At 35.1% G+C, this 72089-nt stretch overlaps 3 protein-coding genes and 1 long non-coding RNA gene across 5 annotated transcripts; 1 reads left to right on the top strand and 3 right to left on the bottom strand.

Annotated features, from left to right (window-relative positions):
• Nucleotides 1-34019: 34019 nt before the first annotated feature.
• LOC127083284 (capsanthin/capsorubin synthase, chromoplastic-like) lies at nt 34020-35639 on the top strand. Its single transcript, XM_051023589.1, has one exon. It carries the CDS (start codon nt 34029-34031, stop codon nt 35508-35510), a length of 1482 nt encoding a protein of 493 aa, XP_050879546.1. The 5' UTR covers nt 34020-34028; the 3' UTR covers nt 35511-35639.
• Nucleotides 35640-35937: 298 nt separating this feature from the next.
• LOC127086645 (neoxanthin synthase, chloroplastic) lies at nt 35938-37700 on the bottom strand. Its single transcript, XM_051027439.1, has one exon. The coding sequence runs from the start codon at nt 37577-37579 to the stop codon at nt 36077-36079; it is 1503 nt and encodes a 500-aa protein (XP_050883396.1). The 5' UTR covers nt 37580-37700; the 3' UTR covers nt 35938-36076.
• A 12699-nt stretch (nt 37701-50399) lies between these two features.
• On the bottom strand, nt 50400-51174 carry LOC127086644 (histone H2A.2-like). Its single transcript, XM_051027438.1, has 2 exons — nt 50872-51174; nt 50400-50783 (listed from the first exon to the last, which is right to left on the bottom strand). The coding sequence occupies exons 1-2, from the start codon at nt 51079-51081 to the stop codon at nt 50535-50537; spliced, it is 459 nt and encodes a 152-aa protein (XP_050883395.1). The 5' UTR covers nt 51082-51174; the 3' UTR covers nt 50400-50534.
• Nucleotides 51175-57116: 5942 nt separating this feature from the next.
• LOC127086643 (uncharacterized) lies at nt 57117-59158 on the bottom strand. Of its 2 annotated transcripts, none has more exons than XR_007789536.1 (2): nt 58685-59158; nt 57117-58111 (listed from the first exon to the last, which is right to left on the bottom strand). It is a non-coding gene; the product is annotated as an uncharacterized LOC127086643 (long non-coding RNA). The 2 variants fall into 2 exon arrangements; XR_007789537.1 differs by having other exon boundaries at nt 57117-58105.
• Nucleotides 59159-72089: the final 12931 nt, after the last annotated feature.

Here is a 72089-nt window from a genome sequence, read left to right as displayed (position 1 = left end):
GTCCAAGATCATGAATTTATGATGAATGGTTGAAGAGATATGATCGAATCATTGCCAAGGGTGCATGAAACTTCAAAAGGGCATAACTTTTGATTCATAACTCCAAATTTGGTGGTTCTTTTTGCAAAATGCTTGTCATGACATGAAGTTTCCAAAACATCCATCACATTGCATGAAATTTGAACATATGATCATTTGCTTATTAATGAAGATTTTGGAGGGAAAATCATAAATTTAAAATCTATGCATCATGGGAGCTTTCTACCATTGCCAATGTGTTTAAAAGATGATTTTGAGTGACTTTGATCAAGAAAATGTTACTGTTCACGTCCATTTGCTCCATGCACCATGCAAAATGTCATTTTTGGTCATAACACCTTATTTTGATTAATCACAACTAAACCATGCCTAATTTTAATTAGTATGTGATTAGTGAAGCATATAAATAGAAAAACCTAACAGAATTTCAGTTTAGCTTCATAAATTCTAGATCTAGATCTCAAAATTCTTTTTCCCTCCATTTTTTCTCCAAATCAAAACTTCAATTTCTTCCACATAGTGCATTGATTTTCTTCCATATTCTTGTTCACTGACCTTCATTTAGCATAGATCAAGCATTGGTTTGGAAGATTCGAGCAAGAATTGAGCACTTGAAGATCAAGAACATGATGATGGAGATTCAAATCTAAGCTAGATCCAAGCCATTCCAAGCTTCATTTTCAACTCCAGAGGTGTTAACAAGGTTGATAGGAGGGATTTAGATGCTTTTGGACACTTGAACCTAACACTGCCATTGTTGGAGCTTCAAGAGGTCACATTTTCGAACCTCCTAATTCATGATTTTATGTGCATAGAATTGTAGAGTTTTTCATGGTGAGAATGATGATATAAATTTCGTGTGATTTGGTGCAATATTCATGAAGTTATGTGGAATTGAAAGTTTGTAGATCTAGAAAGTTTTCCTTCGATTCTTGAATTTCATGATGAATTAGTGTGAATTGTTTATGGATTCGTGTTCCTCGTTGCATAGGCTTCGTTTTGATATAAAATTTGTGAAATTCTGGGCACTTTGAAAAATTCTGGAAAAAACGCATGAACATTCATGCTGTTCTTCATCATCTTCATGAAGAAGATGAAGATCTTCGTGTTACGTCGATTTTGCGTCCTTTGCGTCTGTTTGAACCGTCGCTAGCGTAGAACTAGGGCTCGCTGCCAAAACAGTAGCGTTTCATGGCCAGGCGCTCATTTCAAATTGCTACCAGCTTCGATTCCTGGTAGCAGCGTTTTTCAAATTATTTCACAATTATGCTTTTCCCTCCTTAATTTCATGTATGTGCCATTTTCATTTCATTTTTTTCCTCCAACTTCTAAAATTCATAACTAATTGAAAAATGGCTCAATTAATTCCAAAATTTTTGTAGCATGATCCTATGTTTGTCTAGAATTTTTTGGTGGTAATTTCATGATTTTAAACTTTCTGGATTTTGAATTGTGGTTGAGTATGTGAACGTGTGTACATTTGCGACCTTGCTCCATTCATCTTATCATAAAATGCTCAAAAATAATCCAAATGCCATGAAATTTTGCATGATGATTCTTGACATATTGATGGATGTTTTAGGCTTGGTTTGGTATTTTTTTCATTTACCATTTCTATTTTATGCACATGTTTGCATGGTGTGACAATTTGTGTCACACAATTTGATGATCAACTTGTGCAATTTAATTTCCATATCAAATGACTTCTGTTGCTTCTGATTTTTTGTGTGATGATCATGTTGGATGTGTTGAATGCTCATGATATTTTCCAGAATTATTTGAATCATTTCTGTTTTGATTTGGAATTTTCATTCATGATGTCCATTTGTGAGCTTTGAAATTGTCTTTGACTTCTCTTGCACATGAAATGCCTTTGCTAGATGATTTTGTTTTGGTCCTTTTCAGGACATATTCATATGTGTTTGAAGTTGCATTGTGTTGAATTTCAGCTCCTGTTTTGAATTTTTTCTTCACCTTTGACCCTAGGCTTTGACCTAGTGGTATGTACTTACATGTGAGCTTTGAATTTCAGGATCAAGCACTTAATCTCCATGGTTGATGATGCTTCATTATTTAAATGTTGATATTTGCTATTGATTGCTAACATTTGTTGTTTTGTAGGTTGATGATAACTCACTTGAGTTTGCCTTAGGGTTTATTTGTTGTACATTGGGATTGCCTGTTTGATATTGACTGTTGTCTGTTTGTCTGAATTCTGTACTGATTGGTTTAGTTGTTTCCACAGGTACCTAAGTTGCTTTAAGTTCATTTGAACTTTGCTTTGCTTTGCTTGTGGTTGGCATACCACTTAGGTATTGCCCTTGATCTTCATGTAGTCTGGAAGACCTGTTGTTACTGGCAGGCACCTGTCTGAAGCCCTCCTTAAGAGGCCATGTTTTTGTTTGTTTAATTTTGTGCCAAGCAGGTTAAGTCCTCTTAAGAGGCAATTGGCAGATAAAAGGGATGTGTAATCCATCCCCTGCTATTCAGTTATGTCATTCATCCTGCTCACACCATGTGTTGATGCACTTTGAATAAGAACCCAAGATCTTGTTGTGTCAGTCATGTGGAGAAGAGTTCCTTCATTCTGGACTCCCACACTTTCTATTTGATTAAAGCTCTCCCATGCCAGGGATAAGAGCTATGAGGCACACCCCTCATTCCCATTTCATCTGCTTCACCCTAACTCTCAATGTTAGGGTTAAGAGATCAAAACACCCATTTCCAGTTGGCTTGTTTGTCAAGGTCGATATGACCCCTTGACTAAAGCCCAACCTTGCTTGAGCCCCCTTGGTTGTGTATAGTGTGTGCTATTTGCTTTTGATGTTTATCTGTTTTGCTTCTCATCTCCTTTCTGTAGGAGTCGTATGATCAACTTTTGAGGAAGTTGACGTACGTAGAGATAGACTTGAGTTGACTCACTGCCTGTGTGAGTCAAACTCTTGTTAGAAACCTTAACCTAGGACTATTGTGGATTACATGATAACTATTAGGCTCGAGTCAGTCTCCCTTTTAGTTTGTCATTTCCCAGTCTCTGGTTAGGATAGAAATTTCTCCCCTGTTAAGGGGAACTACGTTGCCCTGATCCTCATACCAGATGAGGTACGTAGGCAGGAGATCGTGCGAGATCTCTCCGGGCACCCTTTTCCTTTTCTGTGTGAGTTTGCTTGACAGTTATTAGGCTCGAGTTCCAGACTCCCTTTTAGCTTGTCTGTGTGACAACCCTCTCATTTGTTTGGAGTCTGACGTAAGTCCAGCGATTGGCAGTCGGTTTCCTGTGTGTGTTTGCCTGTTTGGAGTCTGACGTAAGTCCAGCGATTGGCAGTCGGTTTCCTGTGTGTGTTTGCCTGTTTGGAGTCTGATGTAAGTCCAGCGATTGGCATTCGGTTTCCTTGTTTGTGGTTGTTCGGAGTCGGACGTAAGGCCAGCCATTGGCAGTCTGTTTCCATTTGCGAGTTTCTTTTGACGTCTCAGCGTCTTTGTGTTGTGTTTTGTTTCGGCGTGCGTTAGCCGAACTACGGTAGCTCTGATTCTCATTCCAGATGAGATACGTAGGCATAGGATGCGACATCCTAGCGAGCTCGTTTCCCATTTCCCCGAACTACGTCGACTCTGATGTTTGTTTCTGACAAACTACGTAGGCCCAGGATGCGACATCCTGCCGAGTCCGCTTCCGTCTTCTTCCATCTGTGTTATTATTCCAGTATGCGTGCATTCTTTTGAGCAGTTATTTAGCAACATTATTCTATTCTTCTGAGCGTGGATCCCGTCGAGTACGACGGACGTGAGGGGGTGCTAATACCTTCCCCTTGCGTAACCGACTCCCGATCCTTGCAATCTCTGGTCGTTGGACCATTCCCTTTCCAGGTTTACTTCGAGCGTTTCCTTTCCCTCCTTTGGGATAAATAACGCACGGTGGCGGCTCTGTTTGTTTGTTTTTTCCCGCCGGTTGTTTTTCGCGGATGCGACAGTAGGCAAAAGCTGGAAATCCAGAAAAGTGAAGCACCGATACAGAGGATCGTAGAACTGCACCAACACACTTATCAGACCTTCATCCACCTTGGTAGAAAGAATAGACAGAAGCTTCCCATGGCGAGCTTTAAACTCCAAGGGCTCTAATACATAAGATGTCAAACCCCTTAACTCTTTCAAGTTGGGTTGTCTGAAACTGTACTTCTTCGTATTCCTTCTTTGCTTATCCATGTCTAAAAATTTGCAAATAGACCTCTTAAGTTCCTTGAAAACTCTCTATTGTTGGTGATATGGATGCATATGAATGCATGAATGCATGGATGCAACAATCACACTCAAGGATCAAGCAAGTCACACCACACAAGGGTCACGGGATGGCTCAAGTCATCATCAATATCAATCATCCATTTGGGTGGATTACGGTTTACACCTCATCAACACCCAAGTTCCATTGATATTGAGGATATACGAGAACGGATCGACCGCGAATCAAGGGTTTGTTGTAAGTCACGAGCATGGAGCCTCGGTTAAGAACCACCCAATGGGAGTGTACTATGGTTAAACCTGACAATCATGTTCTAAAAAAGGGTCCCCATAGTCATCATCTCTTCTTTCGGATATTATTGGATAAAACGACTACTCGTTTTCCAAAAATATTCTCAAGAGGGACTCTTATGAGTGTAGTATCGCGTAACAATCGCCTCAAGTCTTACACTTGAATGACCTTCGCACTACATCCTAAAATAGGCCAAGATGGGCTAGGTATCTAAGGTCCTTGACTTCTAAGGTTTATATTGGAAAGAGTAATGCCTAACCACGACTACTCGTGTGACATTATTGATCCCAACAAGACCTCCACCAAGTGATCGGTTTGCAAGTTAACTTGCTAAGGAATAACTCTACACAAGTCAACAAGACTATGTCATTCTCCTATCATAAGTGCACTCGAGTTCGGGTATAGAACTCATCTCACAAGAAACCACCAAGCATACAAGCAATTAATATATCAAGTAGTTCATACATTATAAACAATGCAATCATCCCAAATTTGCACAAAAAATATGTCACCAATAAATATAAACATACAAGCAAAAGGTAGGCTAAACCCACTAGAGAGTTCACACCTTCTCCCTAGCAGAGTCGCCACTTTTCTGTAGCGGGGTTTTCGTTACCTTTAGGTTTATTGACTAAACCAAAAGTAAACATACAATTCGAGTCGCCACCACACTTTTATTTGTCCAAAGGAAAGGCTAAAAAGCGAATAAAAGCCAATGTAAGAAGTTTTTCAAATCAAAAACTAATAAAAATATCAGAGATATGGGTAAGGCGGTTGGTTATGAAATGGGAAGGTTTTACGCACCCAAAACATCCTTAGTACTCTAAGGGAACCCTTTTTGCAAATATGTGTTATAGGTTGGTATTTTGTGAAAAGATTTATGCAAAAAGATTGGGGGGATGAGAAGAGAATATATTATATTTACAAATTTGTTGTTTGAATGGATGAACCCATTGCCTACGTACCATCACAAAGGTAGGATCAAAACCTCGTAGTTTGGGGTAAAAATTTAAGGAGAAATGCGGTCCAAAACGCAGCGGAAATTAAAATTTTCTCCTTTAGAGATCCTTACGAATGGTCATGATCAGTGATAGAATATTTACCTCTTATTATGATTGAAACCTTTGGTGCAGATCTCTTGTGACGATCAAAACCTTTTATGCAAATCCACGAAGCGATCACGAACGTTGAACGATGACAACGTCTCTACTCAGTCCACACGAACGGGTTCCTTCAATCTCAGAGCTAGCTAGTACGAATGAAGGCTTTGAGTGAGAGAGAGAGAGAGTGAAAACGAAAAGAATGCAACCGCAATTAATGCTTCTGCACAAGGGTTCTATTTATAGAACCACTTGTGTGGGCTTCAAGCTAAAAAGCCCACTTAAGTGTATTTTGGCCCATATCTTATAATATGCCCAAAATCACTTAAGCCCATGGTACCTTACCATATTTCGTATTCTACTCAACTACACCGTACCTTATGATGTTCTATAATTCACTTAAGGGCACTGTACCTTACGGTATTCCTTAGTTACTCTATCTCTCATCAATCCGTCCTTTGTGTGTGACCCTGTAGGTTTTCGTGACGTTGGCAATTATATTAAATCACGCATTTAACATAATAAACAGTGAGCGGTATCTAACAACACATCACTGCTACCCAAGACACGAAAATGTCATGTGATCTGAGAAAACCATCTGTGATAATAATTATGTGTATAATTACTCTTTTGCCCTTATGTCTATATTGAACACAAGGCATAGACCGTGTCATCCTTGTTCAGTTCAATATTGGGCCCATAGACATTTATCCTGTTACGCAGGATGGGCAAATTCCATCTAGTTCACTCATGTCCCTCAGGATGCTTCCTGGAGTACCCATCAACTGTCTTTATGGTTATCCAGTTACGGACAACGTTGGATCAGTAATAAAGCACTCGACTCTACATCTAGGGTCCATAGTGGTTTCAGGTCGAAGAGTGGTATACACCATTATCACCATGAGAATAACTTATGACACTTTGCATAACTTTCTATATAGTATTCTCATAGCGGGTCAATCCGGTATAAATATTACTCCTAATATCCATACCTATGTTTAAGACTTGATAACTCCTTATCCATGATCCATGAGATGTGATCATCAGTCTATATACATAATAGTCTTAATGCTTTAATGTCATCCCACTTCACAATAAAGCTCGACTACGGATACTTTAAGAATAGTGTCCTTATGTTTAATGTGATCTCATGATTAAGTCATACTTCATACATTAAACAGACTAGCTATTCTAGGGACTTTATTAAACAAACGTAATAAAGAAAAAGCCTTTTATTATTAATAAATAATTCGATACAAGTACCAAAAGTATTGGCCTCTAGGGTTTACACCAACAAAAATATCAAAGATTGGTGAATTGATTTGATCAAAAGCCTTAAGGTCTTTTGTTATCAAAGGGAGAAAACTCAATCTAAACCAACAATCCACCATGTGAGGAAGGCTTCAACATACTAGTGAGGGGTTAACCCTATAATAAGTATGGAAGACTTATAATCCGATCACTAAGGATAAGGTGAGATTCACATCAACCACTATGATAACTCAAACCTATGACTAATGTTTTATGAAAAAAAAGTTTAAACAAAGGTGGCCATTGGAACCACAAAAAAAACAACTTGAAGTGAGTTCTATTTATAAGTTAGAGGTATTTACAAAATAAAGTCAAAGTTGGATTAAGATTCATTCACAATGGGTATTAATGAAAAGATTTTGAAAAGTCAAAGGCATAAGGCCTAGGTTTCTAGTTTGAAAACAATGTTAAAGTTTTGAAAATGATTTTGGCTTTGGTTAGAGTGAGAAGAAGATAAGGGCTAGTCCTAAAACATACAAAGATAAGAGAGAGAAGATAAAACCCTTGGAGTTACTTTTCTTGAAATCATAGAGATGATTCAAGATGCTCCTTTCCTTTGGACTTAGCACACAATCAAGTATCAAACAATTTAGATTCAAGCTCCTAGGATCTCCATTTAGCTTATCTCTCTTAACTTGGCTACTCATGACAATGGTCCTCTTACACAATCTCAAGATGGAATCCCTATCACACAAGAGCAAACATCAAAAAAGTTCACAACACAATAAGGGGAATGCACAAAGAATAAGTTTAGATGATAAGTCCTTTAAATTCAACTTTGAAATTTAGCATTCTAAAGGCATGAGGCCTAGTTTCTCTTCAACAAGTTTAGCATTCTAAAGGCATGAGGCCTAGTTGCTCTTGAACTCCTTTAAGCATGGATAAATCCTAATTCTAAGTCCTTTCTCATTTTTGCATTAGGTTCACACAAAACAAAGACAAAACAATCACAAGACAAAAATATATTTATATACAATAATGAGCTCAAATGAGCAAAAGAAAAATGACATAAACATAAAATATGTGCTCAAGTGAGCAAAGTGAAAAACAATATGAATAAATGAGCAAGAAATAAATGGCATTAAAGTAAAGGGCAAGAAATTAAATGCTCAAATTAAAGTTAGTAATTAGTGGAGTTATGTTAGTTTGTCATAAGACAATGTAGCGCTATGTTAAGCAATCGTAAGTGGACTAATATAGTAGTCACACCTATCTGAGGTCGGTCAATAAAAATATAGGCAAATAAACACAAGTTAGGTCAATAAAAATGAATTAAAACTATTAAAAAACAAATAATTCACAAAAAAATATTAAATGAAGTCACAAAAATAATTAAAAATCAAAATGTGAAACTAGATTTTTCAAGAAATTTTTTGGAATTGGTCTCATATTTTTGTGACTTCAAATAAATTTTCTATGAATTTTTGAAAATAAATGGAATTAACTGAAATTAAAAGAAAATAGGAAAAATAGAAAACTTCAGCGCCACAGGACCAATTTATTAAATGACATGGCAAGGATCAAAGGCTCAGAGGCGCGGATGCATGGTACGCTGGAGTCAAACGCGTGACATGTTGCATTAAAATGAGTAAACATCAAGAATGGTCCAGATTAGAACGTGGCCAATCAATCCAAGGGCTGGAAAGTGTACACGTGGTGATGGTGGTGGAAACCACCATCTTCTCCGGTGAGATACCAGATTCCGGCCACCACGCGCAAGGAATAATTTTGTAATGAAAATGAAATGTAAGGACATCAAAATGAAGCTCAGGTGATGTACATCACCACTATAACCATGGATCATCCTCACTCTTCCTATTTAGAGAGAAATGTGAGATGGAAGATCATGGTATGTCAACTGGAAATGCACGAAATGAACAATTAAGACCACCACTGGCCTGCCTCGAGGGAGAGAACTTCAGAAAACCATAAAAACCAAAGAAAATCACATTGAATTGCAAGATCTAGATCCAAAAAGTTTGAGGTTCTACCTCTGAAATGAAGCTTCTAATGCCACGAATTCTTCAAGATCTTGATCTGCTTTTGCTCTGGAAGTGTGATGGAGATGATAGATTAAGGAATTGAGCTTTGAAAATCAACTAATGATGTTGAATTTCAAGCTTGAAAGAGAAAGAGAAATCTGAAAATTCCTTTGGTAAGGGTTGGGATTTCAATTCTGCCGCACTTCAGGTCTCCACTTGGTTGTGAAATGAATGAGATTGAGCACTTATTTATAGCTGAAATGTGGCTGAGATCATGCTTCCCTCGTGTGCATGGGATTTGAATTCTCCTTGCATGGGCCTGTACAGGCGCATGTAAGGCCCAATGATGGGTGATACACCATGCTGAGATCAACTGGAATTGAATTGGACGTGTAATTGAAGTGGAATTGGCTTGCACGTGAAGTTTCAACATGAAATGCAAAAATGAACATAAAGAGAAAGCTCTTCGAAACTCACACATGGAAAGTCCAAAAAAGTAATGTGAGTAATGGTTGGAAAGCCCTTGAAATAAGGAACAAAAGTCATGTTGGGAAAAAATTCATTTAGAATTTGGAAATTAGTGAAAACTGGTTGTGAAAGTTTGGGCACAAAACATGTCTAAGTCACCCTTTGAAAATTTTCACCAAAAGCAAGCCTCCTCAAGCCCCTATGTTTCCATGATTCAAGCTTCATATGGAAAAACCTCCAACATCGAAGTTGTAGTAATTTTCAAGATGATCAATTTAGACTCAAATTTTGCATCATTTGGATTTTTCATGAGAAAGATATGGGCATTTGAAGTTGGACACTTTTTCAAATTCAATGACTTAGGTCCAAAGTGACCTATAATGTTTTGCATTATCACATGTATTTATTTTAGGATTATGAAATTTTTTCCAACATAAAACTTGAAGTAGACATATTAATATTTCAAATTAATTTGGTATCACCTCAAAATCATAAAAGTTAAGGAAGTTAGGTCCTTGGGAAGTTGACCCAAAATTAGGGTTTCAGTCAAAATGACCTATAATGTTTTGAAATGAATGATGACCTTCCAAGTTTCAAATGGATTTTTGATGAACATGAAAGTTGTTCATGTGGTTCTTAAGAACATTGTTTCTCTTTGGGTTATCTTCATTTGACAAACACATCAAAAGTTGTATCTCAGTGATCCTCAGTTTAGTCAGACGACTTGACTGGTCAACTTTTCAAAGCCAAACTTCCAATCTTGATGATTGAATGATTGAGGGGCCTCACATAGGCTCATATATGCATAAAATAATTAATGAAAGAACTTCCCTTGATTAAATTTGATCATGGGTTGAGGTTACTTCATGGGCAAGGCATAGTCAAAGCACAGTTGAATTAGGGTTTCCTTGGGAAACAATCCTCAAGCCCTTTGGGTTATCTTGATCAAATTGGAAAATTTAGATACTTGGGAGACACATATGATGATTAGGAACTTTGTGGACCATTGTCATGCTTGTTCTCATCTTCATCTAGCCATTTCATTGAGCTTAGGAACCTCCCAGGAGCATTGTGGAGTGTATGATCGCTTGAGCTTCAAAACAAAAGGAGTTAGTGACATATTTTTGTGCTTTTGGTTAGTAATAAAAATAAGAAAACTAATAATATACAATAAAAGCATGCTTGGTGGTCTCAAAACACTCACACAAGTCCCAACCCTAGGGTTAAGGAGCCAAACATGCTATGATCCTTAAGGCAATGCACTGAGCAATGATATGATGCCATGAGGGATCTTAGGGTCAAAATTAGGGTCTTACAGTGATCTGACAAATCCTTTTGTGATAATACTTATGTGTATAATTACCCTTTTACCCCTATGTTTATATTGAACACAAGGCATAGACTGTGTCATCCTTGTCCAATTCAATATTGGTCCCGTAGACATTTATCCTGTTACGCAGGATGGGCAAATTCCATCTAGGTCACTCATGTCCCTCATCATGCTTCGTGGAGTACCCATAAACTGTCTTTATGGTCATCCAGTTACGGGTAATGTTTGATCAATAATAAAGCAATTGACTCTACATCTAGGGTGCATAGTGGTTTCAGGTCGAAGGATGGTATACACCACTATCACCATGAGAATAAATTATGACACTTTGCATAACATTCTATATGGTATTCTCATAGCAGGTCAATCCAGCATAAATATTACTCCTAATATTCATACATATGATTAAGACTTGACAACTCCTTATCCATGATTCATGAGATGTGATCATCAGTCTATATGCATACCAGTCTTAATGCTTTAATGTTATCCCACTTCACAACAAAGCTCGACTGCAGATACTTTAAGAATAGTGTTCTTATGTTTAATGGGATCTCATGATTAAGTCACACTTGATACATTAAACAGACTACCTATTCTAGGAACTTTATTAAACAAACATAATAAAAAAAGCCTTTTATTATTAATAAATAATTCGATACAAGTACCAAAAGTATTGGCTCTAGGGCTTACACCAACACTCTGATACTCAAACACCTAGGGTGAATAATCAATGTGGGTTAAGGCCACGGGTTCGGGTAGCTAGGGGATGTGGGATCGGAGGTCGGTTAGGTGATCCCGGTCATCAATATTAGTCTTTTTTGTGTAAACGGGTATTAATACTATTATGAATTGGTATGATTTCGACTTTATCTATCATGTAGAATTTTTATAAAAAAAATTACAAAACACATAGAGGTGTCAATCCAATTGGCGCCTCCCTTAAAGCTTAACACATGGGCGCCAATTAGATTGGCAACACAAGGAGTCCTAGCCAATCCAATTGGCGTCTCCTCTCTAAGTTTAAGAGGAGGCGCAAATTGGTCTGGCGCCTCCTCTTAAAAGTGGGGTAGATTGGGATTTTTTTTGAAATCAGGATTATTTTGGGATTTTTTTTTTTGAAAATCAGAAGTATTTGGGTAAAAAATTCAATTATGTGCTGAAGTTACTTCCAAAGTTTGACAATATCACTTTCTCTCACGTCCCTCGAGAAGAGAATCATATGGCAGATACTCTGGAAACCCTAGCATCCATGTATAAGTTGATATGGCCTAATCATCAGCCTCACATTGAAATCAGGTGTTTTGACGAACCTGCTCATTGTTTGACAACCAAAGAAGAATCAGATGGCAAACCCTGGTTTTATGATATCAAACTTTATCTTGAGAAACAAGAATATCCGGCAGATGCTTCCAGACTTGACAAGAAAAATATACGGAGATTGGCATCAAAGTTCTTCCTAAATGGAGATGTGCTATATAAGCGGATTTATGACATGGTCCTGCTTAGATGCATAGACCGACTTGAAGCGGATCAACTCATGAAGGATATACATGAAGGATTCTTTGGCACCCATGCAAGTGGACATGCGATGGAAAAGAAAATCCTGAGGGCGGGTTACTACTGTCTAACAATGGAAGTTGATTGTTACCATTATGCTAGGACATGCTACAAGTGTCGGATATATGCCGACAAGGTGCACGTACCACCTACCCCTCTAAATGTCATAGCATCACCATGGCATTTCTCTATGTGTGGAACTGACATGATTGGGATGATTGAACCCAAAGCATCCAATGGACATAGACTTATACTGGTTGCCATAGACTACTTAACCAAATGGTTCAAAGTCACATCTTACGCCAATGTCACCAAGTAAGTGGTGGCCCGCTTCTTGAAGAACAACATTATATGTCGATACAAGTTTCCCAACAAAATCATCACTTAGAATGGGTCCAACCTCAACAAAAAGACAATAGAGGAGTTGTGTGAAACTTTTAAAATCGAACACCACAACTCGTTACCATACCAACCCAAGATGAATGGTGTTTTTGTAGCAGCAAATAAAAAAATCAAGAAGATCATTCAGAAAATGATGGTCACATACAAGGACTGGCATGAAATGCTACCTTTTGCGCTACACGGCTATCATACGTCAATACACACTTCAACAGGGGCAAACTCGCATTCCTTAGTCTATGGCATGGAAGCAGTCCTTCCAGTGGAAGTTGAAATCCACTCGATGAGAGTCTTAATGGAGACTAAGTTAGATGAAGCGGAATGGGTTCAAGCAAGGTTTAACAATATCAGCCTTATTTAGGAGAAATTCTTGAAAGTGTTATGGCATGGTCAACTCTATCAGAGGCATCTTAAGAAAGCATTTGACAAGAAGGTCCGTCCTCGAATGTTCTAAGAAGGACACCTGGTGCTGAAAAAGATCCTGCCGATTCACAAAGATTATAGGGGTAAGTGGACGCCAAATTATGAAGGTTCATTCGTGGTGGTCAGAGCCTTTTCCGGAGGCGCTCTAATCCTTACGACTATAGATGATGATGAATTACCACTCCCTACAAATGTTGATGCAGTCAAAACATACTTTGCCTAAAAAAGTGGAATAATAAAAGTCGCTAAGTCGAAAACCTGAAAGAGCGACTTAGGCAAAAAAAATGGCTATCCTGGGGGACTGAAAAACCGAAAGGAAGGTCTAGGCAAAAAATAGGGATAAAATAAAAAAGTCTAACCCGCTGAGTTGAAAACCCGAATGGGCGGCTCAGGCAAAAAAGGATATCTTGGTGGATCGAAAACCCGAAAGGGCAATCCAGGAAAAAGTTAGGGATCAATTCCAAGGCAAAAAACTGCAATATGTGAATCCATTATATCCATGGAAAGCTCCAGAATAGAAGAATCAATTCGGCCTTCTTTCTCATAAGCAAGTTGTTCGGACCCTCAGAGACATAAAGATTATAGCAATATTGAAACTCAATGGAAACTCAATTATCATTGTCATTGTACTTTTTTCTTTCACAACAATTACCTCATTGATGAATTGCATCTTTATGTACAATTTCCCATTCAAGGGTCAAATCAATGAAAAGATAAATTCCTCATCAAATTGTGCCCAATTGTCTTTTGCTTTATCCGTTTGTTTGCAAAATGTCTTTATTTTGATAAACATTGCTTTAAAATTTTGGTCAATAACAAAAACATTATTAAAGAACAATAAAACTATTTTGATTTCTGAAATATCTAAAGGGAGATTCACAGTTCCCAATAATGCCCTCGTTTCATATAGACATCAAATCATTTGCTAGCCATCACGGCTCGTCCAACATAAGCAGCATAGTTCTCTTAGGAATCTACTCATATACTGCTCAACAGCAGTGAGCCCCTTGAAAGCTTATTAGGGGCATTCTTATTCTTTTGTCGCTCATAGCGTCATTAAGTCCCAGATGTCGGGAAGTAAAAAATTTTCACCAACCAAAAGTTCAATCCATATTGGCAACGACAAAAAAAAGTTCATTTTGTTGGCACCAACATAAAACCTGAAGTCCAATTTCCATTGGTCTCCCAACAAAAGTTTGCACCGCTTGCATCATCATAAACTCAAATTCGATTAACATTGGTACCAAAAAAAGCTCCCACCTTCAAAAAAGGGAGACCATTTAAAAATATACCCAATCATCATATGCGTTTGAGATATTGCGCTAAGTATCCTCGAAGAGTCTTTAGACACAATTAAGGTATAATTCCCTTTGTTGGAATATCTTGATTATATCATATAATTTGATGCTTCGTTGATTCGGAGAATCTCGTTTATTCGTTTGAGATACTGCTCCAGTATCCTCGGAGAGTCTTTAGATACAATTGAGGTATCATTTCCTTTGTTGGAATATCTTGATTATATCATATAAGATGTTGCTTCGTTGATTCAGAGAATCTCGTTTATTCATTTGAGATATTGCTTTAAGTATCCTCGAAGAGTCTTTAGATACAATTGAGGTATCATTCCCTTTGTTGGAATATCTTGATTATATCATATAAGATGTTGCTTCGTTGATTCGGAGAATCTCATTTATTCATTTGAGATACTACTCTAAGTATCCTCGAAGAGTCTTTAGATACAATTGGGGTATTATTCCCTTTGTTGGAATATCTTGATTATATCATATAAGATATTGCTTCATTGATTCAGAGAATCTCCTTTATTCGTTTGAGATGATGTTCTAAGTATCCTCGAAGAGTCTTAGATACAATTAAGGTATCATTCTCATGTTGTAATATCTCAATTATATCATATAAAGTACTGCTTCGTTGATCCTTAGGGAATCTCATGTATTGTGATCAAAATCATGCTCTGCTAATTCTCAGAAAACCTCAGATACAATTGGAATTTCATTCTATTTTTGGAAAGTCTCAATTACATCATAAAAAAAACATTGTTCTAATGACTATCTTCACTGCATTTCGTCTTTGCATTTCAAATCCCATTTATTTTCAGACAAATTTGGATCTTTTTATATCTAATTGACTTCTACCCGGAGAGCATGAACACTATGGCGGTTCCTCTTCTTTGGTTTAAGGCAATTAGATAGGGGCCACTGTCATACCCCAAATTTGTCCTACTTTAATTTACATATGCCTTTTTTTTTTCATTTCCATATGCATCAATGTGACTGATTCATCTGGCCATGTACTGCCATCATTTTCAAAACTGCTCATTTGCATAACGGTTGTTTTATTTTATCTCGTATTCATTCACCAACTGAAATTTAATAAGAGGTTTATAAGCATATTTGTATTTCCTTTTTATTTTAATCCATATTTTTATTATAATTACTTTTATTTTTATTTTTATTATAATCTCATTTTTTATTCTAATTATCTTTATTTTGATTTTTATTTTAATTAGACATGACAACGGGGTGAATCGGGGACGGTTTTTACCTCCCCCAAACTCAAACACAAATCCCCAAACAATCCACGTTCCCCACTCCAAATCCAAACGGGGATGGAGAATCAAAACACAAATCCGTCCCAAACGGGTTCGGGTATCCCCGCCCCGTGACCATTCATTTAGTGAAATCAATTTTTTTAATAAAAATATTTACTTTTTCCAAAATAAAATTACATTACGAATAATAAAATAAAACAATCTCAAAAAATTTCATACATACATTTTAAATATTTTAAATAATAAATTAAAATTAAAATATCAAAAACATTGACCACATGTTTAATATTCTAAATTATCAAAAATAAGTAATAATGAAATAAACGGGGCGGGTTCAGGGTGGGTACTAGTGTCCCCATTACCCGACTCGTCCCCATATTTTATAATCAGGGAAAATCCAAACCTGAACCCAAATCCAGTCAAAGCGGGTTTTCCCCCGTCAACTTCGGGGCGGGTTCGGTACCCGTAGGTACGGGTTATGTTGTCATGCCTAATTTTAATCCATATTTTTATTAAAATTATATATGTTTTTTTTATTATCATCTCATTTTATTCTAATTCTTTTTTTAATTATAATTATCTTTATTTTGACTTTGATTTTAATTCATATTTTCATTTCATTATTATAATTATAATTATCTTTTCATTTCTTATTATTTTTTATTTTAATCCATATTTTTATTTCATTATTATAATTATAATTATCTTTTCATTTCTTATTATTTTTTGTTTTAATCCATATTTTCATCTTATTATCATGATTATAATTATTTTTTCCTTTTAAATGACTATTTTGTCCTCTCTTACTTTTTATTTTTTATAAAAAATTACATCAATGGATGAACTTGCATCAGTAGAAAGTAATTAATTTGTATCATTATCACAGGCTCATCATAGAAAATTCATCAATATCAGTAGAAATTCATCAGTATCAATTCATGTATAACGGTAATAACATTTTACTTGTAGAAGAGTATACAAGGATTATAAGTTACATACATTACAAAATTACCAATAGATATACAACAAAAAGAAAAGAAAAAGGAAAAGTCATCTGCATCAATTTTATGAATTCATTATGCACGCCCCTCTTCTCACAGGCCTCGTCTTGATAATTCTATTTAGGCACATATCATGTATATACTGCAAAATAAAAAGCATAGAGTGTAAAACCATTATCAGTAACTTAATCAAACATCATCATATCTTAATAAAAAAATACACATCAAAGATGGTATACATAGAACTGTAGCAGGGGATACGTAGTGTACAAGAGGGAATTGTAGCAGGGCATACATAGTGTACAAGAGAGGATCAAAGTTGTAACCAAAAAAAGAAAAAAAAATGTACAAGCAGTCACAGCAAAAAGCATTCGTCAATGGAAATTGATTTCAATTCCACTCACGAATAATCCCACAAAATCGGGGATTCACAAAAACTTTCACAACTGATTGATTCTCTCCAAGGACACCTCATCAGAATTTTCACACAAATGACAAAATTCCATTGAAATTCACATGAGTAAACATTTTTCCCACACATATCTTGTTCTCTCAGAAACTCTATTTCACTCTCTCTAAATAAGAATATTATTTCATTAGCAAGGAGAAAATTTTTGGTAATGTTACTGTTATGAATGCAAATAACAGAGTCTATAACACAGTAGAAAAGTGATAAAAATTGTACTAATAATCAGTGCAACAGTACAATTATCCTTGAAGGAAATGGAAAGATGAAATCTAAAGAATAGTACTAGAAAAGCATAAGATTCAGAGAGAGAAGAGAGCCATATTCTTCCATATTCAATTCCCCCCTCTAGTAACCAATCATTGGCCTATTTAACATAGTCAGTGGCATATTTTCTGTTAGAGCTCCTTTCTCTCATTCCACGTCTTGGCTCCGGAAAAGCAGGATCATGTGCCAAGTGTCCATCATTCTCATTGGATTCAGTTGTTGTATTGACTATTCTGTCCTCACTCATAACATTACCCCATCCATCAAAATTAACCTTGTCCTCAAGGTTAAAGTTGGGATAGTTGGTCTTGAACTCTACCCAACTTTCCCATGTAGCATCCTGATGTGGAAAATCAGCCCATTTAACTAAGACTTGTTGCATGTCTTGCCCTTTCATAATGAGCACACGTGAATCCAGAATAGCTTCAGGAACTAAGAGGGGACTAGTATCATTGGTGAGCAATGGTAGTGGAAAGTATTGAGTAGTGTGGTCACCTTTACACAACTTCAAGTTGTCCACATGAAAAACAGGATGGATTTTAGCAGAGGGTGGAAGTAAAAGTCTGTATGCCACAGGCCCGACCTTCTCAATGATAGGAAAAGGCCCGAAGTAACGCATGCTCAGCTTTTGGTTGCGATGCAAAGCCACTGAATGTTGGAGGTATGGTTGCAGCTTGACCAAAACCATATCTCCCAACTAGAATTCCACAAAGCGTCGTTTCAAATCAGCATTACGCTTCATAACTTGTTGTGCCCTGTGTAAGTTGTTCTTCAACAGTTGAATAGTATTTTCGTGTTCAACTAGCATATCATGGAGAGAAGGAAGCACTACAATAATGGTGTCATGCTTAATCAATGGAGCAGGTTCTCTACCGTAAACCGCCTTAAACGGAGTCATGCCAATATTAGTTTGAAAGGAAGAATTGTAGGTGCTTGATTGGCTGCATTATATGGTAAAACACTAGCTGGATTCTAATGTCTTGACTGATGTCATGACATGGTGTGTATGTGTGACTGCATTGTAGGTTAGAATATCTAACTATACTCTGATGTCTTGACCGATGTCATGACACACTTGAGTAGTTACTGCAGGATTAGCTAATACAGGATTTATTGAATGTCAAACTGGATGCTGTGACATTTATACCTGTCAGCAGATACTAAGGAATAGAACAGTTGGTGTTCTGTTAGAACTTAGTATTTATTTCCAGTCTGGTTATCAAGGAAAGACCAGACCTGGCATAAGGCCTACTGACTGAATGTCAAACTGGATGTTATGACATTCATCATATACTGAACAGTAGACAGAGTGGTGTTCTGCTATACTTCAGCATGTTACTTAGTCTGTTCTTCAAGAGGATAACAGAACTGACTTAAGGCCAGATGTGTAAATGTCAAATTGGATACTTTGACATCTATTAATGTAAGCTGTTACTGTAGTATGGTCATTTTGGTCATATACAGGTCAGCAAAATTGTACAGTCTGTTTTCTGGAAAAACAGACTCAGCATATGATCCTTGATGTCAAGCTGAATGACGTGACATTCATTCCTGACAGCATATGCTATATTGTAGGTTGTTCAGTTTCCTGTTTCAGCTTTTTCTCAGGCTATTCTTCAGGGATTCAACAGCTTAGAGAAAATCCAGGAAATCAACAACCAAGCTACATTTAATGAACCTAACAAATAGCCTATTTGTTAGTAACCTAGATGTTGAATTTATGGGAACTCGCGTGACCTTAAATTCAGGAGAATACAAGTGCAAAAGCCCAGGTACTGCAATATAAAAGGAAGTCGTTCCTTCATTCAGTTTTAGGGGTTTTTGAGGCGTGAAGATTTAGTGTGTCCATCATACTTCACTGCTGTATTTTTGTGAGTCTTGTATTAGACATATATTGTAAGCCAAGCCTTTATCACGTTGATGATTGCTTTGGCATAGGGTGTTCATTGAGTTGTAAGTGTTGTGTCGCTCAAAGCTTTTAAGCGTGAGTGCTGTGTATCTTGATTAAAGTTGTTAAGCACAATCAAGAGTTGTTTGAAGTGTGACTTCAAAGTTGTCTTTAATATGTATTAAAGGTAGTAATCACTGAGGTGATTGAGGGGGAGTGAGTAGGAACTCTGATCTTAGAGTAAGATTGAAATTGCATTGGGTAGGGATTAAGTGACAAGTTGTAAACGGGTGAGTTTAGCTTTGAATTAATACTACTGATAGTGGATTTCCTCCCTGGCTTGGTAGCCCCCAGATGTAGGTCATGTTGGACTGAACTGGGTAAACAATTACTTGTGTTATTTACTGCACTTACTTTTAAGTTCTGCATAATTCTTGTCTGTGCAGAATTGGATGTCATAACAACCCGTGTGACATCTAAAGTCTGATAACTAGAATTTCAATTGGCATCAGAGCAGGCACCCTGCCTGTGAATTTCTGGGTGAGATCTAGGGAAGTTACTTTCTAGTACCATGGACAAGGATATAGGACACTCAAATAGACCACCCATGTTGGATGGCTCTAATTATGATGACTGGAAGCCTCGTATGATAGCCTTCTTAAGGTCTCTAGATAGCAAAGTCTGGAGAGCTGTCAACAAAGGATGGGAACATCCAACGAAGACAGGTGAAGATGGAGTCAGTGTGCAGATTCCTGAAGAAGAGTGGGACAGGGAGCAAGAGGCATTAGCTCTTGGAAATTCCAAGGCCTTGAATGCATTGTTCAATGGAATCAGTAAGAACATCTTCAGGCTGGTGCACCACTGTGAACTAGCTAAGGAAGTTTGGGATACCCTCAAGGTAACTAATGAAGGTACTTCCAAGGTGAAGATGTCCAAACTTCAGATGCTGACCACCAAGTTTGAAAATCTGAGGATGAAAGAGGATGAGACTATTCATGACTTTCACATGAATATTCTTGAAATTGCAAACACCTCTGGTGGACTAGGTGAGAAAATGGCTGAAGAGAAACTTGTAAGAAAGATTCTCAGGTCCTTGCCTAAGAGATTTGCTATGAAGGTCACAGCCATAGAGGAGGCGCAGGACATCTGCAATATGAAGGTGGATGAACTCATTGGTTCTCTCCAAACCTTTGAAATGGGCTTGTGTGAAAATGCTAAAAAGAAGAACAAAAGCGTAGCTTTTGTATCTAATGATGAAGAAGAGTCAGAAGCAGGATATACTGAAGGTGATGAAAGTATATCAGAAGCCTTAGCCATGCTTGGGAGATAGTTCAACAAGTTCGTGAAGAAGATTGATCAAAGAGGGAGACCTAATGTCAAGAACATCCCGTCTGACATCAGGAAAAGATCAACTTCTGAAGAAAAGTTCAACCAAGGCAAGGGAATCCAGTGTCATGGTTGTGAAGGGTATGGACACGTCAGAGCTGAATGTCCTACTTATCTCAAGATGCAAAAGAAGGGGCTAACTATCACATGGTCTGAAGGAGATTCTGAAAGTGAATCTGAAGGAGAATCTGCCAAACATGTCACTGCACTAACCAGTGTTTGTGCCTCTGATGATAACTCAAGTGCAGATGAACTGACCTTTGATGAACTTGCTGCAGCCTATAAGAAGCTGTGTACCACCAGTGCAGAAGTCCGTGCACAAGGAGAAAAGCAGAAGAAACTCATCAAGGAACTGGAAGATGAGAGACAGAAGCATCTGACAGCCATAGAGGGTCTAAATGGTGAGATAGCCTTGCTGACCTCCAAGCTGAATCAGATGACTAAATCCATCAGAATGATGAACAAGGGAACTGACACCTTGGAAGAGATTCTAAAGGTGGGACAAAAGTCTGGAACCAAATCTGGACTAGGATTTGGGAAAAGATCCTCAGCTGAACACAAACGCCCAAAGGCTAAAGTTCAGAAGTTCAAGCGGAAGTCAAAGCCAATGTCTCAACATCGGTGAACTAAGATGAATAATCATCAGAAGAGGAAATACCATGAGTGGAGATGTCACCACTGTGGTAGGCTTGGACATATAAAAGCCTTCTGCTACTGGCTTCATGGTTTCCCTAACCAAGCCTCGCATGTCAGGCCTAAGCATAAGACCTATAAGCGCTATGTCCCCATCAAGAAGCAACAATGGTATGCTAGGTTAGCGCACACAGCTCTAAGGGCTTCTACCAGAGAAGACTGGTACTTTGACAGTGGATGCTCAAGACATATGACTGGTATGGAAAATCTACTGGTGGATATTCAACCTCACACTACCAGCTATGTGACCTTTGGTGATGGTGCCAAAGGAAAAATAAAAGGTGTGGGTAAGCTGGACTGCTCTGGAGTTCCAAAACTGAATAATGTGCTGTTAGTAAGAGGACTGACTGCAAATCTCATAAGCATAAGCCAACTGTGTGATCAAGGATTCTATGTTCAGTTTACTAAGGAGCTGTGCATTGTGACAAATGGTGACAATCAGGAAGTTATGAGAGGAACCAGGTCCAAAGATAATTGTTATCTGTGGGAACCTAAAGTCTCTAACTTTTCCACAATATGCTCCTCAGCCAAGGAAGAACAGGAGGTGAAGCTGTGGCATAGACGTCTTGGACATCTCCACTTACGGGGAATGAAGAAGATTATATCCAAGGAAGCAGTCAGAGGAATTCCAAAGCTGCTTATTGATGAAGGAAGAGTCTGTGGAGAATGCCAGGTGGGCAAGCAAACCAAGATGTCACATCCGAAGTTGGGACATCCTACAACTTTCAGAGTTCTGGAACTGTTGCACATGGACTTAATGGGACCTATGCAGGTTGAAAGTCTTGGTGGGAAGAGATATGCTTACGTGGTGGTTGATGACCATTCCAGATACACGTGGATAAGCTTCATCAGAGAGAAGTCAGATACATTTGATGTCTTCAAAGACCTGTGCATCAGACTTCAAAGGGAAAAGGACAGTTGTGTGGTCCGGATTAGGAGTGATCATGGTACGGAGTTCAAGAATTCCAAGTTTGATGAGTTTTGCTCGTCTGAAGGAATAAGTCATGAGTTCTCCTCCCCTATAACTCCCCAGCAGAATGGGATAGTTGAAAGAAAAAATAGAACTATTCAAGAATCTGCCAGAGCAATGATTCATGCAAAGAAGCTCCCCATGCACTTTTGGGCTGAAGCGATGAATACCGCGTGCTATGTTCACAACAGAGTCACCTTGAGAAAAGGAACCTCCTCCACTCTATATGAAATATGGAAAGGCAGAAAACCCACAGTGAAGTACTTTCATATCTTTGGAAGTAAATGCTACATTCTCACAGATCGTGAACAGAGAAGGAAGCTGGATCCCAAAAGTGATGAGGGTATATTTCTAGGATACTCCACTAACAGCAGAGCCTACAGAGTGTTCAACTATAGGACCAATGTCCTGATGGAATCCTCATAAATGTTATTGTGGATGATAAAGAGGAAGGGATCGATGTCATAGAGGATGTTGAAACATTCCTTGACAGTTCAACTGACATTCCAGTCAAGTCTGAAGAAGTACAGGAACCTCCTCCTGAATGTGAAGTAGATGCAACCACCAAAATGCCATCTATCAGAATTCAGAAAGACCACCCTAAGGATCTTATCATAGGGGATCCTAATAGTGGTGTGACTACCAGGTCACGGGGATTAAGCTCAAATTCCTGTTTTGTATCCAAGGTTGAACCAAAGAATGTGAAAGAAGCCCTGACTGACGAATACTGGATCAATGCCATGCAAGAGGAACTTGAGCAGTTCAAAAGGAATGAAGTATGGGAGCCAGTTCCAAGACCTGAAGGGACCAACATCACTGGTACCAAGTGGATCTACAAAAACAAATCTGATGAGAAAGGAGTAATTACTAGGAATAAAGCAAGACTAGTAGCTCAAGGATACACTCAAGTTGAAGGGGTTGATTTTGATGAGACATTTGCTCCTGTGGCTAGGCTTGAGTCCATCAGATTGTTGTTAGGGGTAGCATGCATTCTGAAGTTTAAACTATTCCAAATGGATGTGAAGAGTGCATTCTTGAATGGCTACTTGAATGAAGAAGTTTATGTGGAACAACCTAAAGGGTTTTGTGATCCTAACCAACCTAAGCATGTATACAAGTTGAGGAAAGCCTTGTATGGGTTGAAACAAGCACCTAGAGCATGGTATGAAAGGTTGACCGAATTTCTGACCTCAAATGGATACAGAAAAGGTGGAATAGATAAAACCTTGTTTGTGAAGGATGAAGATGGCAAAATCATGATTGCTCAAATCTATGTGGATGATATAGTCTTTGGTGGTATGTCAGAACAAATGGTAACACATTTTGTTCAACAGATGCAATCTGAGTTTGAAATGAGTCTGGTTGGGGAACTAACCTACTTTCTTGGAATGCAAGTCAACCAAATGGAGGACTCTATGTTTCTCTCCCAAAGCAAGTATGCCAAAAACATCGTTAAGAAGTTTGGTATGGATAATGCTAGGCACAAAAGGACTCCTGCTCCTACTCATCTGAAGTTAACCAAAGATGATGGAGGGCCTAGTGTTGATCAATGCTTGTATAGAAGCATGATAGGCAGTCTACTATATCTAACTGCAAGTAGACCTGACATTTCTTATGCAGTTGGAGTGTGTGCGAGATACCAAGCAGAGCCTAAGGTGAGCCACTTGAATCAAGTCAAAAGGATTCTCAAGTACATCAATGGGACTTGTGACTATGGGATGCTGTACTCACATGGGTCTGAGCCTGTCCTATCTGGGTACTGTGATGCTGACTGGGCTGGAAGTGCTGATGACAGAAAAAGCACATCAGGAGGATGTTTCTTCTTGGGAGACAATCTCATATCTTGGTTCAGCAAGAAGCAGAACTGTGTATCCCTGTCCACTGCAGAGGCTGAATACATAGCTGCTGGAAGCAGTTGTTCCCAACTGGTGTGGATGAAACAGATGCTCACTGAGTACAATGTCACTCAAAATGTCATGACATTATTCTGTGATAATCTCAGTGCCATCAATATTTCCAAGAATCCCATCCAACACAGTAGGACCAAACATATTGACATTAGACATCACTTCATCAGAGATCTGGTGGAAGACAAGGTGATTACTTTGGAACATGTAGCCACTGAACTGCAACTGGCTGACATATTTACAAAGGCTCTGGATGCTACTCAGTTTGAAAATTTAAGGGGCAAACTGGGAATATGTCTCTCTAAGACCTTATAGCAACCAATGATGTTTGGAATGTATTTATTGGAACTATGTTCTGATTGGTCAACAGATCATAGCTATACCACTTGCAACAAGTGTGGCAACAAGAGGGTAAGGAGACACCCTAACGTGAGAAGGCCTATGCACCTGCAGGAATTCAAGGACGCTGTTCATGCAGGAGTGGTTCTGGATGTCAGAAACAAAGTCATGGCATCTGATATGGTTGTACCTACTGTGAAGCAAGATCAAGTGGGTGCTAACTTGGTTGAAACTTTGAAGTAAAACCAAGTTGGTAATTCTGTCATTTTTTTCTGTTGATATTGTTAACTTTGGCAACATTTTCGACAAAAAGGGGGAGTAACAGTAACAGGATACCCCAGACAACAGATTGGTCTGTTACAACAGACTCGTGACAGATTCGAAGATTTTCCTTCCCCTGCAGCTGATGTGTGTTGAAGTTTTTATTTAACTTCTGTATGTGTGCTGTTACGTGAAGTGTTACTTAACTTCCATGTGTGTGAGTGTGCTGCCACTCTGAGTGTATTAGCTAGGTTTATTTCCTGCTAGATGTGTGATTCCGCTGCTATGAACTCTGTTATGGGGATCAAAGTGTTTTAGCCAAAAATTTGCCAAAGGGGGAGTTTGTAGGTGCTTGATTGGCTGCATTATATGGTAAAACACTAGCTGGATTCTAATGTCTTGACTGATGTCATGACATGGTGTGTATGTGTGACTGCATTGTAGGTTAGAATATCTAACTGTACTCTGATGTCTTGACCGATGTCATGACACACTTGAGTAGTTACTGCAGGATTAGCTAATACATGATTTATTGAATGTCAAACTGGATGTTGTGACATTTATACCTGTCAGCAGATACTAAGGAATAGAACAGCTGGTGTTCTGTTAGAACTTAGTATTTATTTCCAGTCTGGTTATCAAGGAAAGACCAGACCTGGCATAAGGCCTACTGACTGAATGTCAAACTGGATGTTATGACATTCATCATATACTGAACAGTAGACAGAGTGGTGTTCTGCTATACTTCAGCATGTTACTTAGTCTGTTCTTCAAGAGGATAACAGAACTGACTTAAGGCCAGATGTGTAAATGTCAAATTGGATACTTTGACATCTATTAATGTAAGCTGTTACTGTAGTATGGTCATTTTGGTCATATACAGGTCAGCAAAATTGTACAGTCTGTTTTCTGGAAAAACAGACTCAGCATATGATCCTTGATGTCAAGATGAATGTCGTGACATTCATTCCTGACAGCATATGCTATATTGTAGGTTGTTCAGTTTCCTGTTTCAGCTTTTTCTCAGGCTATTCTTTAGGGATTCAACAGCTTAGAGAAAATCCAGGAAATCAACAACCAAGCTACATTTAATGAACCTAACAAATAGCCTATTTGTTAGTAACCTAGATGTTGAATTTATGGGAACTCGCGTGACCTTAAATTCAGGAGAATACAAGTGCAAAAGCCCAGGTACTGCAATATAAAAGGAAGTCGTTCCTTCATTCAGTTTTAGGGGTTTTTGAGGCGTGAAGATTTAGTGTGTCCATCATACTTCACTGCTGTATTTTTGTGAGTCTTGTATTAGACATATATTGTAAGCCAAGCCTTTATCACGTTGATGATTGCTTTGGCATAGGGTGTTCATTAAGTTGTAAGTGTTGTGTCGCTCAAAGCTTTTAAGCGTGAGTGTTGTGTATCTTGATTAAAGTTGTTAAGCACAATCAAGAGTTGTTTGAAGTGTGACTTCAAAGTTGTCTTTAATATGTATTAAAGGTAGTAATCACTGAGGTGATTGAGGGGGAGTGAGTAGGAACTCTGATCTTAGAGTAAGATTGAAATTGCATTGGGTAGGGATTAAGTGACAAGTTGTAAACGGGTGAGTTTAGCTTTGAATTAATACTACTGATAGTGGATTTCCTCCCTGGCTTGGTAGCCCCCAGATGTAGGTCATGTTGGACTGAACTGGGTAAACAATTACTTGTGTTATTTACTGCACTTACTTTTAAGTTCTGCATAATTCTTGTCTGTGCAGAATTGGATGTCATAACAACCCGTGTGACATCTAAAGTCTGATAACTAGAATTTCAAGAATTATACCAAAATTCTGCCCAGTTGATCAATTTGGCCCATTTCTGAGATACCTGCCCAACAAAACAGCATAAATACAGTTCGAGACACTTATTGACTGCCTCAGTTTGTCCATCAGACTGAGGGTGATAAGCCGAACTCATACCCAAAGTGGTTCCACTCAGTTTGAACAAATGTTGCCAAAACGAGCTTGTGAATACTTTATCACGATCAGACACCAAACTCTTAGGAAAGCCATGTAGTTTCACCACATTGTGAAGGAAGGCTTCGGCTACCTTGAAGCTAGTAAAATCAGTCTTAAGGGGAACAAAATGGTTGTACTTAGATAAGCGATCAACCACTACCATGATCACAGTGAAGCCATGCGAAGGAGGAAGGCCGGTTATAAAGTCCATGGATAGGTCCTTCCAAATTTGGGTCGGAATCGGAAGTGGTTGGAGCAGCCCTGCAGGTGCAGCAGTGGAGGACTTTGCTTGTTGACACACCAAACAATTTGAAACAAACAAGCGAATATCTTTCGACATAGAGGGCCAAATGAATTGTGACGTAATGCGAGCTTTAGTTCGAGCTATACCAGAATGACCACCCAACATAGAAGAATGAAATTCTTCCAAAATGGCTTGAATTACATGGCCTGTAGGGGGTACCATTACTCTCTGCTTCCAGTACAAAACACCATTGTGCACACTGAACAATGGGTCCACACAAGTACTTAGCTCACATTGTTGTTTAATAGAGGACAAATGCTGGTCAACATCAATTGCAGCTACAATCAAGGGCAACAACGGATTAATAGGTTCTGAGATAGCAAAGAATGAACGGGACAAGGCATCCGTTGCAGTATTTTGTCTTTGTTGGGTTTATACTCAATGGAAAAATCAAAGCCCAAAAACTTGTGTAACCATTTTTGTTGCTCTGGTGTCTGGATGGCTTGAGCAGTAAAGGATTTTAAGCTTTTTTGATCCGTGCGTATGATAAACTTGGTACCAAGAATGTAGTGTCAAAACTTGGCCATTGCCTCGGTGACTGCATACAATTCTCTTACATAAGCGGACTTGCGCTGCATGGTGGGGTTGAGTTTCTTGGATAAGTATGCTATGGGGTGCTTGTCTTGGCTCAAAACTGCCCCAATGTCGGTGCCGGAAGCATCTGTTTCTAGTATAAATGGCTTATGAAAATCTGGTAGAGCTAGCACCGGCGCAACTGTGATGGTATGTTTGAGATCCTCAAAGGCAGTAGTGGCTTAGAGGGTCCAAGTAAATGCATCTTTCTTTAATAGTTCAGTCAAAGGACCTAAAATGGTTGCATAGTGACGCACAAAACGGCGATAGTAACCAGACAGTCCTAGGAACCCACACAGTTGCTTTAAATTAGTAAGGGTAGGCCAATTCAAAACGACTTGGATTTTGGATCGATCCATTTGAACTCCCTGGTGTGAAATGGTGTGCCCCAAGTAATCAACTTCGGTAAATCCAAAACAACATTTGGACAATTTGGCATATAGAGAATGTGAACGCATTAAGTGCAGTACCTCAATCAAGTGAATCAAATGCGTCTCCCAAGAAGAAGAGTAAACCAAAATATCGTCGAAAAATACCAAGACAAATTTCCGAAGATGCTGTTGGAAGACATGATTCATTAAACTCTGAAAGGTTGCCGGTGCATTTGATAAGCCAAAGGGCATTACCAGCCATTCGTAAAGGCCTTGGTGAGTCCAGAAGGCTGTTTTATGTCTGCCCTCTTCTTTGACAAGAATTTGGTGGTGGTAGGGTTTGTGGGTGGGCGCCGGTGATGGATTTGGGGGTGGAGGAAAATATTTGTCTTCATACAGTTTTGCAAGGGCAAAAGCACGTGATAGTGATGAAGGAGTCTGAGCAATGACATCACGTTTAATGTCGATTTTGAGGCCACTGATAAAATAATTGAGGACAGCTTCTGGGCTTAAACCTTGGGCCCTGTTGGCTAGCACAGTAAAAGCAGAATAGTAATCACAAATCACAAACAGTGGTGGGTTGGGTCAGTTTGAACAGTGCTGAACGTGGTGATTCATATGGAGAAGGCCCAAATTCCATTTCCAAAGCACGAGTAAACATTCCCCAGGATTGAAAATGTTGATTTCGTGCAATCATCTGAAACCACGGGACAACGTCCTTCTCCATGTGCACGGCGGCGATGGTGAGACGGTGGTTGTCCGGTGTCGCATAATAATCAAAAAAACTGCTCAGCCTTAAAAATCCAGTTCATGACTTCAGATCCATTGAAACGAGGAAAGTCCAGCTTAATATTGCGTGCCTGAAATGGTTGTGATGAAGGCGGAGTCGGCGTAGAAGAGCCCTTTCCATCGGAGGTCGGCGGTATCTGAAGCGAGCTTAACTGTTTCTCAACTCGTTCGAAGCGAGCTTGATCCAGATGGCGATGCTGCATATACTCATTGTGACGGCGATCTGAATCCTCCAAAAATCTTTGTAAGGTTTTGGTCATTTAGGCTATGGAGTTTTCCATACTTTTCATGCGAGTATTCTCCGCCATTATGGAAGGTAATGTAAGTACCAGATGTTATGAATGCAAATAACAGAGTCTATAACACAGTGGAAAAGTGATAAAAATTGTACTAATAATCAGTGCAACAGTACAATTATCCTTGAAGGAAATGGAAAGATGAAATCTAAAGAATAGTACTAGAAAAGCATAAGCTTCAGAGAGAGAAGAGAGCCATATTCTTCCACATTCAATCCCCCCCCCCCCCCTCTAGTAACCAATCATTGGCCTATTTAACATAGTCAGTGACATATTTTCTGTTAGAGCTCCTTTCTCTCATTCCACGTTTTGGCTCCGGAAAAGCAGGATCATGTGCCAAGTGTCCATCATTCTCATTGGATTCAGTTGTTGTATTGACTATTCTGCCCTTACTCATAACATTTACTCTATTAAACAATTTTCACAACAACCATTCACTAAAGCTCTAAATCCAAAAATATTCAGAGTTTCTAACTGAAACTCTGAATCATTTGAGCTAGACCCACGCAAGCCAAAGATGAATCGAAAACACATGTGCCGGTTCAAAAGAAGATTGAGTAAAAGAAGGATTCAAAGAGGAAATTAGCAGCTGAAAGAAAAAATTGAAAGAAGCATTCATATGTGGGGGTTCGTCGAAATCTGGAGGATTTTCGCCGGAAACATCATAGAGTCGCCGAATTTTGAAATTTTTGAGAACTCCGATAAGGTAGTTTTCATCAATCTTTTTGCATTTTCTCGTTTGGTCCTTGTTGTTGCACTCATGCAAAAGTTTTCCTCCCATGTGTATTGCTTCAATTTCTACTATAAAACCCCATTTCCATGCTTAGGGTTCTTGATGTTCTTTTTCGATTTTGTAGATTTGAGATGTTGGTTCGGATTACATATTCATTGTTGATTCATGGTTGTTGAATTTTTATACTTTTTTATTAGAGAAAGAGAAAGTTTTTTTTGCGTGAATACTTTCAGAAAGAGAAAGGACTCGTGAGCTTTCAGAGAGAGAGAGTTTGTTTGGCTAATGCTTGTGCTTTAACGTTCACCTTATGATTCTTTCCTTTTTTATTAAATTTTTTTATTTTATTATAATGATTACAACATTTAGTTTAGTGTTTGGAATTGAGAATCATTTATTTTGATTTTAACTTTTACTTTGGAGGTGTCGCCTATGTGGCTGATTCATATCCCTCTCCATTAATGGTTAAATAAGTTAAAAGGTCATGGCACAGTAACATTTGGATTAGGACTTTAAATTGCTTTTTTACTTTTTCATTTATTTATTTTTAAATTAATTGAAATACACTAGATTTTACACCGTCAGTTAATCCTAGACGTTGGATATTAAAATAAGTTTGACTTTTATTTTAAAAATCTATAAAGTAATGCAAACGGGTGATGGTGATGAATCAACATTGTAAATCTTTTTACACTGACAGTGCATAGTAATTAATCTAAAAAAAAAATATAATATAACAATTGTTGATATAAATGTGGGTTGTTATTTTTGAATTGGTCAAGAATCATGTTGGCCGACCAGAGGAAAAGAGAGGCGGTCCCCTCTTTCTTCCTATTTTTTTAGGGGTTTTAATGGGCCTATATGTGCTAGGCCATTTGCACATATTATTTGCACCCTCTTATGTTTGCTGCCAACACCCTTAAATGGGACTTATTTGTTTGGACTAGATCGTTGTATTTTTTACTCATTTTTTTGTTTCTATGTCTTCATCATTTTCTTTTGTTTTTTTTTTGTTTTTTTTTGTTTTTTTTATTTAAATATTTAGATAATAATAGTTATTAATAATAGTACAGTAAAATAAATTATCTTTTAACATGATTTGGATCCTTATTTTTAATATTTTTTTAGAATATTATAATTAGTTAAATGAGTGGTTAATTATTAATGTTAAGTACATAGTCACTTATTATTATTCTAAAATAAACTAAATCTTGGTCCAATACCAAGTAATTTTTTTCAAACCCGATTAAATCATTAATTCATTTAGTCAACGCAATTCAATCATCTTTTCCGCTTAAGTTTAATTCTAAAATATTTTCTTAATCAAAATACGAAAGAAATAGGTCCTTGGAGTCTCGCATTCCTTGAATCCTTGAATGATTGCTCTCGAGACACACGTCTTGGGTTAGCTTTTCATTTGCTCTTTCGTTTTTAAAACACTTAACTTAATTACTTGGACGAAAGGAGGGGTCATTGGAATCTTGTATTCCGGTGGAACCTTTGAATAATCTTTAGAAGGTTCATAGTCCATCAAACAATTTTCATAATCAGTTGAATGAAAAAGATGTTGTTGGAGTCTAGCATTCCATCAATATTCCGAATAATTGGTTTCAAGGCTCACGTCTTGTTCTTACTAAATATTCGTCATTCATCTTTAAAGATACCCAATATACATTTAATCAATCAAACCTATCATTTCTAGCCCCGTGCAATTGAGAGCCTTTCATAAGCGAATGTTTGTTTAATCCTTTCTAACGTGTACGAACTTGCGCTTAAGTCTCTGCCGCGAGTAAGTAAGCCACGTTTTACCGTTAGAATGCAATCTAGATACATGTTCAAATCAATACACCGTTAATCTATCGAAATCTTTTCAAAAAGAGCGATAATTAATCATTTCTAATGCATATACAAATTAGCGCTTAAGTCTCCACCGCGAGCATGCAAGTCCACGTTTAGCCCTTAGAACGCGATCTAAACATTTGTTCATTAAAAAACACAAACCAACAAAATGTAGCACCCCGGACTACAAAGCTTTGAGTTCCTTTTTGCACCTGAGGATACGTAGGAGCGAGACTCGCAATCTCGTCAAACACCTTAAAAAAAACATTTTTGAGACCCCTTTATTTTCTCTTTTAAAATACTTGAAGAAAACAATTAACATAAGTCAAAATTCAATCGCAAGATTTAACTAAAAGGTTCTCGTTGAGTACAACTACTGTGAGGGATGCTAATACATTTCACTTGCGTAATCGACTCCCGAACCCTGAATTTGGTTGCGACGATCATTTTCCTTTTTTTAAAGGTTTTATCGATATTTTCCTATTCTTTCATCAGAATAAATAAAGTTCGGTGACGACTCTGTTCGAATCAATTTTTTTTGCGATTATCGCGAAGGATCATATTTTTTGAGATGCGACACTTGGTTCGGTCGATTCAGTTATGCCTTTATATTGTTTGGTATGACTCGGTGTGAAGCAGATCACTCAGTTTTCTTCCTTCACTCCTCTATTAGCCGACGTATTTTTCTTGTTGACTATGTTGATGACATTGTTATCACCGAAGATGACTCAATGGTATCCAGCGACTCAAAACTCATCTTTACAAAAACTTTCAGACAAAAGATTTGGGTCCACTCAAATACTTCTTAGGCATTGAAGTTGCCTAGTCCTCATCAGGCATTGCAATTAACCAATGTAAGTATGCATTACACATCCTAAGAGAAACTGGTATGCTTGGTTGCGGTCATATATATACTCTTATGGATCCCAACATCAAGTTTCTTCCGGTTCAGGGGAAGCCATTGAAAGACCTGGGAAGATATCGACGTCTAGTGAGTAGACTCAATTATCTTACCGGGTCATCATCGAATAGGAGATCCATTTTTGAATATTGTGTTCTTATTGGAGGAAATATGATCTCAGGAAGGAGTAAGAAACAAAACACAGTTGCACTATCTAGTGTTGAAGCTGAATACCGTAATATGACAACAGCTTTAAAGGAGCATGCATGTCTTAAAAATTTACTCTAAGAGTTCAAGTTGGGAGATCTTCATGCCACAAAATTCATATGCGATAATTAATCGACACTCCACATTACATCCAATCGGGTTTTTCATGAACAGACCAAAAATATAAAAATAGACTATCATTATGTAAGGGACAAGATAATTTCGGGACTCATATTTTCACTAAATATCTCAAGGATTCTCGAGTGAATTACATTTATAATAAGATTGACTCATATAAGATATATGATCCGTCTTTAGAAGGAGGGTTAAGAATCTGATATAATCAATTGTTAATCAATTAGAATTGATTAGTATTAATATTATATTAATAAGATTGATTGTATTATTTTATTGTGTAGATCCGGTGAATATAAATCGTGGAGGTGTTAAATTCAGGATAAACTAAACACAACTCAACAATTTAATATTTTACACTATTAATTTTGTTTGTAGAGTTCCTTCCAAAAATGCACCGTCACTTAAATTGCATTATACACCTAATTGTTAATCTTCACATTATATCGCAAAAAATAAGTTGCCATTGTCCAGCTAATTGTTGCTGCATCGTTTGCTAAAATTTCACCAGATGCATTTTTGAAACTTGCGCCAAAACAACCATAACTATTTTTTAAAAAGAGTAGTAATTCCTCTAGTCATTTATTTATTCTACATACATCTGTATTTAAATAAACTAAAAAGTTATGGAGTAGTAGTTCTTAAAAAACAATATCTTTCCATACTTGCAAAAGAGCATGTCCCCGGTTAGATCCGCTCGTAAAATAGAATAACGCAGACATAATAGAGGGTGTTTGCATAACTTATCTCGTGTGAAATGAGGGTTAAAATCTAAAAATTGTAAAAATTCATGTCTATTCCATAAATTTATGTCACGTGCACAAAATTATGGTAGGCCAGAACAAATATAACAAAGGGTGTGTGTCTAAAATTTTGACTTGGTCTGCAATAAAATGCAGACAAAACGGGCATATCTGCAACTATTTTGTCACCCTACTTACTATTATATATTGTCATTCTTTCACTCATATCAGAATCATAAAAGAAACCCTACTAAATAACAATGAACACTTGTCTTATGTTATTTTCTCCAAACCATACCATCAAGACTAATCAACTTTTCCTCCACTCATCCATACCTTCAATTTTCCCTCTCTTCAAAACCAATGTTCCATCTTCAAGAAAACACCAAGCCAAGAGCCACAACACCAGAAAGTTTGAAAATTTCCTTGACTTAAAACCCGAGTATCAACCCGAAGCCTTAGATTTTGACATTCCGTGGCACAGCCGTTCAGATCGTTCTCATTTCGATGTGATTGTAATCGGTGCTGGCCCTGCAGGTATTCGCCTTGCAGAACAAGTTTCCCTTTATGGAATCAAAGTTTGTTGTGTTGATCCTAACCCTCTATCTGTTTGGCCTAATAACTATGGTGTGTGGCTGGATGAGTTTGAGGGTGTAGGACTAGAAGACTGTTTGGATAAAACATGGCCTATGGCTTCTGTTTATATTGATGATAACAACACCAAATATTTGGATCGTTGCTATGGAAGGGCTAGTAGGAGGAAACTTAAGGAGAAATTGGTTAAAGGTTGTGTTTTTAATGGGGTTAGATTTTATAAGTCAAAAGTATGGGAGATTAAGCATCAGATTGAGTCTATTGTTGTTTGTGATGATGGGGTAGAGCTGAAAGGGAGTTTAGTTATAGATGCTAGTGGTTTTGGCAGTAATTTTATAGAGTATGATGGTAACAAGGTGAGAAACTATGGTTTTCAAAGTGGTTTCGGAGTTTTGGCTGAAGTTGATTCTCATCCTTTTGATTTGGACAAGGTCGTCTTGATGGATTGGAGAGATTCCCATTTGAGAGATGGTAATTCAATTTCAACTTTTATGCATGCTATGCCATTTAGTTCAAATTTGATTTTTCTCGAAGAAACTTCACTTGTTAGTCGTCCCGCCATGTCTCACATGGAAGTGAAAAGGCGAATGGTTGCAAGGTTAAGGCATTTGGGAATTAATGTGAAAAGAGTATTGGAAGATGAGAAAGCCTTGATTCCAATGGGAGGACCTCTACCAAGAATACCTCAAAATGTGATTGCATTTGGTGGAAATTCGGGTGTAGTTCATCCTTCCACCGGATACATGTTGGCTAAAACAATGGCTCTAGCGCCTATCGTAGCTGCTTCTATTAATGAGTGCCTTGGCTCCAATAGAATGATAAGAGGGAAAGATCTTTATGCTAATATTTGGAATAGCATGTGGCCTATTGAGAGCAGAGTTGCTAGAGAATTTTACACTTTTGGAATGGAGACTCTATTGAAGCTTGACTTGAATGAAACAAGGAATTTTTTTGATGCATTCTTTGAGTTAAAACCTTATTACTTGAAAGGTTATCTCTCTTCAAGTTTGAGTCTAAATGATATTATTTGGTTCAGCATGTCACTCTTTGCAAATGCCTCTAATCCATCAAGGTTGGCTGTTGTCAAAAAGAGTCCTCTTCCATTGGCTAAAATGATGAGCAACATTTGTTTAGAATTCATAAGATGATTAAAGCTTGTGAAATTATGTGTTTGTTGGCCATTGTTATTGTTCAATAAATGTTTTTTGGGGGATATATTTGACTATGAGTTGTGTTATTTGAATATCAGAATAAAAATTTCGTAAATAACTTTGTTTATGTTCATCTCTATCAGTCTCTTACTTTTTATCTTTACAACTTATACGCATTTAAAAAATACATATAAAAATCAACTAATCTGTTATTAACATCAAAAAGTTTATGCCAAAACAACATTATTCATTTCACTATGAAGACAATTAGATTGTTGGATCTTGTTCTGCTTTTTTTGTGTTAGTAGCTCTTTTGTTTTTACTGCCACTTGTAGTTAAGGTGGTTGCTTGTGTTATGATACTATATACTTTCATCTTTGCTACATTTTGTGTTGTTTCTTCTTATATTCAGTATAATTAAAAGTGAAAACAAGACAAGGAGAATGTCATTTAATATGAATGTTTGTAACAAATACAAGTCAGCTGCAATAATTTTCAGCTACTAAATCATGAAATTATTTATAATTCAATAGACAACATGAAATTGTATTTTCAACCTTCAATTATCCTATAGATTCTAAAGCAATGTTACCCATCATTTTAGCCAATGGAACAGGACATTTTGTGACAATATCAAACTTAGAAGAATTTGAGGCATTTCCAAAGAGTGATAAGCTTAACAAAGCAAAATCCTTTAAACTCAACTTTGAAGACATAAACCCTTGCCAATAATAAGGTTTCAAGTCAAAGAATGCATCAAAAAAGCTTCTAGTCCCATTCAAATCAAGCTTCAACAAAGTCTCCATTCCAAAACAATAACATTCCCTAACAAATCTTCTCTCAATAGGCCACATACTATTCCAAACATTAGCATAAAGATGTTTCCCTCTTATCATTCTATTGGAACCAAGACACTCATTAATAGAGAAAGCTACAATGGGTGCTAGTGCCATTGTTCTAGCTATCATGTAACCGGTTGAAGGATGAACTACGCCGGAATTTCCACCAAATGCCATCACATTTTGAGGTATCCTTGGTAAAGGTCCTCCCATTGGAATCAAACACTTTTCATCTTCCAATACTCTTTTCACATTGATCCCTAAATGTCTTAACCTTGCAACCATTCTTCTCTTCACGTCCATGTACGACAAAACTGGACGACTTACGAGTGAAGTTTCTTCGAGAAAAATCAAATTAGAACTAAATGGCATAGCATACATAAAAGTAGGAACTTTAGAATTACCCTCTCTCAAATAAGGTTCATTCCCCAAATGGGAATCTCTCCAATCCATCAAAACCATTTTATCCAAATCAAAAGGGTGATAATCAACTTCAACCAACACACCATGAGCAATTTGACAACCATAGTTTCTCTTTCTCAACCTATGATCATCTCGATCTATAAACTTACTACCAAATCCACTAGCATCAACAACTAAACTCGCTTTCAACTCTTTCCCATTATCACAAACAACAATAGACTCAAACTCATGATGTTTAATCTCCCATACTTTAGCCTTGTAAAATCTAACCCCATTAGATACACAACCTTTAACCAATTTCTCCTTAAGTTTACTTCTACTAACTCTTCCATAGCAACGATCCAAATACTTAGTATTATTATCATCAATATAAATAGAAGCCATAGGCCATGTTTTATCCAAACAATCTTCTAACGCAAGCCCTTCAAACTCATCCAACCACACACCATAGTTATTAGGCCAAACAGATAGAGGGTTAGGATCAACACAACAAACCTTGATTCCATAGCAAGAAACTTGCTCCGCAAGGCGAATACCTGCCGGGCCAGCCCCAATTATGATCACGTCAAATTGAGAACGATCCGAAGAGTGATGCCACGGAAGGTCGAAATCTAAGGCTTCGGGTTGATACTCAGGTTTTAAGTCAAGGAAATTTCCAAACTTTCTAGTGCTATGGATCTTTGTATTAGTTTTTCTTGAAGATGGAAGTGATATTGTTTGATGGGTTTTTGGAAATATCGAAGGTGTGAATTGGTGAGTTTTGGTTGGAGGTGGTGGAGAAATTAACATAAGACTAGTTCCCATGTTTTGCGGAAGGGTGTTTTTTGTGTGATTGTGTTGTGATTGAAGGAGAAAAGTTTGTGTGGAAAAGAGGAATATAAATTTGATGTTTTGTTTTTGGTAATAACAATGAAGAGTAAAGAGAGTTTGGTAATGGAGAAGATATGCATGAAGACAAAGAGGAATCATAAACTGAAAGCACAAAAAAGATGCTTTCCATTTTTTACTCAATTTTGGCGCAAGTTTTAAAATTGGTTGCAGATACGACGAACATGAGGTTAGTGCCTGTAATCACAGGCTCTATTTATAAATCTTAATATCGAATCTATCAGTTTTATATTAAATAGTAGATTTGAGTTGTTTCCGGTTTTCACTAAAATAATTAATTACATGGAATAAAATGATGGGATTAATATTATTTTTTATTATGTCATTTTAGTGGAAAATAAATAAATTATAAGTTGTTTGGTAGATCCCTAGGCGAAGCCTAGCTCACACCATAGAGATGATTAGAAAATGTAGTTGTTGGATCATTGGGAAGGGTCAAAAGGTTAACATTTGGGAAGATAACTCGATACCCTCGTAGTGTAGGTTTAAAAGTACTAACACAAAAGAAAATATGCTAAACAATACTTTTATAGCCATAGACAGAACTTGCATCAACAATATCCTTTTAAACAACTTAAATGAAGAGGCTTGTCTTGGCTCGCATCCTAGCAAAGATGGGATGTACACGGTTAAATCAGGGTATCATAGCATAATGGAGTGGAAGAACAGACAGAAGGAGGAGAGCTCCAACAAAGAGGTGGAAAAAGAAGTTTGGAAGAAGGTGTGGACTAGCAATGTCCTACCTAGGAAACAATTTATCCTATGGAGATTGTTTTTTAACTTGTTGCCACTTAAAAGCAACCTCAGTAAAAGAAACATTCCTACAGACTACCTAGGTCTTAGATGCAAGGAAACGATTAAAACATTGGATCATTGTTTCATGGAACGTTGGTGGCTTATAGGCAAAATGGATAGCAAGATGTCTGGAACATGTTGTGTGACTTCTTGATGTCTGTGCTAGACAGGTTGAATTCTCATGCACTCCAGGTTTGTTCAAGTCCAATTTTTTGTTATAGTTGCTTTGAAAGAAAGATTTGGATTAATTAAGAAGATTTGGAAGATTGGATTTGCATTGAAGAAGAAACCTACTCATATGATAATGAAGATTGGGTTAATTTTGTTTCATCAGGAGTTATTCTAGCTTTCTGTTCTGATGTTCTAGCTTCAATCTTGATGTTTTGGCTTTCTGTTCAATATATTTGCTCAGGGTTGTTGTTGATAGTTTCTACTCCTGATTTTTGTATGATCTTGTCTGACAAGTTCACTGACTATGTTCATGGCTAATACTGACCAAGCTACTGCTAATTACGCTAATGGAGCTTTGTCAAATTGTGGCAAAAAGGGAGAGTAATGGTGTGTAAGGGTGGTATGTTCAAAATAACTATCTACTGACTTTGTGGTGTATGAGTATTGTTGATATGTTGTTGACTGGTGTACTTAGTACCAACTGGTGTGTTTGGTACTAACTATTCTGATCTGGTGTGTGCTTACATATTGGAGCATCTAGCATGACCTTTGGCCCTTGTGTGATCTAATATATGTGTTAGTAGTATTTGTTGATTCTAACTTGACTACTAATTGTGTGTTCATGCATGACTAACTTTGTGGTTGCATGACTGACTATTATGGAGCATTGATTGTATGTAGCAACCTCGTGATTTCTGGCTTACGCTACTGATGTGTTTTCTCCTCTTGTTGATGTGTGCTCTGCTTGATTTGTACTTTTGTTTCTACTAATGTTTGTTTTAAGTATGGGTTGTTTATGATACTCATTTGTGTTATGTCTTGAAGAGTTATTTTGCTAAAAAAATCAAATGGGGAGATTGTTGTTCCTTTTGTATTTGTTGTATTATGCAAAACAATCTGGAGTGTTCAAGTTGTTTTGGCACATAAGGGATACATGTGGGACGAGATATTCCAACATGTGTGCGGCATCTGGCCCTTATTCAACGGGACAACGTTATTGCATTTTGGAGCGATTTTCTAGTTGTTTCAATCAAATTTATTGCAGATTTGTTGTTATCTTTTAGCAATGCATTTATGTTGATTTGTTTGTTTATATTTGACGTAATTCATTCGATTTTAATTGGAAATTTGAATTAGAATCATAACAAATCATATCTTTTGTATATTTTTGGGGAAAAAATAAATCACAACCAACTCTTCTTTAATTCTGGACGAGATCAAAGTTACCCATGGCCATTGGAAAAATCTCAGAAGAAGCATTATTATTTAAGGATACTCAAACCTCACGTTTGAGGGTGTGCATGTATTGAAGATTCGTGTGTTAGGGTTTATCCTTGGAGTATTTGTTTTTGTTGTTAATTTTGCACCACTCTATTGATTCATTCATATCTAAAGGCATAGAGTTTGGTGTGTTTAGTTGAGTTATAATTCAATATTCTCTAAGTTATTTATTGAAGTGTGTCACTTGGGATTAGTGATTAAAAAAAGTGAGAATGGTTCTCATATTTAATGGGGTACCTAAATAGAAAGTCACTAGGATTAGGAAGATACATTGAACATCATGGGATTGATGTTCCTATAAGACTAATTGTACTAATTCAAGATAGTGGATTTTATTTCTTGGGTAAAATTCCCCCCACACGTAGGTGTGGTTTCACCGAACTGCATTAACAATTATTTGTGTTCTTCATTGCTTTAATTGTTATTTGATATGTATCTTGAAAAATAGTTTTTTCTGGTATACAATGTCCCATAAATCATGTCTAACATTTGTCCCCAAAATCAGTCATTTGTCTTAAACTAGTTGTACACATTTTCACAGGTATCTGGTCCAACATTTATCCATGCCTGAATAGAAGTTGAGGGCTACAGCTTGCAACTGATATGTATTATGCTTATATTATGGACAATGTAATTGTTTGTTACTTTTGTTATCCCATGATAAGTGATTATCACCAAAGAATTGAAAGCTTCCACTAGTGATTTTTCTTTCTATTTTATCTCTAACATAGTCAACATCACAAAATATAACTAGATTGTAATCATTTATTTTTTTATAAAACAAGTCAAGATTAGTATTCCATTTAGATATCTAAAGATTCTATTAACAACAATTAAATGAGATTCTTTAGGATGTGATTGGAATCTAGCATATAAGCAACAATTAATAAAATATGAGATCTAGAAGCAGTGAGATAGAGAAGTGAACTTATTTCAATCCCTTGTTAATAATAATACTTGGGACCTAACCCCTCTCTTCCATAGCAAAAAATTCATAGGTTGTAAGTGGATTTTCAAGCTTAAATTTGTAGCTAATGGTACCATAGAATGACACAAGGCACGCCTTGTTATCAAAGAGTTCATTCAATCAGAGTGCATAGATTATCATGACACCTTTAGCCTTGTTATTAAAATGATAATCATAAGACTTATTATGTCTATAGCATCAATCCATAATTGTTTTTTACACCAACTTAATACCAATACAACTTTATTGCATGGTGACCTAAGCGAAGAAGTTTATATGAAAATACCTCTTGGGCTAAAAATCTCTAAGCAAATGGAAGAGAATTTGAGTGTTACAACTTGCAACCGATATGTATTATGCTTAAGTTGTAAACAATGCAATTGTCTATTACTTTGTATTTCCCATGATATGAGATTATCACTAAAGAATCGGCAGCTTCCAGTGATTTTTATTTCTATTTTATCTCCAACATAATCAGCATCACAAAATCTAACTAGATTGTAATCATTTATTTTCTTATAAAATAAGTCAAGATTAATAGTCCATTAAGATATCTAAAGATTTTTTTATCAACAATTAAATGAGATTCTTTAGGATTTAATTGAAATCTATCATATAAACAATAATTAATAAAGTATGAGGTCTTTAAGCAGTGAGATAAAGAAGTGAACTTATTTCAATCCCTCATTAATAATAACTAGAATATAAACGCGCGATTGATCTATAATATATTAATGTCACTGTATATGAAATTTTAAACTTTATCAAAATTTTAGATTTTTTTATTGAGTGATTTTTAAATAATTATATTTGAATAATTATTATATGTAGTTTTATAAACACATATTTGAGAAAAAGTTGAATTTTAAGAGTAATAGAAAAAATCAATTGATTATTTTGATAGATTTTTTTTAGTGAATTTATTTGAATAACTATTATATGAGTTTATTATGACATTTGAGAATAACTTAAATTTTAAGGAGTAATAAAAAAGACGGATGCAATTGTAAATAATATAAGAATTATACTAAATTTTATCAATTAGTTTGTATCTTAAAAATTTAATAATTTTAATGATTGAATAATAGATAATAGAACACTTTCATGGTTAAATTTATAATTTAGTTTAATTTAGTTTAATTTATTTTTATTCAAAGAGAATAATTGATTGATTGGCAATTATAAAGCAATAATAATTGTACTAAAATATAATGAAAAAAAACACTTTCAAAATTTTTAATATTACATTAATTGTTGAGTTAGAAATTGGAATTCTAGATAATTATTATCAATAATAAGTAAGAAATATAATTTCAAAATTTATACTAGTCCTTAATTATAGGTTGAGGATTTAGATTGATAGATAATTAGTAAATAGTGAGAAATTGAGATTCAATTTGATTTTTTTAAATATGATATTAACTACAAAATTAAAATTTTGATTGGTAGATAATGTGTAAAATGGAGCTTCCGTTTTATTTAGAGTCAGAATTTGGATTGATGAATAATTAAAATAGTGAAAAATAAATTTTAATTTTTTTAATAAGTCATTAATTATTAAATATGAATGTAGAATCATAGATTATTATTGGCCACAATTAGAAAGAAATAAAAAATAAAACTTCATAACAATTGAAACGAAAATTAAATATTATCTATATACACTAATTATAGTATTGTTATAAATAAAAATTAAATATTATCCATATGCGCTGATTATAGTATTGTTAGAAATAGTTTGTCTAAAGGAATAAAATATTTTTTATAAAGAATAAAAACATCAACTATTCCATATAGTTAAATAATAAAAACGTTTTAAAATTGAGGGAAGGAAATTAAACCAAAGAATAACTTCGTAACAATTAAATAGAAATTAAATATAGTTGGTCTGATTATATTCGAAAGAGATTGTAAGAGAAAGAAGGAAATTAAACAAATAATAATAATCTAATTGGTATGGTTATATCTGGACGAAAACATGTGTATTATAGTTTAAAAAATTTAACAATTTAAATGATTATTATTCATAGAGACGATAAACTTTCAAATTGAAGATCCGTAAATTTACATGCATCTTTATTACAAAGACGGTAAACAACATATATCAAAATAACTCTGAGTATAAAATATAATTAAGATAATAATTAGAATTTATACTAAAGAAGTAAATAAGAATTTATATCCAAAAGAAAACATAAATACTACAATTCTAGAATTATGAAGAAAGAGGAAGGAAATTAAACCAAATAAAATAAAATAAAAATCAATACAAAAAATTAAAATATCTGAACGAAAGCATATATATTGCATTTTCTAGAATTGTGATGCCTCAAATGATGGTAAGAGACGTGTATTTTAATTTTCATTCTAAGATTGTTGTATGTAGGAGTTGGGACCAATTGAACTCTCACTCAAATTGCAAAACCTGCAAAATAGTAATTTAAAATAAAATAAAATTTATACGAAAAAATATGGGCAAAAAATTGATTTGAATAGATGTAAAACAAAAAGATGAAACCTTTCCAGAGCTTTTTTAGATTAGATAAAGATAGAAAAATAAATAAAAAATGAATCGGTGTTGAATTGATTTGAATAGATGTAAAACAAAAAGATGAAACCTTTCTAGAGCTTTTAGATTAGATAAAGATAGAAAAATCAAAAAAAAAATTGAATCAGTGTTGAATAGTTCACCCATTCATCTCATTTTTTGTCTGGTTATGCATCAAGTTCTAAAAGATATGTGTGAGGGAGAAAGTTCTAAAAGATATGTGTGAGGGAGAAAGTGAGAGGAATTTATCTATTTACCTTCCAAGAGCTTTTGGATTAGATAAAGATAATCAATTTTTTTAATCGGTGTTGAATAGTTCACCCATTCATTTCATTTTTTGTCTAGTTATGCATCAAGTTCTAAAAGATACTTGTGAGGGAGAAAGTGAGAGGAGTTTATCTATTTAAAGAAAAAAGTGAAACAAATTGATTGTTTAAGAATAATAAAATAATATTATATGAGAAAATCAAACATCACATATATCTTGATTGAGTTTATAACTGAAACAAAATCTATTAAATTTAATTTATATCCATGTGACTGAATTTATAATTTGATTGATGTTTTAAGAGTCAAAAAAATAGATGTTAATAAATAATGGTGTTTTGATTGGTGGTTTAATAGAAGATGTACACTTAAACTAATAGGATGATGTGGATTGTTTTTGAAGAACATTGTGTTAAGTGTCACAATATAATTTGAAGCATTGTTGTTTGTAGGAGTTGGGACCCATTGAACTCTCACTCAAATTGCAAAACCTGCAAAATAATAATTAAAAATAAATAAAATTTATAATAAAAAAAAATGGGAAAAATTGATTTGAATAGATGTAAAATAAAAAGATGAAACCTTCCAAGAGCTTTTGGATTAGATAAAGATAGAAAAATCAATTTTTTTTTTTAAATCGGTGTTTAATAGTTCACCCATTCATCTCATTTTTTGTCTGGTTATGCATCAAGTTCTAAAAGATACGTGTGAGGGAGAAAGTGAGAGGAATTTGTCTATTTACCTTCCAAGAGCTTTTGAATTAGATAACGATAGACAAATCAATTTTTTTTTAATCGGTGTTGAATAGTTCACTCATTCATCTCATTTTTTGTCTGATTATGCATCAAGTTCTAAAAGAGACGCGTGAGGGGGGAAAGTGAGAGAAATTTATCTATTTAAAGAAAAAGTGAAACAAATTGACTGTTTAAGAATAATAAAATAATATTATTGGAGAAAATCAAACATCACGTATATCTTGATTGAGTTTATAACCGAAAGAAAATCTATTAAATTTAATTTATATCCATGTGACTGAATTTATAATTTATACATTCACCATTTCATAAAACTTTTCCTTTTCTAAACATTAATTTTTATAATAATTAAAAGAGTATAACTAAAAACTTGTAACTAATATTTATACCAAAAATAAATTGTTACAAATATACAATATAATAATGATAATATTAAAAACTAAAAACTAAAAATTAAATATGTTAGTAATTACTACTAAAACACAATTTTCAACAAAATAAATAGAATAAGAATAAAATTATCGGTTACTTTATATAAAATTTGAATACTTCGTTCTTTTTCAAAAGTATTAGTAGAATGGTTATTAGAAACTTCACTGGTAGTAACAAAAAAAAAGAATATTGTTTGAAGATTTTAAGAATAAAATAATATAATAACATTGAAAAAATTAATTAATTAATATTATTATTTATTATTTGTATTAATATTATTGTTAATAGTGGTGACTGTTTTGGTACTTTAAGAGTAAAAAAATGGATATTGATATATAATGGTGTTTTGATTGGTGGTTTAATAGAAGATGTACACATAAGCTAATAGGATGATGTGGGTTGTTTTTGAAGAAGACTATGTTAAGTGTCGCAATATAATTTGAAGAATTGAATTTAATATATATAAACGTAACAAAAGAAAAGAATATTGTTTGAAGATTTTAAGAATAAAATAATATAATAACATTGAAAAAAATTAATTAATTAGATCAAAATCTCTCTTTTAAATATTCTCTCTTTTATTTTATAAATAATATTATTTTTAATAGTGGTATCTAGATATTATATTATATTATATTATTATTATTAGCCAAATATTATATTATTATTTACTATTTGTATTAATATTATTGTTAATAGTGGTGACTGTTTTTGTACTTTAAGAGTCAAAAAATGGATGTTGATAAATAATGGTGTTTTGATTGGTGGTTTAATAGAAAATGTACACATAAGCTAATAGGATGATATGGATTGTTTTTGAAGAAGACTATGTTAAGTGTCTTAATATAATTTGAAACATTGGATTTAATATATATATATATAAATAAATAATATTATTTTTAATAGTGGTATCTAGATATTATATTATATTATATTATATTATTATTATTATTAGCCAAATATTATATTATTATTTACTATTTATATTAATATTATTGTTAATAGTGGTGACTGTTTTGGTACTTTAAGAGTCAAAAAAATATATGTTGATAAATAATAGTGTTTTGATTGGTGGTTTAATAGAAGATGTACATATAAGCTAATAGGATGCTATGGATTGTTTTTGAAGAAGACTATGTTAAGTATCGTAATATAATTTGAAGCATTGAATTTAATATATATAAATAGATACTTTGTAAGTGAATTTTCATAGAAAAAAAGGCATACGTTGTAAGTGAATTTTCAAGCTTAAATTCCTAGCTAATGGTACCATAGAATGACACAAGGCACGCCTTGTTGCTAAAGGGTTCAATCAAACATATCTCATAAATTACCATGACACCTTTAGCCTTGTCATTTAAATGACAGCAGCCATAAGTCTTATTTTGTCTATAGCATCCGGTCAAAATTGGTTTTTACACCAATTTAACATCAATACAACTTTCTTACATGATGATCTAGACGAAGAAGTTTACATGAAACTACCTCCTAGGCTAAAAATATTTAAGCATATGGAAGAGAAGTTGAGTGCTATAACTTGTAATCGGTATGTATTATACTTTTGTTATGGACATTACAATTGTTTCCTTACTTTTGCTTTTCTGTGATATGAGATTATCATCCAAGAATTGGCAATTTCCACTGGTGATTTTTCTTTCTATTTTATCTTCAACATAGTCAGCATTACAAAATCCAACTAGATTGTAATCATTTGTTTTCTTATAAAATAATGCAAGATTAATAGTATTCTATTAACAACAATTAAATGAGATTCTTTAGGATGTGATTGAAGATCGTCCAACGAAATTTGTGTTTACAAGACAATCATTTAATGTGCATGTTCCCAATACCACATGCTCTTTCACTCAACAAACTTCTCCTCTCCCTCGTAACAAGGGTGGGCCCAGAAAGAGCATGACATAGGCCTTTTTCGCTTCAACTAATATTAGCAAGGATTTTAGGGGCAACAATATCAGATCGGAGAGAGGCCTAAATCCGAAGTCCCAACCAAGGATATACACATTGCAGACAAAATCGAGCATTTGATTCCAACTGTTATCGCATCGTAATCTATTAGATCTGATAAAATGACAACTCGCATGTTATGCCAAGTCAAAAACGGCTTTACACATATATCATAAATAAGTCCAACTACGCCTTTTTACTATGATCTCATTCTCAAACTTGAATTAGAAAAGCTCATTACCTTGTCATTATGTATTTCTTGTTTCATCTTGATACATAAATTGTATTAATAGAAGAAGTTTAGAGCTAGGAAAGGAGAAAAAATCAATCAAACAACACTTGGGACCTAAATCATCTCCTCCATGGAAAAAAAAGGTATAGGTTGTAAGAGGATTTTCAAGCTTAAATTCTTAGTTAATGGTACCATATAATGACACAAGGCACGCTTTGTTGTCAAAGGATTCAATCAAACAGCGTGCATAGATTACCATGACACCTTTAGCCTTGTCATTAAAATGACAACCATAAGACTTATTTTGTCTATAGCATCAATTCAAAATTGGTTTTTACACCAACTTGACATCAATACAACTTTCTTACCTGGTGACTAAAACGAAGAAGTTTACATGAAAATATCTCTTGGGCTAAAAATATTTAAGCATATGGAAGATAACTAGAGTGCTATAATTTGTAACTAACATATATATTATGCTTTTGTTGTGGGATATACAATTGTTTGATTACTTTTTCTTTCCCGTGATATGAGTAATCATATTCTTCTTGTTATCATGTTCTCACTCTAAAACTTCATTATGATCTCGTTCTCACTCTAAAACTATTTCTCACCATTAAACTAGAATAACTTATTACCTTGTCATTATTTATTGTTTCATCTCATAACATAAGATGTATTAATAGTTGAGGTATAGAGCTAGGAAAGGAGAAAAAATGGAGAAAAAAACAACTCAACAACAAAGGGGCTAAGATCTGAATCAAACCGCTAAAAGAGAAGAGGCCCCTACAAAACCATATTCGAAGAAATCAAATGAACTAATATTCAAAATATGGATGTTGATATTATTACTTTTGTTTTCAAACAGTTGTTATTTTCCATCCGAAAACCATCCTAATTGGATATATTTTATAGCAATATATGTGATATTTTCCGTCCTATCAAACATTGTGACCATCGTCATAATGGTCATGCCAGATTCTCTTGGATTTGCTACTACTGTGGTCGTTAAGGTTATATACAACCTTATTGCTACAAATTGTATGGTAACCCATCTTATCACTATCAGTCTCATCCTCAATGGAAGGTAAGAGATTATGTGCGTCATTAACAAGTTTTTTGAGCCAAGGCTGAGACTTTAAGTCATATTGTTGATACATCTCTGAGGGTCTCATTTTCTGAATATTGGTATTTTGACAGCGAGTGCTCTAGACACATGAATGGAGAAAGGGGAGTCAAAGGCAAAATTATAGGGGAAAGCGAAGTTAGACTGTCATAGCTCACGTGTATGAATCATGTGCTTCTAGTTAAGGGACTCATTGTTAATCTCATTTGTATTAGTTAACTTTGTGATCAAGATCTGTGTGTTAACTTCAATCGATCTAAATGCACAGTCATTGAAAAAAAACCATGTTCAATTAATAAAGGGATCCAGATCAACAGACAATTGTTTGTTATATATGGATTCCTCGCGAAAAGAATCAACCTTTATTGTGTATGATCTCCAAGATTGGTGAAACTAAGTTATGGCTGGCCACTTAAATCTCATAAGTATGAGAAAGATCGCCCCTGAAAGGCTATTATTGGTCTTCTTTGTAACAACCCGTATAATATATATCTAGAATAATATCATACAAGTGTTAAATTTTGGTATTGTCACAACATAAGCGCCTAATGGCATCAAAATATATGCATGTCCAAACTAAAACATCAATGGAACATGTTATACAATAATGCCTAAACAATAAAAATCTAAGAACTATGTACAATATCTTCATTGCACACAACTCCACAGCGGAAGATCATAATGAACAGCAACCCTTGAAACATCCATAACAGTTTCTCTTAGATTCAATCTGTAAAGAATACCTGAAAAATAACAACAATAATGGGATGAGATAATAATCTCAGTGAGTTCTCCTATCCTATGGGTCCACTCGGCTCTACAGGGTATTCTAATCGATATCCAACTCATATCCAACTCAAGTCAACAAGGGAACGAAGACTTGAGCGATGGGGAACTATCTCGCAATTGTATGGCAACATGCATCTGAGTTCTCATAACTCAACCACGATCATTATTCAGATTCACGCAACATCGATCCCCAACCGGACCTACGTCTAGGCCAAGGCTTGGTTCACGCATGTTCGTATGATTCGACTTTCGCGGTGGATATCCGGTTCCCCTATGGGACTTAAACCCACTTTTAAGAACCATCACCCGTACGGGACTCTAACCCACCTAGGGTATCTTTCACCGTATGGGACTCTAACCCACATAGGTGTCCACCTTTCCCCCATGTCCGCCATGGTTGGGGCTCAAACCCATTTGAGGCTCGAATCATTGGTCCCACATCCCAATGCTTACTCATCTAAGTATACCACAAGAGATGTGTACCACCACAGAAAAATACACATTCTGAATACATGATCGGTTCCACAAATCATTGGTTCCACGAACCATAACAAATTCATAAATCACAGGTGACTTCATTCACCATAATACACAAATAATAACATGGCATGTTCCATAATCATAGGTGACTTCATTCACCATGATACACAAATAATAACATGGCATGTTCCATACAATGCGTCTCATTCTTAATCATGGCAACAATTCGTCCACGACCTCACATAAGCGTCGTACGAATGAATACCGTATTCTCATACATATATCACATATGTTCCATAACCTAGATCATATTTCTAAGTTATTAATCACGTCATTCTCCTAGGTTTCCTCACTCATCTTTGTAGAGTTTTAATCATGTTACTTCACCTTTCACATAACAACAATATTTAATTTTCATCATGATAAAATTCATGGCATTTATAAATCACATCCTCTTTTATAACATGGAACATTAATAATAGTCCTTTACGTTATCTTTAGTTGTGTTATGTCACAATCAACCATGTTTAACACCCATCATAAATATAATTCATTTAATTTGTAAGACACATAATTTACTATAATATGATATTATAATAATAGCCTTTTTCATTATCTTACTAATGCATCCGTCCGCATCCAAAACGGAGCTATAATGCTCAATTAATTCATTAATCTATCTTAATCAAGATTTAGATTAATATTTATTCATTGCATAAGCATTCAACAACAACCTCTCTAGCCTAGTGGTAAGGTATGTACAGTGTCAAGGAGGTACTGGGTTCGAATCCCCTTGGTGACATATTTTGTACAAACAGGAAATTAAATTCTGTTTCAGTGCTGCGCGTTAACCGGTAAATACAAATTGTGTACTTTTGAAAGTATGGTTCATGACATTAGAAGTGAAGAATCTATAACCAACAAAGCATTGTGTACTAAAAATAAAAGGATTTCATTAACTAATGACATTGGAATTACATTGATTGCTTGTTATATATTAAAAAGAGAGAGACGCCTAAAAACTAAGATTAAGAGATATCAACACAGAAGGGAGAAGCAAAATCTAAGCTTTCTTGGGAGTTTTCTTGGCCTTTGATGGAGATTTAGGTTCCTTTGCAGAAGAAGAAGCACTTTCAGTCCTCTTAGGCAAAAGAACAGGGTTGATGTTAGGAAGAACACCACCATGAGCAATGGTAACACCAGCAAGTAATTTTCCAAGTTCTTCATCGTTCCTCACAGCCAGCAGCAAATGTCTTGGACTAATTCTATTCTTCTTGTTGTCACGTGCTGCGTTTCCAGCCAACTCAAGAACCTTCACATATTATATAAATACAATTCATCAGAATTACTAACTAACTAATAGCAATCAAAATATAAACAGAAAAACGAAAGTAATTTACCTCAGCAGCAAGATATTCAAGAACAGCGGCCAAGTAAACAGGAGCACCGGTACCAACACGCTGAGCATATCTTCCTTTCTTCAAAAAACGACCGATTCTACTGACGGGAAATTGAAGTCCGGCTCTAACAGATCTTGTCACCGATTTCTTCCTTGGTCCTCCTCCTTTCCTTCCACCGGCTCCTTTCTTCACCTTTGTGCTTGCGTCCATTTTCTGATTCCAATTAAATCACTGTGTTCTAAGAATTTGAGAGAGAATTCTGAGAATTGGAGATAATGAATGAGATATATTTCCTATAGGCGTTAGCAAGGTTTTATACTTTCGCGGTCATTTTCAACATATTGCTTTAGAAACAAATCCACCGTTGGATTTCAACTTATCTGTGGCTCACTATGACTTACCTGCCGATCCGCGTCTCTTAAAATTGACCAATGGAAAGCAAGTTAGGTGGTCTTTACTTTTTTTTTTTCTATTTTGAGTTTTGGCTTTATGTAATTTTGTATTATTTTCCCCATGAACCAAACAACATCCAAACTCACGTTATATTTACCATCTCATTTTTAATGTCATTAATAGTATTTCTTTTTTATAAACAAAATTAATTTTAGAGATTAATTACTATACACTGTCCGTGTAAAAAGTTTAAACAATCGATTCATCACCATCACCCGTTTTGATTACTTTATAGATTTTTAAAATAAAAATCAAACTTGTTTCAACATCCAACGGCTATGATCAACTGACGGTGTAAAATCCTTTTACACTGTCAGTGTATTTCAATTAAATCCTTATTTTATATATTTTATACTTATTTATAAAAATTTAATTGAAATACACTGACAGTGTAAAAGACTTTTACACAATCAGTTAATTATAATCATTGGATATTAGAATAAATTTGATTTTTATTTTTAAAATCTATAAAATAATACAAATGGATGATGGTGATTAATCGACGCTGTAAAAAAATTTACACTGACAGTGCATATTAATTAATCCCTATTTATAAATACTATTATAATTACTTACATAAAAAAATGTTTTTTTAGTTATATATAAAATATATTACTTAAATAATCATATATATATATATATATATATCGGAAGTTAAAGAAATATCAAAGGATATAGTCTTTTTTTAAAGAAGAAAAATGTTTTTTTAGCTATTGTATTTGTTTAAAATATAATACTTGATAATCTCTAGAGTTGTAGGATTGACACAAGATTTAACATTGTTGTGTAGTTAGAGATAATTCACTCATGAACAGTAAGAAGCTTTATATATGGTATTTAGTATAGCGAATTGAGTCTCCTCGTCAACCTCATGGCTGAGATATTTCTAAGAATCTTGTAGGTCATTATCTTTTCCACTTCTTTGGGGAATGTAGCCAACTCCATTCAACTCCCTCTCCTATAAGGAGTAAACGGGGGGCGACTTCAGCTCCAGGTTTTCACAAGACATCAGTTGATCTGAGAAATGGGCACCACATCCAACTGATGAGTGCTCGATCTAATAAATAAGTAATCAATAAGCTAGTATGGGCGACATGTTGTGTCGTTCCCCTTTTATGTCGCCTCTTTTGGACCCTTTACAAACATACCAATACACAATCCCCCTAGCATGGGGTTTTGGAAAGATCGAAGGGGATAAGGAGTTTCTTAGGACATGCAGATTTTTATCTCTAATTTTTCATAGATTTTTCAAAGATTGTCAAGCCACTGACTAATTTGCTTGTGAAAGACAAGCCTTTCACTTTTGACAAAGAGTGTTAGGTAGCATTTGAGACTTTAAAGAGTATGTTAGTTTTTGCACTGATAGTGCTAGCCCCATATTGGTTTCTCCCTTTTGAGATCATGTGTGATGCAAATGACATTGTAGTAGGGTCTGTGTTAGGATAAAGAAGAGAAAAACTTTTACATGTGATATATTATGCTAGTCATGTTCTTAATCCTACTCTGATGAATTGTGCAACTACCAAAAAGGAGTTGTTAGCAGTTGTTTATGCTTTTGACAAATTCAGGTTTTATTTACTGGGGTCAAAGTGATTGTGTATATTGACCATTCTGCTTTGAAGTATTTGTTTGCTAAGCGGGAAACAAAGCCAAGCCTTTTAAGATGGATACTACTTCTTCAAAATTTTGATCTTGAAATCTGGGACAAAAAGGGGTGCGAGAACATCGTTCCTGGTCATTTATCATGCATGTCCCTGATATTAATGTATTTGTGTGTTTAAAGCCATGAGCCTTTCTATCCATCCCTTATATTAACGTATCCTTCATTAATCCATTTTGAGCCTATATCCCCATTGTTTGTTATTATTTCACCATATCACGAGCCCATGGTCTAAACACTTCCATACCTTGTTCAGAGTTTTGTCTTTCGTTTTTGAAATTATGTTTTATTCTAAGTTTGGGGTTGTTGTTGGAATATCAATCTTTAAGTTTGGGGTAGTTATGCAGCAGTACGAAAGGTGAATGCACCGGAAAAAGGAAAAAAGAACTGGAAAAAAACACAAAAAGTAATAGACATGAGCACTCACCAAAAGGAGAACTCAATTGAAAAATTGAGAAGTCCAGCCCAACTGACCAAAGAACAACGATGTTTAAAAAGATTCCCGCAATGATATTTTAGAATAATCATAGTGAAAAGAATGATTGCAATACTCTGAACCATTAACTTACTTATCCATATATTATTCCACCATAGCCTTAGCCCCATTACAACCTTTAATGACCTCAAAAAGTGTGTGTAGTGTGTATCTGGTAATTGAAAGAGAGTTTATGCAAGCCTATGGTATGGTAATATGTACCATGAATTTTGAGAGTATATGCATTAACACCTGAGAGAAATGGTTAGAGTGTGAATGGGGCTAACAGGAGAAGCAATGTTATCAAGTGTTGGTGTGATAGACCATTCGATCTTCATGATCAGGCCGATCTAAAGGTAGGAATGAAAGAGAACCATAGAATATCTCAAAGGCATGTGTTTACTGTTATATTTGGTTGAAGATTGGTGACATAATAATGATGTGTTAAAAGTTATTTGAGGGCAAGCAACAAGCTAATTTTAGGGTTGTGATCAATCATCATTTGTGTTAGTTTTGATTTCATTTGAATGGCAAAAGCATGTGAATTGTTGTATGTTTGGGCAGTAGTTTAAGCTTATTTTGGTAGATTATCTTGATTTGCTAATGTTTTAGTAATTTTGAGTTATTTTACACGCTTGAGGTAGTGTTTTATATCTTTACGGGGATGAAAGATAAAGAGGAGCTGGATTAGAGAAGGAACCAGACGACAAGGCATGAGTAGGAGGAAAAAGGAAGAAAAAACAAGTTTCCTGCCCATGCACGTATGAGGCCTCTCATATGTGTATGGCCACTCAACATCACCACCAGCATATGTGTAACAACAAGAGGGGATGAAAATCAAGTCTTTGCTGATACGCATACGGTAAGGCTCATACGCATATGAGGCCAGACATGCCTCACCTATGTAGTAAAAGCCTTACGTGTATGGATCCAGTTGGGCCATATGCCCTACTCTGGGCCATACATGTATGGGTTAGTGTAAAAAATGGCCATACGCGTATGAGTGGAGGCCATGCGCGTATGGCATGACCCAGGTTTGAAAAAGCTCGGAATTTTCCTATTTAGCAAAAAAATGTGAATTTCCAAGACTTGGACGATTTTTTAGTACGGAGAATACATTTTGAAGACTGGAACACTAAAGGATTCGTGGTGGATCAATATTTGCATGAACTTTTGTGATTGAATACCTCTTTTCTTCCATTTATTTGTAATGTCTACACTTTATGTCATGTTTTTGGTTATTGTTATGAGTAGCTAAATCCCTTAATGTTATGGGGGGTCTCTGATTCGAATTTATGATACAATTCTAAATTTGTACCTTGTAATGACTTTAATTTTATGATATTTGACTTATTTACAATTTGTGCTTAATGTTTTCTTTTTTAGAAAAATTGAGTCTAATATATGGTTAATATTTAGGCTTGACTTCCATTGTTAATGCTTAGTTGTGAATAGTTCATAGTAGATATCACCTAGGTCTAGGGATACCCTGTGAAAACTGAAATATTCTTAATTAAAATAATGCTTAATTTCATCTGTAATTCACTATGGACATAGGAATTAATTTGAATGATTAAATGTTTTAGCACTAAGGACCTAGGAGTGAACACCCTTAAGAATCGGTAGTCAATGTTGCTGAATTAAGTTGTTGCAAGGCTAACTTACTATTGTTGATGAATCCAATCATACACATTCCCTAGCATGTTCACTCAGAATACTTTTAAATTATTCAACTATTTTCTTTACTTTCTTTTGCATTCTATTTTATGTTTTTTAAACCAACAATTAAAAACCCTCGGGCTTTTGTTAACTGAGATATAACTCGAACTCTATATCGTCAAGCAGTCCTTGAGATCGATACTTGGGGAAATTTTCCTTATTACTACATTGAAAGATTAGTACCCTTGCTAATTTACCTATCAAAGACTTTAAGGTAAAATGATTGCTAGAAAATTGAATCAGAAAACTCTGAGGAAGTTATTTGACAAATGACCTTTTTATACTCATTGAATTTGGTTTTATCACTAACATATTTTGGTCTTGAGTTTTTTGAACTTCAATCCATAATACAAAGCAAAATTGAATAATCTATGCTAAATTGGTGCAACTTTGAAGCTCGGGGGTGCTAAAAGCAACAAATTCAAGCCCAATTTCATGCAAGGAAAAAAAGAAGCATAAAAAGCTCAAAATGACCTTAATAATCGATTACACCTAAGGCATAATCGATCAATATCATATTCGAATTGAAAATTTCAAACTTTTCTCTATAGAATTGATTATGGCACATATCAGTGTGTGCCGGATGCAATCAAATCATGAGGGAATCTCCAAATATATTGCCCAAATCAATTATCAGGGCACATAATTAGTTAAAGGCATAGGTTATAAATATAGAATGTGTACCTCTAAAATCTCATCAACTGTTGGTTACTCCTAAGAGATATTGTTGTCACGTGAGTAGGAAATTTGTTTCAACTGAGACTTTTTCAAGAGAAGAATTCTCAATCCTGCCACTTGGAAGAGAATGTATTCAAATATTCAGAATTTTTTAAGTATTTTGAAGAAGTGTCATACCCCAAAATTCTCCCACCCCTTTCCATTTTTCATCTAACCTTTGGCTCGTGATTCATCTTAACTCATTCATACCAAGTACATATGCATCAATCATTCATAATAGCACTTTTAAACACTCATCATAGATTCAAAGTTTGTAGTTATTTATGTCTAACAAAAGCTAGGGTTTGCTTGTGGATCAAGCCCTAAGATTGTGGTAATGCTCATCATTTGGAATCAAGAATAGTGAAACCCTAATTTCTTGTGCTTGGACCTTGGTTCATGGACTTTACATTTACATATGCATCAACACCCTAATTCTTGACTTTGATACTCATGGAGCATGTGGTTGACTTTATGAGCTTGTGTTTGACCACCATACCCTAATCTTAGGGCCATTTGTTGGAGTGATTGTGGAGCCTTAGGTTTTTAGTTTGAGGTCCTTGATTTGATGGTTGACATCTTAAAACCCTAATCATGGACACTTGGAATTTGTGGACCATGTTGGTTTGACTATTGGACTTATGATTGAATGAAACCCTAATTCATTGGAGGTTGGTTCTTTATCACCATGTCATGCATCATCAATCATCATGTTTTCTTTGTTCTTAGGAATCATTCACCAATTGATCCTAGTGCATCCAAGGCTATTGATCCATGTTTCATAATCATTGGTTCATGGTTCATCATTCATTCGAAGTCCTCATTCTAAGGGGCATGTTTCATTCAAATATAAAAGACCATTGAGTTAAGTCCTTTTTGCATTCATTGCTTCACACTCCATGGTTTATTCTTGGTCCATTGATTTCATTTATCCATATTGCTTTATAGTCCATTGATTTAAACCTTTTGGTGCATTCATTGGTCCATGTTTCACAATGCATTGGTTCTTGTTGTTTAGTTTATTGTTCTTGATTCATAGTCCATTTGTTTTGGTCCATTATGTCATCATATATTCATAATCCTTTGGTTTAGATGTCTTAGTTCTCATTCTTAATCCATGGGCCCATTCAAAGTTTCATGACAAGATTGATTTCAAACATATACATTGAAGGAAAAGTTCAATTTAAAGTAAAACATGTTTTCATCTAATCATAAAGATCATTTCTACTCAAATGAAGGCCCATCCATTCATTCATACAACATTTACATTGTCTACTACAAAAGAAAATACATCCCTTAAACCAGTTGACCAAAAGAAAATACATTGTCTACTACATTGTAAGAAATTGACTTTTGGTCAACTGTTGACTTTTTGGTCAACTGTTGACTTTTTGGTCAACCAGTTGACCAAACTCAACTAACCTATTTGTCCATCCCTTAAACCCCAGTGCCTATGGCATCTTCATTCTTCCATGTGATTCCATGATCATTTGCTTCATGAACAAGAAAGCCAATTTGCACCAAGTTTACTCACATGCGCTGAAACTTTGCCATGCCTTGAAACCATGTCCAATTGCCAAGCCATCCCTGCATCAATTAGCCTACACACATGCATTTGTCAAGCATACAATGCATTTCATACAAACATGCATAGATGGTCTAAGCACCAGGAAAACATTGAGCATGTTAACGAAAACAAGTAACAAGCATGATGCAAATCAAGCAATGCAGGGTTCATTTGGGCAGGCATACACTCACTTCAGTAAGATGGTACCAACCAACATCAACATGGTAACATGAACCTATGCACAAAATTAGTCTGCATTCTTTTTCACAAGCCCTAGCTACCACCTAATTGACCTAATTTAACCTCATTTCATAACATAAGCAAACTGGCAATACAATTTATCATGATACAAGCAGGATACAATTTACATCAAATAACATTTGACACACAATCATAACAGGCCTGACATCAACATCACAAGTAGCATAATATAACATCATTCAAAGCATACAATGGTAAAGCTATAACATTCATCATGTAGCCGACCAAGCCAGGGGCATCACAAAATAATAGCATGGCAATACAAATCATCATCACATCAGCAATACAATGTATCTTGACACAACCTACACTGCAAATTCTGTTAGCCATGCCTTGCATCAGCATCACCATGTTTGCACTGCAATGCCAAAATAGCTCAAACCTACAACTGAGCACGACTTGCAATTAAACAAAACCTATCATAGCAGGTCATAGTCTATCAACACAACCTATAATTGAAACATAACCTGTAGTTGGAATGAAACTTGTTCAGCAGGTTAATACCTTATAGCCATTAACACATCATCCACATGACTTTGATCAGTCACCTATAGCAACTAGTCACCACTTTATTCACTAACTAACCTGACTAACACTTTTAAATCTAATAAATAACTTAAAATTGGAATTAACAGAATTTATCCCTAACTAAAACTTACGAATTTCAATGGTTAACAGAGTTAGGATATTCTAACTAACTTTCCACTGTGATTAATTAACAGAGTTTCATCTATTAACTCTCTCCATCTATAAATTGACATCACTCTGCAATTATCATAGACGATTAATTTTGCTCAGAAATCTCAGTCACATTCTCTCAATCACACATATCCACTCATTATGCACACAATCTCCCTCGCTCTCATAGATAACATGTAGAAGAAGAAGGAGATTCAGAATATCTAAGAGGGGAGAAGAAGATGAAAAAGAAGAAGAAGAAGTTTAGGAAGAAGAATTGTACCTGAAGCTGGTTCAAACATCTTCATTTCCTCTAATCTCAAGTCTTCGTCTCCGGAAAGTAAGTGACGTTTCTTCACTGTTTGGCTTTATCCTTGTTACCACTATGTAGCTTAGGGGACAAGAAATCAAAGCCCTAACATCAGGGGCTTTGATTCCTCTATAGAAGCATTTAATTTAATTTCTTGATGTTAGGGTTCATAATAGTCTCTGCTCGATTTGGGGAATTCTTGAGGTTTTAGTAGAATTCAGTGTTTGATTCGAGTAGAGCTTGAGAATTAGAGTGGAATGGCATAGGTAGTTTTGATGTTTGATGCTCCATTGCCGCCGGTGGTGAGCTCCGACACGGTGGAGAGGGAGAAATCAATGGTGGACTTTTTTAATTAGTCTAAGCATGTGGAAAACGATTAACATGTGGAACACATGCTCTTTGTTTTATCTGAGTTTCCTTCCCTCTCAATCCCAGAATGTGCCAATGGCTCCCTAGGCCCAAACTTTCTTGTTGTTTGCATCCTAAACTCTTATACGCCCCCTGCTTCAAAGCTGAAAGTGGCAAATGGGCCTTGTGTTAGGCCCTGCTCCCTGTATTCTCTATTTTTCAGCAAACCCCTTGTTTCTATTTCTTCTATCTTTGTGACTTTTAATTATTTATCATGTTATTTTTAACATTTATTTGATAGAAAAATAATGGAAAATAATAATTGTTTTAATATATAATTTTAGAATTAGTATAATGTTAACTTTAGAATAAAATGATATTTGTTTTTTCTTGAATTTTGGAATTAATTGAATAATCACGTTTACCATGTTAATTAGAATTCCAATTCTTTTTAGGTTTAATTCATGTAAATAATTGATAACCATTGTATCATTAACATGCTCCCTTAGTTGAGGTTTATTTTTAGAATCAAGTTTAGCATGATGCGATTAATTCTTTAGGGTTTTTAGACTATTAATCCATTGTACATAACTCAATTTATTTTCATTCCCACTGATTGAGTTGATCAAAGTTGACTTTGGTCAATCAAATCCTTTGATTTGCGCTCATTCCCTAAGCTTGTCCAAGTGAAAAGAACCTTGATCACTTGATAAGGCAAGCCCCTGGTATTGAAACTGTACTAGATATCAAGACTTCAAACTCAAGATCAACACTTCACACCTCAAGTCAATACAAGTCAAGCATTGTAGATAGACCAGACTACTATTCAAGCATAACAAATGTGTATTAACATTTATCAATCACAATTTAAATTATGCACTGTAAGCCTTAAGCAATAGAGAAGGGGTGAGAGAGAAAATTCTTATCCTCATTCTGAATATCCTTGGGTACGGGACGAATGACTCAGTTGCTCAGAGTATTCACCTTTATTCATAGACTTTAGCACAATTCAAATCAAATGATTGTCAAGTCTTCTCCTACAAAATGCAACTTTGCATCATCATAATCAACAAGCAGAATCTTCTTCAACACTTGTTAATCAAGATGAGAGTTACACGCCACGAGCCTTAAGTAACGAAGAATGATGAGAGAGAGCATTCATATCCTTGTCTAGAGTATCTTTGAGTACGATGCGTATGCCCTATTTTCTCAAGGTATTCACCTTTGTTCATAGACTTTAGTGTAATTCAAGCCAGGTAATTGACAAGGTCTTCTTCAGGCAAACACATCAACAACTCGACACTTCAACATTGCAGTACCATTGCCTCACTACACTCTCCTCTTTGGATTCAGTATCCTCCTCTTCCTTGACATACATATCTCCTTTGGGTTAATCACCTCATGGTTAAACCTCATCTCAGAATCAATTGCTTCATGCACTTTGTCGCGGCTGGAAAATTACAGAGTCGCCATCATCCTTTATCCGTTCCTAAGGAATAGGGAAATAATGATAAAACGTAATGGTTAGGGGTGAGAGACTAGGTTCGTGAGTCGGTTAAGTGAAAGAAATGTACTATGCACCCCTCACATCTATTGTACTCAATGAGATCCTCCTCTAAATCTAGGGTTAGTGTGTGTTTATAAAGAAAGTTTGCTTTGTTATCTATTAATTGTTTAATTATTATTTATTTACAAAAATGTTTTATTATTAAAAAAAGAAAATTTATTAAGAGGAGAAGACCAATGTACCATCAAGTTCATTGAAGGATCAAAGCATCGTAGTTTTTGTAAAAAAATGTTGGTTTGTTTTGTTATTTTTATCCCTCGAAAAGTTCTCACACATCGGGGCGGATAAGTAATTGATTTTTGAAAAATGCATCAATGCACTTAGGCAGAGAACCTATCGTTTGAGGTGTGTTAGATTGATTTTATCCTTTGGTTGATTTGTAAAGATATAATGATTAATTTATTTAAGAAAATAAATTAATAATGATATTATTTATTTACTTAGTAAAAATATTAAAAGGTTAATCATATAAACTCAAATATTATATCCCTTATCCTTGACTTTTTTATCCCTAAAACCCTAAAATTTTCTTAGAGATTTATTCCATGATTATCCCTATTATTCATTACAAAAAATATATATAATACTTAACTTATTTATGAAAATAAATATTATATATATGACATAACCCTTATCCCGATCTATATCCCTGATTTATATCCCTTGATTTATCCCTTGATTTTATCCCTAGATTTTATCCCTTAAAATCCTAGGATTTTATCCCTTGATTTATCCCTTGTTTTTATCCCTTAAAAAAAACCTAGGATTTTATCTCATACTCATCCCCAATTTTTATCCCAAATTTCTATCGCATAATTATCCCAAAAAATCTCAATCAATTAACCATAATTTTTCATTATATTAATCCCTAATCAATTAAATATTGTTCTCTTAATTATTTGAATAATAGAAAATAAAAAAATCAAACTATAAAAATAAATAAAATATTAAAATATTGAAAACCCTAATTATTAACTTAATTACACCAATCTAATGTTAATCGATTTAATAAACCAACCTTAATAATTAATTAAATAAAACTATATATTAATTAACTAAAATAAATAAATAAATAAATAGGGGGAGAAAATATTTGATTTGAAAATGTCTCAATACATAAGGGCATAAGACTTGAAGTTTAAGTGAGTGAAGTTGATTTTAATTGTTTGTTAATTTTAAAAAAATATAATAATTAGTTTGGTTTAGAAAATAAACCCATAAAAGATGTATAATTATTTTATGTTAAATGAAAACAAGTTAATTATAAAGATTAATATTATATTTCATATCCCTTATCTCTTAATTAGTATCCCTAATTACATAATTAAAACCCTAAAATGTTGTTGTTTAGGTGAGTGTGGTTGTTTTTCAATACGAAGAGCAACAACTTTAGGATAGATAGTAAGTATGTAATTGTGGATGTCAAATTGGTGTAGAAAATAAGGCTATTTATAAGTGAAGATTAGGTCAATATAATAAATGTGATTGGTGAATCTGAGATTTGATTGGAACTTGGGGACCAAATTTGTACAAATTATGAAGTATCTATGAACTTGTATCTTCTCATTGATTTGATGATGAAAAAGATTGGTTTTGAGAAGATTCTTGCTTTTTTTGAATTTTAGGCTATTTTGTGCATAAAATCAAAGATAAAAAATATAAAAAAATAAAAATTTGAAAATGCCTATAAATAATAAATGAAAATAATATTTAAATACTAAAAAATAAATCAATATTTGACTATTTGACCATTTTTCAATAAAAATAACCAAAAAGAAAATAATTGCAAAAAAAATAGTGCAGTGACATTTTTTTATACAAATATTAGGCTAACTAAAAATGAATAAAATTTAATTAAAGTATCAAATAAAAACAACTTTATTTTATTTTTACTTATGACTATTTTTGATTAATCACATTGATTATCTCCTAAAATAGAAAAAAATACAATAATTAAAAATCTTTCAAAATATTTTATTATCTTTTATTATTTTAAATGAAAATCAAATGAAATGAAGTTATGTCGATAAAACGAATGTTCATCATGAATAGGAGATGAAAATACAGTTAGGTATTCATCAAGAAGAAGTTAGTTACATTCAAGAAGAAGAAGAAGAAGAAGAAAGTATTGTTTCATTGATTGATTAATAATGATTACAACTTGGTTTATATATACACAAAATAGTGCTATGTACTGTAAGCTAAGGTGTGGCCTATGTACAATATAATGTGTTATCTCTAATATCCCCCGTCAAGGTGGACTTTGGATACTACAAAGACCAAGCTTGGATAAAAGAGAAGTAAATTAGGAGAATGTAAAGGCTTAGTGAACACATCTGCTAATTGTTCTTTAGTAGAGATAGGCATCAAGTGAATGAGTTTGGACACAATCTTTTCTCAAATAACATGACAGTCCAACTCAATGTGCTTACTCCTCTCATGAAATGTAGGATTGTGAGCAAGGTATACTGCTGATTTGCTGTCACAGTAAACAGAAGCATCCTGAGGAAACTCAATGAGGAAATCTCGAAAAAGAAATTGAAGCCATTGCAGTTCACAAGATAAGGAGGCCAAAGCTCTGTATTCGGCTTCAGTGGAAGAACGAGAAACAATGTTTTGTTTCTTAGATTTCCAGCAAATGAGTGAGGATCCAAGGATAACATAAAACCCTGTAATTGATTTTCGAGTTTCTGGGCATCTGGCCCAATCTGAATCTGCAAAACCATATAGTTTGAGAGGACTAGCAGCAGAAAAAAGGATTCCCTTGGCAGGTGCAGACTTGAGATATCTTAGGATTCTAGTGGCAGCCTGATAATGAGGGGCAAGAGGCTTTGCAACATACTGACTCAAATGTTGTACAACATAAGATATATCAGGCCTGCTATTTGTAAGGTAGATTAAGCGACCAATAAGTCTCCTGTAAGAGGAGGGATCAGCAAGAGGTTGACCAACTGAAGTAGACAACTTTATATTGGGGCCAAATGGTACAGAAGATGGTTTGGCTTCCAAATAACCTGTGTCTTCAAGCAAATGGAGGGTATATTTCCTTTGATTCATGAAAATACCTTTAGTTGACCTAGCAATCTCAAAGCCTAAAAAGTATCTCAGCTTGCCTAAGTCTTTGATGCTAAATTGTTGATCCAAAAGATGCTTAACAAAATGAATTTCATCAAGGGAATTACCAACTAAAACTATGTCATCCACATACACTAGTAAAGCTGTGAAACTGGTGGAGGTGGATTTAACATACAAAGAACAGTCAGCTTGAGATTGTGAATAGCCAAGAGACATCAAAAAAGAAGAAAGTTTAGCATACCATTGCCTACTAGCTTGCTTCAAGCCATATAAATATTTGGGAAGTCTGCAGACCTGTGAGGAATTAGAAGTAACTAGGCCAGAAGGTAATGTCATATACACTTCTTCATGTAAATCTACATGCAAAAAGGCATTGTTAACATCTAGTTGCTCTAGGGGCCAACCTTTGATTGAAGCTATAGACAAAAGAACTCGAACTGTGGTAATCTTAGCCACAGGAGAAAAGGTATCAAAGTAGTCTACTCCCTCCATTTGTGTATAACCCTTTGCCACAAGTCTGGCTTTATATCCTTCTATGGATCCATCTTCCTTATATTTCACCTTATAGACCCATCTGCATCCAATTGGCACCTTACCAGGTGGAAGATCCACTAATGTCCAAGTATGATTATCAGCAAGAGCCTGCAATTCAACATTCATAGAATGCTTCCAATATTCAAATTTGTTAGCCTGTTGAAAACTGGATGGTTCAGGATTAGAGGAAATGGAGCAACAAAAATGATGAAAATCTGGAGAGAAATTGTTGTAAGACAAAACTGAAGACAGGGGATAAAGAATTTTAGAGGAAGAAGAATTGGCAGAAGTAGAAAAACAATGATAATTAGCAAGGTATGAGGGAGGATTAGAGACTCTAGTAGAATGTCTTATAGGAGTCTGATCACAATATGGAGAATTATTATCATTATTATTCACAGGAGCAGGAGCAGGACTGATGGATAAAGAGGATGGTGGAAAGTTATGGACAGGAGAGCTAGGGCTGATATTATCATTAATGAGAAGGTTGGGAGGAGAACCTGAGTTGGGAGTATCAGGGACATTGGATAATGTATTGTCTTATGGATGCAGGGTAGGCAAGTTATTGTCTAATGTTTCAATGGGGGTTGTATCATCACATAAAGGAAGGTCAGGGTTTGTACTAACATCACAGGGAGAAGCAGAACTATGGCTATCTTGAGATTTGAATGGAAAGATGTTTTCATAAAAGACAACCTGTCTTGAGACAAAAATACTGTGATGGGTCAAATCATATAGGATATAGCCCTTAGTTCCCTCTTTATAGCCTATAAAGACAGCCTTGCATGCCCTATGGTCAAACTTGGTCCTATGGGCCATAAGAGAGGTGGCATAACTTAGACATCCAAACACTTTAAGGTGAATAAGGGAGGGAGGCTCTTGGTATAGAATTTCATAAGGGCATTTTAATAACATGGATAGCTTGATGCACACAAAAATTCCACATTGTTAAAGGCACATTGGATTGAAAGTGTAGGGCCCTAGCTACATTAAGTATATGTTGATGTTTCCTCTCAACAATCCTATTTTGTTGAGGGGTTTCAACACAAGTTTTTTTGATGTAGAATGCCCTTAGCAGAAAGGAAACTGTGTAAGGCTAGAAATTTTGTACCATTATCAGACCTCAAGCATTTTATATGTTTATTAAATTGTTTCTCAACATATGATACAAAGTTTATAAGACTGTCTTTAGTTTCATCTTTGGTTTTAAGAAAAATCACCAATGTGAACCTAGAATGATCATCAACTAGAGTGAGAGAGTATTTGTGTCCTAACATAGAGATAGTAGAAAAGGGACCCCATAAGTCAGCATGAAGAATGTCAAAAACACCATTAGTGCAAGTAACACTATCAGGAAAGGGAAGTTTTCTTTGTTTGGCAAAATGACAAGAATCACAAGGGGAAACATTATCTTTACAAGAAACAGGAGGAAATTTTTTTGCTATGGTTTGTGAACCTTTATGAGATGGATGGCCTAGCCTCATATGCCATATATCACCATCATTAGGAGATACAGAATTACAAGAAGCATGGAAAACATTGGAATGAAGGACATATAAGCCATATTGCAAGTCAGCTATACCAATCGTTTCCATGGAAGGGTTATTCATAATAGAACAAGAGTTAGCAGTGAATTGAACAAAACAATTGTTGCTTTGAGACAATTTTGCTACAATGATAAGATTTACATTGAAAGAGGGAATGTAAAGGACATTCTGCAGTGTTAAAGATGGTGTAAGTTTGACAAAGCCAGAAATTGAAGCAGATAATTGGGAACCATTAGGTAAAGTGACAGAGATAGGAACAATATTATGATAACTAGTAAAGGCTGAAAGATTAAAGGATATATGATTTGTAGCTCCTGTATCAAGGATCCACAAAGAAGGAGACTTACCATTGGCAGTGGAAGACAAAGAATTTAGCACAAGAGGAGATATAGACACTGAATTAGCTGTGGAAACAGGTTTTGAATGTTGAAGCAGTGCCAAAATGTTGTTGTATTGCTCTTGAGCCAAGCCATAAGAGGGATTAGTGGAACTTGAACCTGATGCAGGTGTCTCTGATGCATTGTTGGTTGTTGTAGACTGTTGAGAACTGAATCTATTGCCTTTGGTCTTGTTCTTAAATCCTGGTGGATACCCATGCTTGATGAAACAAGTATCAATGGTATGGTTATTTCTTCCACAGTGAGTACAGACACGATTTTGACCTCTTGAACCGGCTGCACCCTGATATTTTCCTCTATACGAATTGGATTTGTTTGGCTGAGCATCATGAGATACATTCAAATCTATGCTCCCTTCAGGGTTGCCAACAACAGGAAGAACTGCAGAAATAGCATTATTCATTTCTCTTTCTTGTTGAATCACCAAAGATAAAGTCTTATCAATATCAAGTAGCGGGTTCATCATCATGATTTGGCTCTTGGAATGAGTGAATTTCTCATTCAAACCCTTAAGGAATCGAATCACATAGTCTTGATCCCTATAACGGCGAATCGATGCAGAAGCACCACAAGAACATGGAATCGCACAGGAACAAGATGGAATTGGACGATAAGTTTCCAATTCATCCCACAGAACTTTCAAATGAGTAAAATAATTGGATACATCTAAGGTACCTTGACGGAACTTGTAAAGATCTTCTTGAATGTCAGATATGCGGAAAATGTCACTATGAGAAAATCGAACCTGCAGATTCTTCCACACACCCGCAGTTGTGTCAATCCATAGAACCGATCGTGCAATTGATGCAGAGATTGAGCGTTGTATCCATGCAAGAACCATCGTGTTGCAACGAATCCACAACGCATAAAGAATGTCTGAAACAACGGGTTTGGGAAGAGTATCGTCGATGAATTTGTCTTTGTTCTTGGAGATTAACGCGATTTGCATTAGATGAGACCGGGTGTGGTAATTTTTGTCATCGAGCGGTGAAGAAACGAGAACAAGAGCCGGATTCTCGTTCGGATGCAGATAATAGGGATTAGCAGAGTTGGTAGTGAAATCTGTAAAGCTCTGTGCAACCATTGTTGCAGAGAAATAACAAGAAGGAAGAAAGGTGAAGAACAATGGCTACCAAAGCTGGGATAGCTCTGATACCATGTCGATAAAACGAATGCTCATCATGAATAGGAGATGAAAATACAGTTAGGTATTCATCAAGAAGAAGTTAGTTACATTCAAGAAGAAGAAGAAGAAGAAGAAGAAAGTAATGTTTCATTGATTGATTAATACTGATTACAACTTGGTTTATATATACACAAAATAGTGTTATGTACTATAAGCTAAGGTGTGGCCTATGTACAATATAATGTGCTATCTCTAATAAGTTACTATCCTAAAATGAAACAAGATCTTTCCAAATATTTTTTTTTATGATTTTTGGTTATGTTTTAATAAAAAGTGAAAATAATAATATTTTAAAAATGTATAAATAAGAAATACGAAAATTAATAAAATATGGTTAAAAAATGAAAATTTGATTTTTTTTGTTGTAAAAAAGTAAAAACAAATGAAAAAGAGAAAATGCACTAAAAATGAGAAATGTCTATCCTATTTATATTTCTTAGGAATTATGTTTAACTCTAAAAATGTCTTAAATCTGATCACAACTAATCAAAATAATAAAAACCTATGAATCAAATTTATTTGATTTTTGATTTATGCCCATTTTGATCAATTTTGCTGATTTTTCTACAATTAACATAAACTATCCTAAAATGAAAAAAGAACAAAACCTCTCTTTTATTATGTTTTTAATGAAAATCAAATTAAATCACCATCCTAAAAAAAGAGCAAAATATTTTCAAATATTTTTATTTTGTGATTTTTTTACTATTTTATGCATAAAATCACAATTTTAATGAAAATGGACTATTAGGTTCATTCTAACTAGAATAGAACCCAAAGAGTAATATGTTAAAGAAAACTTGATTTCCCATTTTGACCATTCTTACAAATGTTATTAATACTATAGTTTTTTGTTTCTTTTTATAAATGCATAAGAAATAGTATCTGATTTAAAAAAGAAGAAAACTTTAAAATAATTTTTTAAAAAATGCAATTTATTTATTATTTTTCTTTGTAAAAAACAAAAAGGTAAAAAAAATGGAATTATGTTAATACGAAAGTTAGGACTCGAGCCCGAGACCGTATGATCGTGCTTCTTACACATGCTCTCTTGTCAAATACACCATTTCATTTATTCAAAATAAAGTGACACCAAAAAATATATGAAGGGTGGTCAAAATTTGGGGTACGACACATTGCCTATACAGTTACAGACTTTGGCATCTTTCTTCTTTGCCTATAAATTTAAAGACTTTGGCACCCTTTTTCCTTGCCCTGTATAGTCACAAACTATGGCAATCTATCTTTTACCCTATAGAGCTACAGACTCTGGCAACCCTGCTTTTTGCCTTAAAGAGTTACAAACTTTGGCAAAGCCCCATTTCATTCAGCCTATACAGTTACAGACTTTGGCATTATTTCTCTTTTCCCTTATAGAGTTACAAATTGTGGAAATCTTTTCTTTCTGCCTTATATATTGTTATAGACTATGGCACACATCATTGCATTTTGCCCTACAAAGTTACAGACTTTGGCAAATAGGCATTTCATTGTAGAGTTACAGACTCTGGCCTTTTTTATCCTGCCTATACAGTTACAAACTTTGGATATCTCTCATTCTACCCTGTAAGGTTACAGACCCTGGCAAACATCTTTACCTACCTTGTAGAGTTACGAACTTTGGTAGCATCCTTTGTTCAAACCATGCTTTCACTATTCAAACAATCATCTCTCATTTGCCACTTTGGCTAAACACCATATATTGGTTAATGCCACACTCTTACTATTCAAGTAATTTGCTTCGCATCTTGGCAACCAATCAACTCTTTCTTTCTTTGTTCTGCATTAGTTCCCCGAACTACGGAGCTCTGACTTTCTCATTACACTGTAAGAATACGTAGGCCCGAGGATTCAAATCCTCCGCGAGCATATTTATTATTATTTCTTCTTCTGCCTTAGGGCACCATCCAGGTCTTTCATTATCCATCATTCAATATCTTCAATCAAATCATTCACATCAATGATATATTGTTCTGTTTAAACCAAATACACTATTTCTTTGAGTTTCGTACATGCCTTCGGGCCAATAACCAATTCCTGCCTTTGAACCAAGAGTCTTTTATTTGTCTTGTATAGACAAACTATCCCTTTTGTTCCGCTTTTCTTGAAAGTCCTTATATAGGCAAAAACCCTTTGTTTTTGGCTTGACACCAACTTTTCTGATTGGTTCAGACATACCTACCCTATGGGTTCAAACAACATTATCCTTTGGTTTAAACCATACACTTATCACAACTTCTTTCATCTCTCACCTTTAGTTCTATGACCTATGGAGCTCTGAATTCCTTATTGCACTATAAGGATACGTAGGCATGAAGGTTGTAATCCTCACCAAGCACTTTATCTATTCCATTCTTTTCCCCTTTATCTTTTGCGAGTAATCTTTAGATAGTAACACCCGTTCGATCATAGAACAATCAAAATGGTTCCTGTTGAGTACAACAGATGTGAGGGATGCTAATGCATTCCCCTTGCCTAACTGACTTCATTACCCATTTTCGTCCCCCCTGGGTTTTATCGATGTTTTCCCTTTTCTTCGAGAATAAATAAAGTTCGTTTGCGACTCTGTTGTATCTTCGAGCATGCGATATGCTCAAATATTTTTTGCGTAGCTTAAAGAAGCTTATCTAAAAATCTTCATTTGTGATGTCCCTGGAGAAGTGTTTCCAACCTTGGTAAGGACTTTTTACCCCAACCTCAATATGTCTGAGGGATCCTCTCTAGTGAATTGAAGAAACATAAAATCAAGAGGAAGAATAAAGCTGACAAGAAGATGAACACTTTGGCATAGATGCTCACAGAAAATGGATCTCAAATGCCTCATGGAGTATTCAACGATAATGATGATTATAAGTAGTTTAGCTTATTTGTGTTTTTCGTTGTGTTTTTTGCTTTGAATTATAGTTATTTTTTGTTTTGGACTTGAATTCATACATTTTAATCAATGAATTATGTTTTATGTTTTAAGTTCTTCTGCATGTTTTGGTGATCTATGTGCTTGAATTCTTGTCATATTTATTTATCAGTTTTTTCCTCCTTTTTGATAATGCCAAATAGGGAGAAGTATACTCTTAGGGGGAGTAAGGTATACTCTTTATATTTATCAGGGGGATTTTAACTACTCTAAGATATCACCTTTGTTTCTTTGTTTTTTCACCTCTCTGAGAGATGTGTTGTCATCATAAAAATGAGGATAATATGGATCTATGTGCTTGGTGGTATGATGTATGCATCGACTTGTTTGTTCTTGATATTGACAACACTCTCAAGTGAAGTCTTAATCATAAGTGATAATAAAGTCCACCTATTATTAATGACAAAACTATTAAACGAATTCATCATTAGATGTGGTGATCAAGTTATGGTGCTTGGAGCTCAAGATGTGAAAGCCTTTCTTCGAAAGACATAACCTTATATGAAGCAGCATTCAGTGAAGCTAGTGAAGATCTATGATCAAGAAATGTGTAGGATAATGGTGTCCATCTTGAATAGTTATCTCAAACCTATAAGAAGACTATTCAAGGTTCCAATAAAGTGCTAAAGTCAAAGGCAATGTAGTAAGGATCCTAAAGCTTCAGAGTTGTGAAAGAGAGAAACGATGGAAGCTCATCGAGTATGTGCCGAGCGGTCTGCGTATGTAAAGGTATAAGACTAACTCTCAATTTTACCAACGCAAATCACATACATACTTTTGAATAGTTGGAAAGCCTCTCTCATTTTACTAAAACCACGAGAAAATGTTTTTAAGCCTAGCTAGTTGGATAAATGTTCAAAAAGTTCTTTATTAGAGAAATCTACATTGTAGTTGATTAGTCCTTAGGCTTAATCGATAATCCCTTTTTGTAATGCCTCATAATCAACAATTATGGCTAATAATTGACTAGTAACTGCTCTTTTGAAATCCTTCTATTTTTGTACTATAATTGATTATGTCATGTGCTTAATCAATTATCAACATTAAAAAGGTCCATGAATCTTTTCCTTTTTGAGCCAATTTTTATCCTATAAATAGAGGGATCCTCTTCAATTCATTTACACCATGAAATATATTTGAAACATATTTCTCTCACTCTCCTTTATCCCTCTTTAGTTTCTCATGTTTGCCTTAGTTCTTTTGAGAGTGGAGTTTTATATCTATGAGGTATTTGGGTAAGGTGTAAAGGCAATATTGCAAAATAAACATAGGAGATATTTTATTTTGGTTATGAGTTAAAATAAGTGAAAAGCTCTTGTTTGGTTATTGAGTTAAACCAGTTAAAACTTCTGTTTGGTTGGGAGGTATCATTTATTAAAACTCTAAGTCGGTTTGCGAGCTTAGCCCAATGTTAACAGCCCTTTGTTGGTTTGAGATTTTCCTGGTGGTAAGATCTCTTCTTGGGAGGTGTCCATAGTTTAAACTTTGTATTTTTTTGGGGAATTTACTCATTATAAAACTCAAATCCACTAATACAAAAAAAACACATTTTACCTCGGGCATCAAGGGAATTTTACCTCGGTTACACAAGTGAGGTAACAAAGGGCGTCATGAAAACTTTCCACTTTACCCCTCGGTTTCTGATTAACCGAGTGGATATTTGAAATGGTCATCGGTTTGATCCCTAGAAACAACATTTTTATATTTTCAAAACTAGTGTCACGCACCTCTCGGTTTCTATCAAAAATAAAGGGGAAAATGATATATATATATATATATATATATATATATATATATATATATATATAT

This window comes from Lathyrus oleraceus, chromosome 5 (assembly GCF_024323335.1).
Source record: "Lathyrus oleraceus cultivar Zhongwan6 chromosome 5, CAAS_Psat_ZW6_1.0, whole genome shotgun sequence".
NCBI classification, from domain to species: Eukaryota; Viridiplantae; Streptophyta; class Magnoliopsida; order Fabales; family Fabaceae; genus Lathyrus; species Lathyrus oleraceus.
Note: the sequence above shows the minus strand (reverse complement) of the source record. Positions and strands in the feature narration are given on the sequence as shown.

Coding starts and splice junctions, on each gene's coding strand:
- LOC127083284 (XM_051023589.1), top strand. CDS start 34,029: ATGAACACTTGTCTTATGTTATTTTCTCCAAACCATACCATCAAGACT.
- LOC127086645 (XM_051027439.1), bottom strand. CDS start 37,579: ATGGGAACTAGTCTTATGTTAATTTCTCCACCACCTCCAACCAAAACT.
- LOC127086644 (XM_051027438.1), bottom strand. CDS start 51,081: ATGGACGCAAGCACAAAGGTGAAGAAAGGAGCCGGTGGAAGGAAAGGA. Junction 50,784..50,871: donor TTGAATATCTTGCTGCTGAG/GTAAATTACTTT, acceptor TAATATGTGAAG/GTTCTTGAGTTGGCTGGAAA.